The sequence below is a fragment of the Plasmodium malariae genome (genome assembly GCF_900090045.1).
Source record: "Plasmodium malariae genome assembly, contig: PmUG01_00_28, whole genome shotgun sequence".
NCBI lineage: Eukaryota > Apicomplexa > Aconoidasida > Haemosporida > Plasmodiidae > Plasmodium > Plasmodium malariae.
The window spans coordinates 1-72,089 of NW_021638300.1; the positions used below are offsets into that span (position 1 = coordinate 1).

Genomic DNA, 72,089 nt, shown 5'->3' on the forward strand with positions numbered 1-72,089 from the left:
TTTGAAATGTAAATAGGATATAACTAATTTTCTCAAACACCAACTATGTATTTTATAAAATTTACAAGTACATAAATGGTCATTAAACTACAAAATAAAGTAACTAAGTTCATTGTAGTTGTACCTCTATCGTTAGAGTAAAATATTGTTCTTCGTAATTTATTCCTTAACAAACAATAAATTTACTAAAGGATTAAGAAATAAAAAATGTAACAAAAATATTATAAACAAAAGTATTCTTACAAGGTAAGTAATAAAAGAGATATCCATACATGCTAAATATTCTATACTTTTTTTCTGAGTAATATTGGTATATTTCCGATATTAATATATAAATTAAATCCTCTATATAATTATTTTTCAAAAACAAAAAATATATTTATCACCTCAAATGACTAACATATAATAAACACTCATTTCTTGATTAATTTATTTTCCGTAAAATTTGAATTATGTTTGACATTACACTAATCTTTTCATCAATAAGTCTATTCAATATAATCACTTTCATTTTCAGAATCATCTTATCCAATTTTAAATAATATATCTTTAATATATATATTATTTGTTCTTTCTCATTTTCTGATAATAATATATCGGTTGTTGAATTTAAGGTTCCATCTTCACAGTTCTAGTTAACAAAATATTTATCTAGGATACGATTAATGAAAAAAAATATTTTTATTATTTATAATATTATAAATGTACATATAATGGAAATTTTCTTATAATACATTTAATTTCAGATATCAAAAATTATAAGTTAAACTCTCAACTATGTTATCATTAGGCCATGCAATATAAATTAGAACATCCCTAAATAAAAAATATAATTCTGATTTTTTACTATAATAAAAGATTACATTTTTTCTTTCATATTAGTATTGTTTAATTTTACAATATTTTTAATTAAGAAAAATAATAACTGTTTATCTACAAGATAGCGATATAATATATATGTATTTGCATTGCTCTTTTATATTATAAAAACGCATACAAATACATAAATAAATATAAATATAAAGTATAAAAAATCATATATAATTTTAAATATATTTTTGTAAATATTTTCAACAAATTTATATAAAAAGCAATAAAAAAAAAAAATAATTTTTTGTAAATCCAATAATATTCCTAAACGTTCCAAAAAAAAAAGAAATATATATATATATATATTATTAATATTCGAACAGAACAATTCTAAATTTTTATAATCAATAATTTCCATAATAAAATTAAAAAAAAATGACTTCTTTAGTTCATAGGGATTTTATTTCAGAATTAGTATAAATATAATATATGCTGTGAAAATTGGTGCATTAGCTTATACAATGTATATAGTTATTAATTTGTTGCTTATCATCCAAAAAATAATCTTTCGGCTATATACAGTTTATACCCACTAAAAATTACGTTATAATTAAAAATATAAATATTTGTACTACATACAACAGTATTGATAGGAATGAAAAAAAAAAAAATAATAACACAAATTTTTTATATGACACATGTTTTATTAAAATGTGACATGAACCTACGACATGAAAAGAATTTATACAGTAAAAATATAAAATTTATATTCTAGGATTAAATTAACGTACAAACGTTTTTATTTAAAACGTATTATCCAATTTAACAGTTTATATAATTGTACCATCTTATTTAATTGACATATTATTGTTTTTATATAATATAAAATAATGCATTCTTTTTATTATTTCTAAAGTGAAATTTATGAAAATTTAAGAATTAACAAATAATGTAATATATATATACTAAAAAAAAATTTTTATATAAGATCCTCATATACGCATTAATATCAATTTCATGGGAACCGGGCACCGACAATTTACTATATCTTATCTAAAATATAGATAATAAATAAATACAATTTAATAATATATGTAAAAATTTAATATATCCAAATATTTCAATAAAAAAAACTTTTATTAAGGAATCAAAAAAAAAAAAAACATTGCTTAAAACTTTTTAAATAAATATGCTACTATATAACATTAAAAATTACTATTTGTTTTATATACACATTAAAATATTGCTATTTTTATTGAATCATGTGTAACTATAACTTTTGTAGAAATATTCTAATAAGAATAAAAACAATTATATAATCTTGGAATATCTTTTAAATAAAACTTTGAATCTTCATATACTATGCCTCTTTTTCTATTTTACATAACTCATTTCTTTGCATTCTACTTTTTCTTTCTTCCTTAGATTATAACAAAATTTAAGAAATTTATTTCATAGATATCGTACAACTTCTCCTGATTATTATTCAAATATATTTTGAATTTGTCTTTATTAATATATAGCATGTATTATTCTACCACTTGATAACATTCGTCTATGTTATTATCACTATCTAAGGAATTTATGTATGCATCATTTTCTCTTATCCATTCTTTCAATTCTTCTCTGAAACAGTCTTCTCCCTCATAAGCATAATTTTTATTATTTTTTATATTCCCTAAAACATCTCCGTTAATATCAGTTAATTTTCCTCAATTTCTGGTTTAATATCTAAGTTTTTTCCTGTTATACATTCATTTATAGAATTATCGAAATGTGATTCCATATTTTCTATATACTCCTCATTTTTACATTCCTCTAATACCATCATAAATACTAGTATACACAGTTTTTCTAATAATTTTGTTTTAAAGTATTTATAAATACTTCATAATTTTCTTTGTTTTCCAATTCTTCTTTATTCATAAATAATATATCAACCTTTCTTCCTTCATTTCATATGTATCTATCATATTATATTTTCCTCTCTCAATTTTTCAAACAAGTCCTCTTCCAAATATTTTTCTACAATAGTACCCTTCCTTGATACCCAACGTCTCCATATATCTTTTTTCTTTCTAAAAATGGATCTTTTTCATTTTATTTGAAAGATATTTTCTTAATTTTTCACTATTTTTTATGTATGATCTTTCTTCTTTCCAATCATTTTTCAGATTGTTAAACCAATCCTTTTTTCTCATTTTTCCAAAAATTTATTCTTTCCACCCATTTACTCCATAGACTTTTTGTTTTTCAATTTCATTGGTACTTTTAATATTATCCATTACTACTTCATCATCTTTAAGTTAGTGTAGTTCATTTCTTTTTTTGTTAATACTTCTTGGCATATTGCTAAAAATTCTCCTTTGTTATATTCCCATCTTTATTTCTGCATTCTTCCAGTATTTCCATATGTACTTCTATAATAGTTATGGATCTGTCCTTTTTTCCGTATAATACATTTTCATTTTTGTTCATATTATGTTCTTGTATTTTTATTTTTTTAATGATTTCTTCGTCTTCATTTATTGGGTGTTCCAAATAATTATGTCTTAAAAATTTACTTCTGTTATAATAGGAAGGTACTAATATTCTCAGAAATTTAACTTCTCTTCTTTTTATCTTTTTCTTTTTTTTAAACATACCTATTAAAACATACTACAATTTAATAGAAATATATTTATAAAATAAAATATTACATTAATTACAAGTTTATGTTATTTTTAATATTTTAGTTTTATTTTACTTTAATAAAAAAGGAAAATACTATAATAACTAGAAAGCTTGTTAAAATATACGATATGTGGGCGTTATATTGATTTCCTTCTGTATCTGCAATATCTTTTAAAATTTATATATTATTTAGCATATACATTTCAAAAATATAATAATAAGTAAAATAAGTGATACCTGGTCTTTTAGAGGGTATAATAAAAACAGAACTTGAATCAGGTTTTAATGCTTCATCAGATGGTATAGTAGTTATATGACCAGTACTTTCTCCTAATCCACGAGTTATTGGACGATGTTCTACAGGATCAGATTCAGTCATTGAAGTAGGTTGTTCTGAATTTTTAGGAAACTTTGATTTTTCAGATTCTGCAATTGGGGAATCTACAGCTGATCCAGGTAATTTTCCTGTACTTATAGTTTCAGATGTTTCAAGTAATGATGGTCCTGAAGTTGAAGCTTCTTCTTGTAGTGTACTTTGATTTTCAGACGCATTTCCTCTTACTCCTAAGGATATGTCTTCTCCTTTTCCTTCTCCTCTTATCTCTTTTCCATCTTCTTCTTCAAATGGAACTGAAACTGAAGGTAAAGCTTCAGAAAGTTCACTATATATTTCAGGATTCAGCAAGTTATTAATTGGTATTGAAAATTTCAATTTCCTTTGTTCATATGAGGAATTTTTTTGAATGAGCTCTCTTTTTCCCTCAAAATATTTTTTCCTATCATTAATCCAGATATTATATTCTTTAAGTATTTTCATACAAGCTGGATCATTATTACAACTATATGTATTATTTTCTGTAAGGAAGGATTTTAGTCGATTGAGCTCTCTATTTTTTTTTTTCATGAAAATCTTTTACCTCATAACTTAATTCTAAAAGATTTCTCTCATTCTGCTTTATAATCATAGGGCATTCCCCATGTCTAGTTAGATCTTTATATTGAATTTTATACCAATTCTTTAGTGCTAAGTCCCATTTAGATTGATCAATATGTGCGGGTGCGTGGCTTTTCCCAATGATATAATCAGCCAGATCTAAGCAAGTTTTTCTAAATTTTCTTTTATTTTTCTCAACTCTTAAGGAAGAAGTTATTTTTTTAATATGTTGTCCTATGCTTGTAAATCTGGGATTTAAAATATATTGCACTGACGAAGAACCAAATCCATGCAAACCCTAGATTCAAAAAATTATTAGGAATTATTTAAGCCTTAATTTTTAATTAACTAATCTTTTGTTTTTACCACAAACTTAAAAATTGAGTATAAATTTAGATATATTAAAAAACATTAAATTTTACCAAATCCATGATGAAGCTACATTATTACTATAGGTAATTCTAAATAACTATCTGAACTAACAATAAAATTATATAAAATTTTATTTATCGATAGAGTAATTTTAAATTCTAATATATTAATTAAACGAAATTTTAAAATTATCAACATTACAGAAATTTATATGAGAATTATAAAAATTTTTAATACTTTAATATTTATTTTATATTCTTGATATCCTTTTTGTATTAAAAACTTATGTCACAAGAAGAGATATATCCTAATCCTAATTTGGTATTAAATAAATGTAAGTATATATTTTTATGTAAAATTCATACCTCTTTTTTAAAAAAAAAACCCAATAGCTAATAATAAAAAATTACAGTAGAAGTAACATTAATAAGACATACATCATTTATACATAAAATTAACAATAATATACGTAATATAACATTTTTTTTTATTTTTTTTGTACTAACACCTATATTTATAGTTATTTTTACTTGAACGCAAATAATAACTTTAATCTATTACTTGTTCAGAAACATATAATTTATAAGCAAAATCGTTATAAATACTTATAGTATGTTCCTCTTTATTGTCTTTTGTGATTTATTTTTGACATATGTCATGATAATATTATAACTTTATAAATAGTATTTTATATATACTTTTATCTCTTGATGAGAATTAATAATATATAAATTACACTAAATTGTTGCTATAGTTAAGGCAAATACATAGGATTAATATGTACGAACATGTCTAATCATTCTATATATATGAATTACATAAATTTCATTACTTATAGTAAATATTGTGAAATTTAATATTTTTAAATTAGTATAAATATTATATATAAGTGTTCTACTTGATATGTATGTTGCCACATTTGGATACGAATGATTCCATTAGGACTAAATTTTAATTAGTAAAATGGACATTAACGTATATTTATTAATAAAAATGCGTTTAACAACTTATTCAAAATATGAAAAATTATTAGGTTATACTTATAAAGAAAATAATTATACAATATGGTTAAAAAAAAAAAAAAATTTTGTTAGAACATTACAATAAAAAATAAAATTATTATAATTTCATGTAAATGCAATATTATATGAAATTAAAAAAAAATGTTGAACTTTCGTAATAATTTTTCTCTAATTATTAATATAAATGTTCAAATAAATAGATTAAAATTTATTATTTATTTTTTCAATTTTTACTGCATTTGATAACTATACGAATATATCTCTTTAACACTGTCAGTAAATATTATTTACTATAAAAAATAAAAATATTCGTATATTATTTTACAATATTTTTAAGACATGTATTTGCAAAAGAAATTACAGAAAAATTTAAATGTATTATATATATTACATGTTATTCTACTATAATGTAAATTTATATCTAATTTTAACACTTCACTTGTATTGGGTAAATAAAAGATTAAAAAATATTGAAAAAGTAATATAAAAAATATATATTAATAAATAATTAAATTTTTAATAATTTTATCAAGTAAACAGTTAAATTTATTATAGTTAAGTTTATTCATTCTATTTAAGATTTAATATAATAAAGCATTTTTAACTTTTTAAATTAGCTATATACAATTTTTTGTTCCTTCAGAAACACAATCATTTTATTTTAATTTCTTACGATATATGCAATTTTTTTTTTTTTGAAATATGTTGCTTAATAACCGTATACATTGGAATATATATAAATATAATATTATTGTATTATAGGATATTATATATTTAAGTTGTAATTGAATACATTATTTACATACATAAAAAACTTAAAATTGTATTTGAACATGTACAAACATAAAACAATATATGTTTTTCCTAAAATAATTTTAGATTATGAAAAAAAATAAGTAAAGTTTGCTTTCAAAAATTTATATAACCAAATTTTTTTTTTTTATTTAATATATTTTTTATTATTTTGCTTTTATAAATGATCAAAATTATTTTATCGTATCGAAATTTATGCTTCACATTTTATTAAAAGTAATGAAAAATTAATAAAAATTCAAACATATTACTGAATATTTTATTTTTTCGTAACATCATGAATATATTATTTATTTAAAAAATAATATTTAACATTAAAATAGATTTGTTTGTCATTTAAACATTTCACATTAAACACATTAACAGTATTACATTATATATTAAGCAGCACAATTTCTAGCTACAAATATACTAAAAAACAATCCTATATAATATTTTTCGATTACTTCATATAATACAATATAATTTTCTCATATTTAATTTGTATAAATGAAAAATTTAAGTTACTGTCATATATATTATTTTAAAAAGGTACACTTAAGTATTAAAATATTATAGTTCATACTATATCATTCTGCAGTCTGTAATTATAAATATATACTAATATTTCAAGCAGTATTAAAGCATAATATAGTAAAAAAATTATAACATAATAATTTATTTTACGATAAATATTTTTTAATTTTACGTTTTATCTTTTAGTAATACAAGTAAATATAGAGTCTACTAGTACTATACAAGAAATTTGTCTATATGTGTGATTTTTGTAAAAATTCAATAAATTATATCCCCATTATCTTAGTATAAAATATGAGATATTATTGTTAATATTCAATTAAAAATTTTTAATGCTACTTGATTACATACTTTTGTTCTCTATAGATTTGTTTAATATCAAATTCTAATTTATAGCATTTGCATTTTAATTTTTGGATTCCAGAGTTTATGCAATTTTTGACAAATTAATTATTATACTACAAGAACTACAATTTATATGTTAATTATACATTCATATATATGACATATTCCAACTGTTACGAATGTTTTGTTAATTTAACTATAATTATGTTTATCTATTATACTTACTATTCATAGTACGCTTATGCAATTATTTAATTATATATCCTTTACTATCCACTTATATATATTACATGCATGAATTGCTTATAAGAAATATTATGCATTCATACTGTATTAATACCGAATAATAAAATGGTTATTGGTTATACAATTATAATTAATGCTTTTTTTATTCATTCTTCATATGTACCTTATATTTTATAATTTTTCGTAAAATATTTGTCTTTTAATTTAATATATTTTTATTTTCAATGTTAAAATAGTTTATAAGTGTCTTCATCTATCAAATTTTTATGGTTCCATTAGGATAACACACTCATACTATTACATTTTCAGTATTTTTATTAAACAAAAAATTATTCTAACTTTTGTTTCTAAATTCATTCAAAACATACTTCATTATGCTTATTAAAGTCTTTTTTTATATTCACAAAGTTATCTGTTACTGAAAATTTATAAATTAGTATTTTGTTCTTTATATATTGTGCAATATCCCTTGTTACACTAATATATGTCATGCCTTTCAGAAGCACTTATCAGCATTTTACCATTTTGTTCACCTTCACATTTCGACATCTTTTAATTTTTTTTTTATTGAAAACAACATCATTGCCAAGTTGGAAAAAACAAATATTACTAAGAATTACATACAGAGAGAAACAATTCTATTAGAGTAATAAATAATTATCGTTATATATTAGGACTGTAAAAATGTGTTCACGTTTTTAATTAGAATGATATATAGTGTAATACAAAAGGAAACACATGAAAAATATTGCATTAAATATTAATCTAATTATGGAAAATTAATAAATAAATTAACACCTAGTAGCATAAGGTTGTTTATATGACAATAATCTCTATAATCAGTATTTTACTGAAACTAAACATGAATGATATTCAGCAACTTCATGTAGTTCATTAACATATTTTAACTATTCTACACTTTTGAAATTAGATATATACTTTTTACGAGTTCCATATTCACTTTAAAATTTTTGCAATTGATTACATGAATTATTTCTATTTTGCTCAGCATATCTATTTATATTACTATTATATAATTAATAATATTTTTCAGCATAGATGCGATGATTGTACATGTTAAATTGTTTAATAGTAAACTTTTTAGAATCAGTAATATATATAATTTATGTTAAAATGTATAATGAAAAAAGAATTTTATGGTAATCTTCTTTTTAGAAAAGTAAAAAAAAGATATCTTCAAGTAATATTTTGAAACTGCACATATAAAACATTATATTCCATAAAAATCGAACGTTTTATTTTTTGTATATATTGTAATATATAGCTAGTATAAATATATAAATAATACATTAAAATTGTTAATATTATTTTATATTATTTTCTTCTTTATATATGTATAATTTAGCAAATATAAAAAATACTTAATGTGAAAGGTTTCTGCACTTTATGCAGATGTACATATAAGAATGCATTTTCCTTATATAATATATATTCAATAAGGAAAAAATATAATATTTTACAAAGACAATAAATCATTTTTATAGTATTCCTTAATACAGAAAAAACATAAATAAGTTAGTAAATATATATATTTTGTTTTATTAAAACATCCCAAAAAAATATATAGGAACAGTTATTGTTACTAAAATAGAAAAATTCTCTTTAAATGTAAAGGTTCAATAGAACTTCAATATATACAAAGTTTATTTTTATTCTTTTTGTACGTTACATTTGTAGTATTATGAATATATAAAAATGCATTAATATTTATTTCATTCTAAACATCAGCTATATGTAAGATAGTTAGAGAACCTAGTTGTGCTAAAAACTAATAAAAACCAAATGAGCACTTCCATAAATTCTGTCATAACAAAATTATATATATATTAAAATGATAATAATATATTATTGTTAATTATTGTAAATTTTTTTTTTTTTTATTATTTTTTAATTATTCAATTGGAAGAATAATATTTTTTTTAAGTGAACAACAGTATAATGTATTTAGGTGATTATAATTAATATTGGGCATATATTTTTTTTATATTTATTAAAAATTTGGTTTTAATACATAATTAATACAAATATATTTGCATAATATTTCCTTTAAATGTATTCTTAATAAAATGTTATATATATATATTTAAACATGCTGGAATATCATTAGTGCATTTTATATGAAAATTCCACTTATTTAATATATCTATTTTAATACTAAAATATATTTTTTAAATAAATTAATAAAATAATCATTGAACTATGGAGAAATATCATATAATTCATAATAATATTTACTATTTTTTTCATTTATTTAACTTATATGTTATGTATAAACAGTAATGTTATGCAATAAATTTTATTATATATTAAAAATATAATAATAGAGGATACGTCAAAACAATAAGATTTTTCATACATATATAAAACAAAAAAAAAAAAAAAATAGAAGAAATAAATTGTTATATATACACTTGATAACAATTATAATAATGTTCTTCCAATATACTTTCACATATTTCAGAAAATTATATATTCTTTTATTTTGCTACCTAATCATCCACTATTACCTATATATTATGTACTATATTTTCCACATATCTTATACATTCAAATGAGATATTTTAAATATATAATATCTTAAAAAATGATGAATTATTGTCACATATATTCTCATGTACAATGTAATAAATAAAAATATTTTTAAAAAAATGAGATGGAATGTAAGGGATTAAAATATAAAGAACATAAAAAAAAAAAAAAAATTCAGTAAAAATAAATTCAAAAATTACAAATAAGTAAAAACCAATAATTCTTTAATATAACAGATTGGTTAAACATAATTATATTACATCAACCACTAATTCAAATAATTATTTACTAAAATTTACTAATATATATATTATTTTAATTTCTTGCTTATTCATTATCTTTTATATGCTTGTTTCAAAAGAAATTTTAAAATAAGTAATAATATATTTACATTAACAATTAATAAATTATATTGCAAGTAATATTTTTAAAGAGTTCTGTGATTTCATTTTTTGATTAATATTTAAAAATATATTATACGCTAATACTTAATTTTGTCATTCTAGATCATAAATGAATACTTAATAATAGTCTTAAAACGATTTTTTCATATTCATAGCAAATGCAGAAAAAAAAATAAAAATAGAAATAAAATTAAAAAAAAATTTTTATGATGTATTTATTAGAATATATATATGAATAAGTACAAAAAAACAGTTATGAAACTTCAATAATGTTGTATTATTTAATTTAATATATTATTGCATTTACGTAGAATTTAGTATTATTATTTTTCATTACATAGTTATAATTCATTTTACGATTTTTTAGACATATAGTACGAATAACGTTCTCACAAGTATATTCTAATAATTTTTCATATATTTCATAAGCACTCAACATTTTATTCAATAAATAATATACCTTAAGTTATTCTTTATACATTAACATTTAGTCCAAATGAAATCAATTTTATTCAAAAGTGGTAATAGACAAGTACAGAATATACATATGTATGTATATGTATGATAATGTATACTATTTAAAATTATTTTATAGCATAATATATAGCATAACTTATTAAATTTTTGGTAGAATATTTGCATATATTATTAAATGGATTAAGTGCATTATAATGTTATTTATCATTCTCAAAAACAGAAACAATATAGTATAATTTATATATTATTATTTCCCATTTCTATATATAAGGTATTAAAAATAAAAAACTGTTAACAATATAATTACAATGTCATGCGAAGTATTGGAAAAATGATAAATGTAACATAATAACAAACATACAATAAGTGTTAATAATTATCTGGTTTATAGATTATTTATTTTCCAAAAAAACTTGAACAAAAAGAATTGTTTACCTTAATACACAATAGTATTTATATACTTTATTTTGCGTTAAAAAAAAAAAAAAGAGCCAAAAGAAAAAGCAATAAATTGATTAATAATATTTATATATAATAAATTTTAACTTATTTACATTTAATTTATATGTAATTTTTTTTTTGTAAGTTATTGGGATCCCTATAATAATGGTTATATAAATTTTATACACTAATATATACTTAACTACCATTTAATTTCAAAACATATTTAGGATATATCTTCCGTTGTTTTATATTTATTTAAGGTAAAATAAGATAAAACTCTTACAGAATATATAATAATAAATTTATTTACTTTATATTTCTAATATAAATTACTACATAGCTCATAAATATGTAATTCCTCTTAATACATCTTAATTTTTAAAATACGCTATTGATACAAAATGTGCACGGTTAAATTTCTTTAACATTTTCATTTTCAACGAACTAGAGCATCGATATAGGGTCATTATGGAAAATTGTATACCTAAGGTAATATTCATTTTTTTTTTATACAATTATATTCATACATAAATTATTTATTTATAATAAAATATGTTACAGTGCAACTAACGTAATACTTAATACTTAGGTAATTTTTAATAATTCTTTTAAATTCAGAATTTCGCTCTTTCTGGATCGGCAGGATTTGGACTACAACACACACAACAATTTAGGACTATTAGAGCTCACATACAAAATAAAACTAATTTCTTAAAAACGGCAAATAACGAAAATTCATTTAAAGAAGAATGCAAACAATTAGCTGATTTTCTAATTAAGAATATGTCTCCTCCTCTGTATACAAGCCAACGTATGTGGGAATCCTTATTAAAGTTTCATCTACATCAATACTTTAAGGATATAACTAATTATGGTGGATGCCCCATGATCTTAAAAAAAGAACATAAAGAACTTTTAGAATTAAAATATAAAGAAGAGGATTTTTGTAAAAAAAGAACTAGATATTTGAAGGAAATAGAGAACTTAAAAAAAACTAACTCAGGTAAATGTGAAACTATATGTTTAAAAAAATGCAAAGCATATAATGCATGGATTATAGAGATGCAGAAGCAATTTGAAGAAAAGAGAAACCTCTTCGAAAGTTGTTACAAAAAAGGAAGTCCCAAAAAAAAATCAAAAAAACAAATCCCAGAACCAGTATGCAACATATTGGATCAGAATACATTTAAAGAACTTTCTGAATGTATAACCCCGAATTCAGTAGAAACTACTGAAAGTTTACTTGAAACAGAAAGTAAAGGTTTAGAAACTCAAATTCAAAATACAGATCAAATTATATCCAAATCTCACGTCCAACAAGAAACAGATGTGCAAGTTATACCCGAACATCAAACTGAAATTGAATCACATATTTCACCACAACCTCCACCAGAACATATTAAAAGTGAAGTTTCAGAAATTAAACATTCAACTAAAGAAACTGAGGATTCACAATCTTTAGCAGATGCATCATTAGAAGCAGCTAATAGTTCTGAAGATGTACATGTAGCATCAGAAGTTACTGATGCATTACTCTCTCCAACTCTTCAAGACATACAATTATCTCCTGATCCTGAGAATACCCAGCCAACTGATAAAGCATCGACATATACCTTAGCACGTAGTCCTCAAATATCCCATACTACAGGTATCACTAATTCTACTTATGTTTCTACATTTGAAATAACTATATTAAATAATATATACATATATATGTATAAAATACAATTATAGGTACGACATTAAATCCAAGTGATAAATATACATCATCTATTTTAATAAGCTTGGTAATTATTATTATATTTTCTCTTTTTATTAAAGTAATATAATAATAAAGGCTTAAAAATATGAAAATCATTTATTTATTGTAATAGCTTATTTTATAAAAATGTTTTTCTTATACTATAGTTTGCTTTAACTGGAATATATAAAAAAAAAAAAGATAAGTAGAAGACATGTGAAATTTCTGAGATTGCTTGTACCTTCATTTTCTAACAAGAAAAGTAAAATTTTTACGGATGATCCTTTAGAACACACAATATATGATGATGAAGAAATTATAAAAAAAATAAAAATAAATGAACTTACAAAAAATGTAAATTTATCAAAGCGAACAAGAGACAGATCCAAAATCATAGTAGAAGTACATATGGAAGTACTCGAAGAATTCAGAAATAAAGAATGGGAAAACATCCAAGACGAATTTTTAGAAATATGCATAGATGAGTTCACAAAAGAGGATAATATAACCTTTCCTAATTTAATTGATGATGATCTAATAATAGAAAATATTAAATGTATAAGTGATATTAAAAAACAAAATATTCTATGGAATAAATGGATACAAAGACATAGAAATCTTTCTCAAAATCTTAAAAAAGACGATTGGTTTAATAATTTGAAGGATGAATGGAAAAGAGAAGTATCTTACATACAAGAAATGGAAGAAATAAAAAATAAATCTTCAAATGAAAATCAAAAGGTTTCATTTTTAGAAAGGGAAAAAGATATATGGAGACAGTGGATATCAAAAAAGGGTATGATTATACAACAACATCTTGATCAGTACTGGAATAATGGATTAGCGCAGGAGTTGCAGAATATCTCAGATGAATATGTAAATGAAGATACTAAAAATTATGTATCACTATTAAATGTAGAAGAATTGAACCACAAAGAAAATAATGAAGAATTATATAAATATATAAAAAAAAAATTATTAACAAAGCTTTGTATTCTCGTGCTTATAGCAGTATTAGAAGAATGTAAAAAGGAGGTAAACCTTGAAAATAGGGAATCGTATTTGGATAGATTCATAAATGAATGGAAGGGAGAAGGATATTCAAGTAAAAAACAAGAAATTACAGAAATTATAATTGAATATAATAACAATGATATAGAAAATAAAAGAAATGAGGAATTTGATGCTCATACATGGAAAGATTGTTTCAGAAATGAGATAGACGATTGGATAAGAGAAGATGACTTATATGCAAATTATATAGTTAGTGATAGAACAGTAGACAAATCGGATGAAATAGCAGAAAAACCGTTTCTATAAATTCATAGGTATACTTCCATAATATATTTAAATGATATTTAAGAAAAAAAGCTATTAATGAAAAATATTATTTAAATTTTTTAATGTCTCTAGATAATAAAGAAAATGAATATAAAGTAATAAAGAGAAAAAAAAATTCATTAAATATGAGGTTTGAAATTGAAGCACTTCAAATATATTACAATTATATGTACATTTTTTATTTTTGTAATATTATCCATTAAAACAATATATTAATACTTGTTTCAATAAAAGTAATAAGATATTAATATACCTATACAAAAATGCAGTTAATATTAATATTTTCAGAAAATGTTAAACTTGGAAATAATTATAATTTGGAATAAGGAAACAAAACAAAATAAATAAATTGTAACACTATTCTTGAATTAATACAATATTATTACAAAAATTTCTGTAATTTCATTTTATCCTATTACTTCATAATATGTAGTTATTTTCACATTTAGAAATATATTTATTTGTATTTTTTTTACATTCCCATAGTTCGACCGTTTGATGTTTTAATTTATATAAAGATTTTGTTCATAAAAAAAAAAAAAAGGAAAAAAACTCCTTATAGAAACATAATGATAATTTACAGGAAATTTATATTATAAGTTACATTAAAGAAAAATGTATGCTATATACTTAATGGAAACATCTTAATCTGTTATGAGTTAATTGATGTTTGTATATTAATAGCGTTTATTTATTGTATATCTTTAAACATTTATCTGTTAGATATATTTGTGTTCTTTTAATTTATTTATTTTTTCTCCACATTAAAAAATTATATTTAAAAATTCCATTTCTTTATGACGAAATTCATTTTTTCCATAATATATATGGCATAATAAACGAAACACATTCACATATATATATATAAATATATATATTGATAAAAAGAATGTTTTTCCATTCATAGGAAAATAGTAAAAATATAGCATAAATCATTTTGGTTTATAATTTACTACAACTCTGGGAGCCATTCTCAATTAGGAAGTGTTATATAATGATATTTCTAAAGGATTGTATTATTTATTGTATTACTTATAAATTGCTAAAATGTAAAATAATTATTATTAATGATTTATAAAATATTATTAAAAATATCAACTTTATAGTAAATCATGGAAATGATATATCAAATCCATTTTTCAATATTATTATTCATTTGCCATGCTATGCTACGTTATATAAATATATTTTATGATATTATCATTTTATGTTCTCACTAAAACATGATATTAATTAATTTTTAACTAAATACTCACTTTTAAATTTAATAAGTTAATTTTTCCTTTTAAAATATAAATCCCTTTTTACCTTGTGCATATTTCAACAACCATAAAAAGTTTGGTACCCATATTTTTTATAATATTTTACTTCCTATTAGAAAAATTTTTTTTTAAAATTATTCTGAAAATATTAATTTAAATTTTTTAAAATTACAATTCTTAATATATATTAATAAATAAAAAATATTTTTATTATAAAATTTTATTAATATAACAAATAATATTCCTGTTATTAACGTATAATAGTAAAAAATTATACAAGCAAACTGTTATTCCGTTTTCTTTAGAATTATTAAAATTCATACCAAAGAGATATATAATAATTTTTTCTTAGGATATTTCATTAAATTTATTCTTATATTTTAATATCAGAAATATTCTATCAGTAAAAAAATTAAATAATAAAAATATGTAAATAATGTTTCTTTTAATTAAACAAATTGTGTGAAAAATAATGGCAAGCATCATAATTTTTTTTTTAGAACTTCGTTTATTAATAAAAAAAAATTGTACAAAAAATATAAAATATGAAGCTAAAAATAAAATAAAAAAATGAAACAATAATTAACATAAAAAAAGAAATAATTAAGAAAGTTTAAAAAATTAAGATATAAAGTAAAAAGAGAATAAAAATAAAAAACGAAGAAGAATATATATAATACATAAAATAAATTCAGAAAATAATAGAACGATTAGAAAAATAAAAAACAAAATTAAAAAAACTCCTAAAATTTTGAAAAAAAGTGTAAAAAAACCTAAGGAAAATATAATCCATTTTAAATGTTGAAAAGTTTTTTTTTAATTCCTTATTATTATTCTCTGTATAATTGTCAATTATGTTTAAACATAATTTAAGTATAAATTCAATATTGTAATTTTTATTTTTTTGTATTTTTTTCTAATTTAATTTTTATCTTCATTTCTAAATTATTATATTTATTATATTCACATAATTACGCAGAATAATATTTTCATAAAAAAAAAATTATAATAACAAGAATGTTAATAAAGAGGTAAGGTATTTATTAATAAAACATATATGGATAATATTGATGATATACTTATATGTTAAAAAGTAACGAATTGGATTACTTATCATAACGCTTGAAATTTTATCTTTCTATCTATCTATATATATATATATATACATATACATGTTTAGTTTAAGTTTTACAATAATCCTATATTTTATTATTATTTATATTTTAAAATTAAATATTTAAAAAAAAAATAATAAAAAATATAATTAAATATTATTAAAATATTGTAAGATGACACAGGTACATAAATAAATATTTAATTACATTTAAGTAAATATAGGTGTTTCTCTATAGAATTGTTTTAACCTTATTATAAAAATTATAATACTTAATTTTTTGGATCCATATTTTTTTCATTGAAAAATTTTTATTTTATTATTTTTTTTAAATAGTAATTTAAATACTTTTTGTAAACCATTTTCTCATGTTCCGCGTTATTTTTATACTTATTATTTTAGAGTTCATGCTTTTGTAATTTAATATATTTTATTGAAAGATAAATAATATAATATAAAACTATAAAATATTTAAGATGAAATCAATACTCCTTTTTGTATTAGCGTCCGCTATTATATTTAAATTATCTTCTACCTCTGAAAATGTTAATGGTTGCTGTAGTGGGGTAATATAAAATATTTCAAATAAATATATTTAAATTTTAGTTAATTCTACCTAAAAATTATGTTAATATAAAAAACATATATTCTTTTTTATATTTTATTTAGATATTTACTGGAAAAACAAAACCTGCACTTTGTAAATCTTATACTACTTCTGAAGATATGCCAATAGCATATTTAAGACAAACGATAGAGAAAAACATTCTATCAGAATCACGTAAAACATTTGATTGGGAATTATGGCTGAGAAAACAGAAAAAAGAAATGATAGACGATTTTGAAAAGGAACATGCTGCATGGTTAAAAAACAAAAATGAAGCATTTAATAATTTTTTAAACAGATTAGAGGAAAAATGGTCCCATTATAATCCCAGAATGCACGAAGAATATCAGACAGATCTTTATGATGTATGTTCTAACTGGAGTGACGATGAATGGATAGAGTGGTTCAGAACACGTGGATTAGATTATATAATATCAGATTTTGAAAGTTGGTTCAACGAAAATATATCCTCTTACAATAAAATTATGACATCCAAATTGATTAACTGGAGTAAAACGAAGAAATATAAATGGAATTCAGATCCATATAGATTTTACGAAGAGCGTTATTGGGTACATTGGAATGAAAAAGCATTACATGAAGATCCAGATATTTATATAAAAGTTTCATCCTTTTTATATTGGGTAAAAAGAAGAAAAAATGAAAAGAAACAGTGGGACCTTTTAATTAAGCGTATTGATAAAAAATATGTAGATAACAATAACCCAAAGTTGACACAGTGGTGCATAAAAACTATGGGGGCTTATAATAATTGGTTAACATCCTTTTATATAAATTGGATAGAAAATAAATACTGGAATTGGTGGATTATAGAAAAAAAGATGAAATAGACTTGTGAATAAAAATAATAAATATTATATAAAAATGAACGGAACGTAATTACAAAATTTTCTTCTATTTAATTTCCAAGGTGGATATTTCATCATGCAAAAATGAAGGCTAGGAGACAGAAAAATATGCATAATGAAAAATATATAAAATAGAGATTTATAAGTTAACTATTTTTCATTATAGAGCCATGTGAAGTGAATATCTTATATTTTTCTTAAAGGAAGAAGATGACTATTCTAAAAAAAAAAAAGTAGAATAAAAATAAAGCTCGATCACTGAAAACAAAAATTGAAGAGGGTAGTGTTTACATTTGAAAAATCACATTAACTCAAAACATAGAATACTTATATAATGGTAAATGTAATTTTTGAAACCTAAATAAAAAATCACCATTTATTTTTAAATTTATTAGCATTTATTGTATTTGTGTTTAAATAGTGTTTATTTTTTTACATTTATTTTTGGTTATAGAATTTTTTTAGTATATGTAAAATATAATATTTTAAAAAAGGACTTTTGTTATTTTCTTGTAAGTCATAAAAATAATTTAATATTTATAATTATATATACCATTATGCGTTTTTATTACACAAATAATTCTTAGTTATTACTATATTTATTTCCATATATCATAATCATACTTCTATAATTAGTATATCTCATATAATTAAACACTTTTCTTTATATTTAAATTTATTAGTGAGAATATAAACATTTCATTCTACAGTTAATATTAAAAAAAAAGAGTATATAAATCCACATTTGAATAAATTTTTTTATCTCATTAATATTAAAAAAAAATTGAATAAAAAAAAGCGTACTTTGCACTATATAACATGAGCTTTGTTTAATTTATAAAAGTATTTATATAAATTACCCTCAATTTATTGACTTAAAGGTTATTATATTTTTATTAGATAAATAAGATTTAATAATCATTTTTAATCATAATGTTTCACATTATGACATTTAATAATATTATTCAAAATTATATGTATGAAGTTTTTGTATTATTTTATATAATATAAATTGAAAGGATTACACGCTATATATTTAACTATTATTATAAAGGATTAAAATATTTAAATACTTTCTAGTACATTTTTATGTTTATTTTATTTATTATACTTCTGGAAGATGGTTTTCAATTAAATATATTTTTTTTTTTCTACAGTCGCAGAGTTAATATATTATCTAAAATTTTATTATTTCCTTTTTTCTTCATTTCTTCTAATAAAGTATCCCTTTAAAAATATATTTCATTGTATTACCTCTTTACATACAAATATATATCCTTTTTTTTTGTTTAATTTTTAATAACAAAAAATAAAAGGTACTAATTTTCCCTTTTTTTTGGCATTATCAACATATATTGTAACTCAATATTCCATATTAACGAAAAATTAAAAATTATATAATTTAACAAATATAGAAATATGTTCGTAGACAAAACATACATATCTTAAATTCACTTATATACATGTCAAATATTAAGAATATAATACGTGCGATAGATAGTATTCTATGAGAATGGCCTACAATGATAACGTTTATATATTCGTATTGAAAAATTGACTGATAACTTGAAAACTATTCACAAAAAAGCAAAACAATGGAAAAATTAGTAGATAATTTACAAAAATTCTATCTACTTTAATATTTCGAGACTACAAAAAGAAGTAAATATGGATAAACTCTTTTATTTAATTAATAGAAGTATTCCTTTGTTAAGAAAAGGAAAAATAATAAACAATGGAATTTATAGCTAAATGAATAAGAAGCTTTGAATTAGAAAAAACATAGAGGTAAATCAAACAAGTGTTATATCTAAGAATAAATATTAAAACATTTATAAAATTTGCCTCTATTTAACTACTAAAGATGTTACGTTTCATGGTTTCATTATTTAGATTTTATGCTTAGGATTCTGTGCTTAAGTTTCGGATATTACATTATAATAACGCATGGAATAGACACAATGAAATGGAACCCTGAAAAATGTGTTAATCAGTTATATTTTTCATTTAATATAAATCATAAATGTTCAATACATTAACATAAATTAGTATTATTTTAAAAAAATTTTAAATAAATGGATTTATAATAACGCTTATATAAAATCTTCATAATTAGAACAAAATACAATAGTTATTTAGTAGACACTAAAATATGCATATAATTATCACTATAATAATAGTATAATATAATAATTCTTTACAAAAGATCATCGAAAAAAAAAACAAATTAACTATATTACACAAAAAAAAACGTATAAGATATATTATCCATACAATAAGTATTTAATTATTATTAATTCAACAACTGTGTTACACTATATACTTCAAAAATTTAATATATGAAATGTATATAATATTGATATATAAAAGTTATAGCAAGGAAATTTTCACGAAATAAAATCTAATTTTCGAAATACCTAAGCCAAAATTAATTAATAATACTTATATCACTAGAAAAATATACATAATCTATTGAGTTTATATATTTCTACTTTGTAACTATCCTTTCAAATGCTTGGATATATATCTTCTTCTATAAATATTCATCCATGAATGTAATTAATAAAATAATATAATATATAAACAAAATATAGGTGATTAAGTGATTTATAAATATTAACACTTAATGTGTTTAATGTAAACATGAATTATAATTTATTTTACTAGTCAATAATTATAAAAAATGTTATATATATTATTGTTATATCATTGTTAATTTGAAAACATTAATTATATTTTCTGATTCTATTTTCTCTAATTACTAATCAAAATTAGATGTATTATTATTTTAAAATATTAATACAATAAGAATACAATAATATTGTAGCAAATTAACAAAACGATTATATAACTTTAGAACATCTACATACAATAAAACATGACTACTTTTATATTCATTTTCAGTAACAAATTATATATATTTATATACCTCAATTATTCCATCTGATATAAAAATTTTATATTCTCTTTATTTATAGTATATTGTTAATTATTACATTCTAAATAAATGAAAATATTACCTATTAATATCTGTTTAAAACTAATTCACAAATTTAACTTTTCAATGATATAAAAAATAAAATAAATATATAATATATTTATATAATACCAAAATAATATATATTAAAATAATTTATAAAAAATAGAATCAACAATACAATCAGGGATTATAATAATATAATAGTTAGTTTTTACTTTTCAATAATTACGAAGTTTCATAATGCAAAAATTATAAAACAATCATAAATTTTTCATATTTAAAAAGGATATTATTTTATTATATATTTTTATTTTAATAATTATGTAATAAGAAAAACACCAAAAGACTTATAAGAATATTTTTTAGATAAATATATTTTCCTACATATAGCTCATATAAAATATTATATAAAATAAATAATAATAATGTTTTTGTGCGAAAATATATCTCTATATATATTTCAATGCAAAATGGCGTGCTCACATAGTTTTATTATAAACTAAACAAAACATATTTATTGTTAATTTAAATCAAACCATATATTTTCTTTAATTACCTTAACAAATAATGATTTTATAAAAAAATAAGTTACAGAATAGAAAACATTAATTGTTAATTAAAATATAATTTATATGAGATATATAAAATTATACTAAAAATTCTACTATTTATTCATTTTGAAGCACAGACATATATTTTTCGCAGAAAACTATTTATATGTACAAGTATAATTATTATAATAATTATTTTTAGATAAACATAAATTATATGTTAAAACAATGATAGGAAAAATTTTAAAGGTTCAACTTCACAAAAAAATATAGAACATATATTTATATTATTGTGTATTTAAAAGACGTGTTATATTCATGGATATTTTTAATATATTAGAAATTTTAAGGATGTTTATTAAGAATATAACTAAATATATTACAGATTTTACTTAAAATCAAAGACTGAATTACACAAAAATATACGTTTACTATTATTTATTTTACTCAGTAATCAATTTAATTTTGCTATATTTTTCATTATTCCTTAAGATCTTACAAATTCCTGTTACAAGCAAAATTATCGATATAACTATAAGTATACAAAATAATGTTAAAAATACATAAGCATTTGCTGTTTTCCCCCACTCTTTTACAAATCCACACAAAATTCTCCATATATTTTCTTCACTAAGATTTTCCCATCCATTTTTGAAAAAATCTAATTTTCCTAATAAGGGTATTCCTATTGCAAACAAGTAAAAAATGATAAACATAGCAACTATATATCCATAATTTTTAAATTTTATTTTTTTTAAAGCTACAGCACACATTCTCCTTTTTTTTTCAAGAAAATGTTCATAATCTTTTTTTTTAATCCATTTTTTTTCAAAATGGAAATGTTTTCCATCAAACATTCCATTATTAAAATCAATAACTTCTGTATAGAATTGAGCTTTGCTTAACGAATTTCTATTATATTCCTGTATTTTTCCTTTGACTCCTTTTTCATTATTATACATATTTTTTTTTTCATATTCTCTATTATGTAATATATTTGCTTTAAAATCTGCAACATCTGAAATTTTGTCCCTACTATATTTTGTTAGTAATCTACAATTTCTTGTATCTAATTTTTCACAGGGATAGCAGTTCTTATCCAACAATTTGTTAAAAATGTTCTAAAAAAAAAAAAAAATAATAACGTAAATATTTATTATGTAAAGAATAAGTAATTAATACAAAGAAACAATATAAATAAAAATTACATACGAAATGTATGAATAAATATCCTTATATAAAATTATCATACTGCATCATGGTTGAAAAGGCATATCCAAAATAAAAGAATAGACGAAGCTACTTCAATAAATAAGAGTAACTCATTTTTCTGTTCCATGATTTAGTTATATAATAGTCTGATATATTCACTAAGTAAAAATATTAAGAATAATATAATATACTTCTAGAGATAATATTGAAAAAAAAAAATTTTTAATTTAATTTTATTATTACTTCGTAAATAATTAAATTTATATAAATATAATACATGTTACCACATCCGTAAATAAATATAACTGGAAAAATATATCATATATTTTTATCTTAGTAAATTTCAAAAAAAAAATATGATTCATTAAAATAAATAATATTAATTCATTCATAAGTATTCAAAATATACAATTATTTAATGTAGTGCACTACGTAACTAATTTTTCCTTAAATCTTTTAAGAGTAAACTAATAGAAAAATATGCTATATATTATTACGTTGATAGAGTTCTTATACAATAGAGAATATAGATAATATTTATATATGTATATTATATTTTTTTACATATTAAAACAATAATTGATAATTTTGAGGATGATATCTTATTAATAATTATAACTCTACGATAATTATATATTGGGATAATTTGTTGTATTTTTCTTAGATAATACTAGTTATTATAACAATATAATAATAGCAATAATTGTAGTAATAAACAAATATAGCAATATTCTGTATAAAATTTTTTATTAAATTATTTATAACGCCTTCATTAGTTACTACTTGAGCTCATGTGTTCCTTTATTATATATAATTTTTCCAAAAAATTAAGTTCATATTATTCCATCTAATCCATTAAGATACATATATTTAAAGGTAAATAAAGACAAAAAAAATTTTTATTCATTATAATATTTTAAAATATTATGTTCATTTAAGTTATATTAACCCCCATTTTTTCTAAATGAAACGTTTAATATATATAGATTTAATTTTTTTTATATTTTTTTAATTAAATATATGTATTTATAACATATATTAACATAATAGAAAATAAAAGACAAAAAATGGAAATTAGGTGTAAATTTAATATATAAATATTATATGTAATTGTGTTCATTTTAAAATATTTCAAATAAAATATATTTACAAATAAGTTTTTTCAGTTTATAATATATATACAAAAAATAAGAAAAGATGATAGAATTATTTACTGAAATATATGATATAGTAAATTCTATGTTGAGAGTTTTAAAACTAACATATCATATTTTTATTTATTCTTTTACAAATAAATAATGTCAGTAATTTAATTTAGGGATATAATTTAAAAAATGAACATACATAAATATTGTTTCGTTAAAAATTTCATTACGAGTTAGGATGTTTTGTGTTTATATATTTCCCTTTCTTAATTATTATATAAGAGAATCTAATACGTATATAAATGTTATCTAGAAAAAATATTATTGTAATCATCAATTATTAAACTATTTTTTTTTTTTTTCTAAAATATTACTATTCAATTGAAACAATTAAGATATTATAAAAAAGTAAAAAAAATTAAAGTTAAAGTTCTACATATATATTTTAAAGAAACAGCTTATGAACAACATGATTATTTTACTTTCATTGCTTAAAATCATTTGACGAGTTGTTAATTTATAAATGCTCTTAATTTTTTTAATTTTGTTGAAACTATAACAATTCTATTAACTCTTTAACTTAGGTTAATATATCCATCTATATTATAAATTAACCAATTTTAATAACTTATAATAATTCATATATAACTTATTAAAAATATATCATATATATAATGAAATCGTGCTAAATATTTATATGTACTAAGAATTTATCATGATTAAAAACGGTCATTGTTTCTACAAATTTTTTCAAAATTATTTCTTATTAATTATTTATATACATATCTAAATTATTATGTTGTTCTAGAATTAAAGTATAGTTTGTAAACAGTTTTTATGCATTAAAATATGTTTAGTTTTATCCTAATTAAATAAATACAAGGTGAATTATGGCTGTATATATATATCTTCCTATTAATTTTGCAATGTTTCTTGCATTCACTGTACAATCGATAACGTTTTCGTTACTGCATTATACTAAATACATCATTTATTTTAATATATTGTTGTTCTAATAAATAATAATTTCAATAATGTACCTAATATAATGAAATTAATTTTTCTTCTTTAAATATAATTTTTTTCTAAATAATAATAAAAATATACTTACATTTACAGCAGAAATTTAATCCATAACTTTTGAATAATATGCATTCTTCTATTATATTTCCTTTAAATGTTACATTTTTCCTCTTATACTCCTAGGAATTATACTTTAACAAATGCTTTACATTTTAATAATAAATTATGTTGATAAAATTTCATGATTTTATTTATGTGCCTTTTATGATATAATGATTTATAATGTTTCTACAATTACATGTATCTATAAAGTTAATCCATTTGTTATACTATATGCTCAAATATTATATAAGTTTATATGAATATATACAAGTAATTGAAAGAAAAAAAATGAACTTTTGTTAATTTTATTATTACAATTAATACTTGTTGCAATAGAACTGTTTATTTCCCTGAACACTGATTTTATATATATAATAATTTTAAACTATAAACGTTTCATATATGTATACTTTTTACATGATTGGATTATATCATATATTGTACTGATAAAAACATTTTTATAGTGATTCATTAATATTAACATGATTCTTTATTTAGTTCATTCAAAATGTTATTTCGCTTGTATTAATACATTTTTCTGTTATAAAACTTACATATATAAAAGGATAAACTTCATAGTTTATTTTAAATAACATTACTTATATATATCAATACAACAATGTATATTCACTTAATTTCATTAAATACAATACAAGACATATATTTACAATATAAAAACAGTAATACAATTTTTATAAATACTCCTATAAATAATAATTTTATTCTCGAGTATGAGAAAAAATAGAAAGTATAATTTCTTATAGTTCAAATATAAATTAAAGAAGGACTTCAATAAAATTATGTGAGTTATCCTATTATATTTTAATTATAACTCATAAACTTATATTTTATATAAAAACCTATTTATGTATACAAATATATATACAATAAAACAAAATATTTAATTAAACTGAAAAAATACATTAAAGTATACATTTAAAAACATGAAAAAATTCAAATCAAAGAAAAATACTAAAAAGATAATATTTTTAGATTACAGTGCACAAAATATAATACTTATAGTTAGGTCCACTCATAAAATTATAAAATTTAAGTAATAACAGGTAAAATTAATAAATACATAACTAAAAATATTATATATGTTCGTTTATGTTAACGAATTCATTGCATAAAAAAATATATAACATTCTATTCATTATATCTTTTCCTAAATTTAATTTTTTCATATTTCTTAACTTTTTTATGGTAATAAATAACCCCTGATATAATTGTGACACCTAATATAATGAAAGGTATGACATATAATAAAAAGTCAAAAAATTGATAAACATAAGTATAACCGTATATAAATTTCACAATATTAGCCCCGTCTGATACTTTATATTCTTAATTTATCCCCTGATTTAAATAACCAATTTAAAGGCGAATTTCTTCAAAAACGAATGTAAAGAACTGTACCAAAATTTACTAGCGTATAAATTCAATATTTCACACAACCCTTTTACGAGTCCAAAACTATTTGATAGATCTAATATAAACGTTATTAATAAAAATAATAACAATAATAAAGGCAAAACGATCCTTAATGAACATTTTTTACGCATTATTTTTTTGTAAATTTTATTACTAATTGTTCTGTTGTTTCTAAGAAAATCTACGTAATCAAGTTCCTTGAATATTTTTTTTTCTAAATTGGAATATTTATTTGTTTCAAATATACATGATTTATTTTTTTTATTTTTCTTATGGCCTCTTGTACTCATAGATGAACTTCCACATGATTGCTTCTTTTTATATTCGTCCCATTTTTCATTATTATTTATATCTTTTTTATCTTGTACTCCATTTTGTACCTCTTCTTTTAAACATACTGTAGTTGAAAGCTTATCGCGCTTATATTTTGCCATTAGACGATAATTCCTTTTATATAAGTTACTACGATTATTGTAGCTTTCAACTAACGATTTGTTAAATTCACTCTAAAAAAAAATAAAAAAAAAGATTATTCATCAAATGTATAAATTCGTACAAAAACAAAAACAAATAAAAATAAAATACGAAAAATAAAACTAGCACACATATCCTTAAATAGTGATATTATACTGTAGAAATATAATGACATATCCAAATTAATAGGTTAGACGTTAATAATTTTAATAAATAACAGCGACTTAATTTTTTGTTCCATGATATAAGTATTTAATACGGTAGTAAACTCCGAAATGATATAATTAAGAATAATATAATATACTTTTAATCCTATAGAACTATATTATTCTTATTTAATTTTTTTTCCTTATTATAAAATCATAAAAATTATTGTATAAGTGCAATTTGTTTTATAACAAAGAAAAAAATATATAAGTGCAATAATATATTCTAAAATTGTTATGTTAATACTGTTTATAATGAAGTAAATTTACAAAATATAATATAAAATAAATTCAATTATAAATATTCAAAACATATAAATTATTTATTTAATGTAGTAAGCTAATAAAATAATTATTTTTACTAAATTACAAAATAAAAAAAAAAATCATATATATGATTTTATAATATTTCTAACTATAGAGTACATATAGAATATAGAGAATATAGACAATACATTATTCTCTGCACTGATTGAAGTACTACTGAATTAACTTATATTTTCTTATTAACATTTATAACTTTATAACGTTTATATTATGGAAAAACTTGTTATACTAAGAATAATATTAATTATTATAACAATAAAATAATAAATGAAGAAAACAATATTTTGCACAACTTTTTGTTTTATTTTTTTGTATTATTATAATTGGTTTCTTAATAAATATATACTTTATTTAATGATCTGTGACATATTTATAACAACAAATTTATAGAAAATCGCTTAACTCACTTAACAAGTATATATTTAAAAGGTATATAAAAACTAATCCTTTACCTTATTAATTTAATTGTCCAAGGTTATTGTGTTCAATTAGATATAATTTATATTATTCTATATAAAAGAAAAATTTATAAATTTGTCGACCTTTTTTTATATTACTTTGTATTTTTTTTAGTGTTATATATATATATATATATATATATAAGAAGTATAAAAATAAAAAAATAACTATTTATAGTGTAATTTTTTACAAAGTATAATACATAAGAATATTATGGGTAATATAATTTAGTTCTTTAATTATTTCAGTGGTAAAATAAATATGGTTTTTTTGATATCATTATATATTTCACCTATATTTAAGTAATATTTTAGAATAGTTGTTAGCTCCAACAATTATATAAGATAAAAAGTGATGTTAGAAATTCATAATCCCTCATTTAAAAATAATAATTCAAGAATTCTTAAATCGATAATATTCCACTTATAATTTACAATTTAAAGGAAAATTACATTATTATTTATTCATATTTTCATACATGAACAATACAGAAATTTTATTCCAAAAATGATTACATCAAATAGGTTATGAAACATACATTTCGCATAATAAATTTTTTATAAATATGACTTTTTATATATACTTTTAAATAAAAAATACATATAAACACAAAAACAAATATGTTTTTGATTTTATTATATGAAGAGTAACATAATATATTGAAATTTAAACTAATATACAAAAATTTATTTAACAGATCATTCAAATTATCACTTAAAACCATAAAAAATATAAAAAATATAATTTATAAAAATAAAAATCACTTTACTAGATTAATGAAGTAAAATTAACTATGATTTTATATGTTAAATTAAACCATAACATATTTATCATAATGAAAATATGCATGATACATATTATATATATAATTTTTTCTTATGAAGCACACATTTATATTGTAAATATAGAGAAATATCAATTTTACATTTATATGTTTAGAAAAAAAAATATATATATATATATACAATGCATAAGAGTATTAAATTACGTCAATATAATTCATTATTATAATAAGGATAATTTTGAAACATTTTAAATACTAAAAATATTTAATATATTTTCCTTTACTTTGTATATCTATATGTATTTCTATATATTCAGGGAGCATAAGAATAGAATTATAATTATACAACAGTTGTTTTTAATAAGAATATAATATCATTAAGTACATAGAAAGATTTCATTAGGTTCATGAAAAATATTATTTCAGAAAACAATATATGAAATGTAAATAGGATATAATTTAATTTTCTCATATTCTAATGATTTATTTTAAAATGTTTACCAGTTTATAAATAGCCAATAAATTACAATATAAAGTAATTATCTATATTTAAGTTATACCTTATTAGAGTAAATAATTTTCTTTGTAACACTTAATCTAATAAACAATATATTTAATAACGGAATAAGAAATAAAAAATTAACAAAAATATTATAAATGAAAATATTCCCATATAGTAAATAATAATGAGATACTCATAAATGATGAATAATTTATACTTTTTTTGTGTGTAGTATTGATATATTTTCGGCATTAATATATATAACTAAATCCTCTATATAATTGTTTTTCAAAAACAAAAATATATTTATCACTGCAAATGACTCATATAATAAACTCTCATTTCTTGACTAATTTATTTTATGTAGTATTTGAATTATATTTAACCTTACGCTAACCTTTTCAACCATAAGCCCATTTAACATAATCATCTTCATTCTCTTTATCATTTATCCAAATTGATATAATATATCTTTAATAGTATATTATTTGTACCTTACTCATTTTCTGATAATAATATGTCAGTTGTTCAGTTTAAGGTTCGATCCTTTCTGCTCTAATTATCTAAAGATTTACCTAAGGTACACTACAATGAAAAAAATTATATTTTTATTATTTATGATATGATAAATTTACTTACGTATAACGAATATTTACTTATAAGTATATTTTAGGTGAGTTATCAAAAAATATAAGGCAAATTTTTATCTATACTATCATTACACCTCATAATATAAATTCGAACAACTCCAAATAAAAAATAGAGGTAAGGATTATTTGTCTTTTTTCATATTAGTATAATTTAATGCTACAATATATTTAATTAAGGAAAATAATAATAGTTTATCTACAAAATAGCGATAAATACGTATATTTTTTTACATTGTTATATTATATTTTAAAAAAGCACAAAATTACATAAATAAAGTAAAAATATAGAGTATAAAAAGGCAAACATAATTTTAAATACATTTTTGTAAATATATTCAAAAACGTTATAAAAAAAGAACCATAAAATAAATCATTTTTTTTAAATCTAATATAATTCATAAATGCTCAAAAAAAAAAAAAAAAATATACATATATATATATATTAATGGTCTAACAGGACAATTCTAAATTTTTATTAGCAGTAATTTCCATAAGACAATTAAAATAAAATAACTATTTTAGTTCATATGAATTTTATTTCATAATTAAAATAAAAAAAATACATGCGCTGAGAATACGTACATTAGCTTATACTAGGAATATATTCATTTATTTTGTTCATTACCATCCTAAGAATACGCTTACTTTATTGTATAGTTTATACCTTAAAATAATCATCTTATAATTGCAAAACATTTATTGCTGCATAGCATACAATAGTATTAATACTACTGAACGGAAACAAAAAATGACAAAATTTTAAAGGGCATATATTTAACATAGCATGTAATATAAACCTACCTTATTCAGAGAATTTATATTGTAATTATATAAAAATTATACTCAAGGATTTAGTTTACATACAAACTTTTCTGTTTTAAAAAATATTTTCCATTATAACACTTTTATATGTTTGTTCCATATTATTATAAATGCATATTATAACTGTTATATAATTTAAAATAATGCATTTTATTTATCATCACTAAAGTAAAATTTATTAAATCTAAGAATTAAATAATTTATATTTATTTATAATGTTATTTTTTAAATAAAAAAATATTAATTTATAGGTTCTATAGAAGTGAAAAAATTAAAAAAGAAAAATGTAATAAAATAACACTTTTACTAAATAGGTTGCTTAAAAATTAATTCCATTAAAAAATCATTGTAAAAAAATAATAACCTTAAGAAATACAATGAAATAAGATATAAAAAAATATACAATAAAATTTAGAAAAATATTTAATGCATTTCTTCAAATTTTGACATTTTTACGGAGGAGATAAAAACTTATCTATTTTCTATTTATTTAATAATAAATATTACCCATAATCTTATATTAAACTACATATATTAACATAAAATAAATTAGATGTTTTGTAAAATCTATCTATAAAAGCAGAAACAGTTATATTCCATAATACTTTTTGAATAGAGTAAATATAGATAGTTATAAAAACACAGTGTATATATATATTATTTTGATGATATAATGATAAATTGAAACTAATGTAAGTTAACAAATTTCCTTTCTAAAAAATAATTAAAAAACAATATATAAAATCTTTAAATTTATAATAGACTATATAATACATATTAAATTTTAATATTACACAAAAATGAGATCGTAGTCTTTTTTATTTCAGATTTTCATATTTACGTAGTATATATATACATACAGATAGATATAACTGCATTCAAAAAGATTTATTTTTTAGTATCTTTAAATAATTTTCTTATCTGGATCTCCATTTGTAAAAATTTTCAAATTTGTGTTTATATAAAAATGTATAATGGCGCAACATATTAATAAATGCCATCTATTAGAGAGAATATATAATTATAAAAATTGGGTAAAATCGTAAGATTCATTTATATAACTATTCCCTAAATATACTTATAACTAATATAGTTGAAAATTCTTAAGGTTTTTGTTTTTTCCTAAATTAGTTTATGCATGTTCGAACTATTAAAAATATTCACATCAATTTAAATTATATAATTTTTCATATTCAACAAAATGAAAGAAAATTAAATATAAAATTGTCGTTTTTTTTGAAATATATTATTTCCTGAGTGAACAAGTACGACATGAAGTAGTATAATAATTAAATATATTTATTTATTGTATATATGTATATCTATTAATTCATATATATTTATATTAATACCATAATATTTTTAAAATTATTGAAGATAAAATGTCAATTTTAATAATCATTTATCATATATACAACGTATGATATAATGGATTAGGTTTCTTTTAATTTAGCGTGTTCTTAATATTATAATGAGTCATATGTGTTTTTTTATTTTAATATTTTATTTAAAAATTAATTTATTCGTTCTATACATATTTTCATTGAAATTACTATTTTCACATGATTATATTATGTAATATTTTTGCAGTATCACACATAATATAACTATTGAATCTTATCAACAATACTAGTACACTATGATTTCTTTTGAAGCAAGTCCATAAAAACATATGTGTATTAAAATAATCAATAAATTAGAACCATTATGTGTTTTATTCATGTGCATTTTATATTAATCTAGAATTTTACAAACATATTTTTTTTAATTAATATATTTTTTTCAAAATATATTTAACACTTTCTTACTGTGCCTTGGTTTCTGTGCATATAACTAACGTAATTCTTACAGGAAAAAAAAATTAATGTATAATTTTTTCCTTTTTCTGTGTTCCATATGTATTCATTCATTACATGAAAACTTGCATATGTAATTTCCTTGTTTATATTTTTATTAGTACATGTGTGTACTTCTTTGCATATTTTTTTAAATATACTGAATATTTGAACATATGTATCAGAATATAAGTACAGTTTGTGTATATGTACACTTATTTACTTATACTAAATGTTTTCTATAATACTACGACGAACTAATAACTTTCAAGTTTTTGCTTATACCTTTACTCTTTATACTTCTGTATTATTTATATTCTTTTTTTTGCTTCGTCGTGCTTACGATGAATGCATTAACTAATATCTTTATAAAGTTCTTTAAAAGAGATTATTAAATGTACATTAGCAATTCAGACTAAACATAGAATGGGCTACAGTTAAATGAATTTCCTTTCCAAATAGACAATTTAAAAACCTCATTGTTCAAATTACTCATAGTATATATTTTTTTTATCCTTTTTCTTTATTTACATCTGTAAGAAAAGTAACTTTTTCAAAGAACTTTATTCATTGTTGTTCTTTTCCCTTTTCATTTATCTGAATTTTATCTTCCATTGCATTCTCTCCTTTGTAAATGAACTTACTCTAATTTGTTCACATCTATAACGGATTAACGTAAGTTGGTAATGCCATTAATATCATGTAAATAAATTTCCAATGTGCAAAAGATTGTATACATATATATATGTACACATGATTTCCTTTTTATGATTTTTAATATAAATAAACTAACACATACAAAGACAAAGAGTGTAACAAAAAAAGAATATATATGCGTGAGCGTTGTATGCATAGATAAGCATCTAATCATGAACAATGCTCTCATACTAAGGTTCATATATATTAACTTAGTTATTTCCTCAAATTGTTTAAGTTATTAACATAAAATTGTCATTCTATGATAAATTCCTTATTCAATTTACTTTGCTTTAAAGAGATTAAATAAGCATTATTGTTTTTACGAAAGTATTTTTCTTATGTGTTCTTTCATTCGTATCACACATAACGTGTACAACAACATAAAAAAAAAATTTCATATATATATATCAACCTAAGCCATAATAAGGAACTGCTGTAATGATTTCGTAAAATGAAATAGATAAATCCAAAAGTAAAAAATACATCTCATTTGTTTAATTAGTTATTATTTTTATGTATTCTCTCTTTAGGCTGGAAAACTTTCTTACAACCCTGTTAATAATATAGATATATAATTCAAAGTGTTTTTTCATGTTTAAAAATAAAGATTCATTTTTTGAAATATACAAAGCATATGTATTGAAATATGTAAATGGATACCTTACCTTATGTAAGTATACGTATTTACCCATTCACCTATAAGCATTTACATACATACATATTCATATGCACATGTACATATGCACATTCATATGCACACATATATGTACACAGTGTAGCAGTATTGTTAACACAAATAAATACTTTGAAAACAAATGTTTTCTACTTTAATATCTGTAATATGTCAGAAAGTACATAATTACTTTCTTATTTTATGGATTTTAAGCTTTTTATACCAAATAAGGTAAGCAATAATAAATTAAAGAAACGTTGCAAAGAGTTAAATTTCCCTTTTTTCTTTTTATCTCTTTTTCATAAAATATGTATATGTAGATCTATCTTCCTCCTTAAAAACAAATTTGTAATTGTTTTATTAACATAGAAAGAAGAGGGGAGAAGAAAAATCACTCCAAAATTTTACTGTTATAGTTATATATTTTGTATTATTATAAATAACATTTCTTGTTATGTTACTTTTTTTTATTTTTCTTATTTTCTTTTTTTTTAAATCACTAATTCAGCATCTCGTAAGATATGATATTGCTTTTTCTTTATTTTCAACTTTGTCGGCGTAACAACCTTACTGGATGAATAAGTTTTCTTGATACATATACATATACATATAACCTCAAAAAATATATAGAAATGTTTAGGATTACCATATTGATAAGGTTTACATATGCATATTATTAATTTTTGCATTTCTTGCTTTTTAAATTATTAAAATTTATGCATGTAAACTCCACTAATATATAGATCTACAATGAAAAGCAACACACCAAACACAAAAAATAAAGCAAAATTTAGAATTATAGTTACATATATCATAATAATTGTTATAACACTCTAAGGTTATACTAACAATTCAGGAACTTTGTCACAATTACGAAATGCAAGTTATGCTCTATCTTATTTCAGAAAATTTTTGCATGCGATAATTTTATTTATATTTAATAATATTTTATATTTTAATTTTTAGAAAATTAAATGCAAAAAAAAAAAATTTGAGGTAAAACGGAGAGATAGAAGAGTGAGATGAAAATGAGAAGTTAAATTATTAAGTAAATAACATTTTAGGGATATATACATATGTAATTTGTATCTTTTAATCATGAACATATGTTCATATTTGAAAAAATATTCAAACAAGGTTAAAAAAAAAATAATATAGTTATAATTAAAAGAACAACCGTAACACGAAAAATTAAAAAAGAACTTTATTCTTTTTTTTTTGATCGTAGAAAATTTAACTTAATTTTCTATTTCAATGCTAAATATACTCAATATAATTTACTAATTTCCCTCCTCGGCATTGTAATAAACGAGAATTTTGTGTCATAAAAAATTCATGTACCCTATAAAAATACATATAAATGGAAAACTAATGATCTTAAGGGATAAAAATAAATAATTTACAAATATGTCTTTTAAATGATATGGAACATTTTTATTATGATGTTATTTCATTTAACTATACAGTTCTAATTAAAATAGTTTTTATACATTATATTAAAGAGTCTTTTAGTAATACATCTCTCTTTTGCACCCGGTAAGAATGTTTTTTCTTTAATTTAATATGATTTCTCAATTTTTTCCATATAAACCGTACCTTTTTAATTATCAATTATTAATATTATTAAATATTAATAGATGATTAAAAAATAAAAAATAAAAAATTTTGAATACATATTTTTGTAAAAAATATAATATAATAAATTTCTTTAATTGTTAAAAAAAAAAAGAAAAATTAAAATAAGTTTACATTTTTAATATTGAAGATTCAAGACACCTACTAATAGATATATGGGAATAAAAATCTGATAATATAATTTATGTAATAATTTACATTGTGTTATAAGTTAATATTTAGTTATTTTATTTTTCATATACACCTAAATATGTAACAGTATGAATTAATATAACGTCAAATTTTTTCATTTTTATAGAACATTTCTTTTTTATCTCTTATAAATAAAACTAAAAGAAAATATTGTACAATTCAAAAAAAAAAAAAAAAATATTATTATAATATAATTATTTTACATATTATATTACATAAACAAAAAAAAACATTTTAATAAAATATCGTAATAATTAATATTATAAAAAAAAATTACAAATAAATATTTTATATTAAAATTTTTATTATAAATCTCTTCACTTTCACCATACAGATTATTTCGCTTAGATAATTCTCATATTTTCTATCTCTTTAGTATATTTATTCAAACAAAAAAACTTGCTCGTGTTATTTTAACAGTTAAAAAATACTTTTTAATAGCAAGTAAATGTGATAACTAAAACGCATATTAAAATTATCTTATAATTTTCATTTGAATCCATTAAAAAAAATTTAATATATAAAATTTATTCATGAAAATTACTAGAAAAACTTTCATATATAAAATAATATACAGTACACTTAATTAATTAAAGCTTGTGCAAAAAATATGGCACTTCTTAATTTAACAATGTAAAATTTATGTAACCAAAAAAAAAATTATATATCTAAGAATTATCTAAAAATACATAATCCATATTTTTTGGAATTTCATTCTATTCAAAGTATGAGCATTATATATATTTATGTATTATTAATCTTGAATAAAGATAATATTCAAATTTATGTATATTTTTAAAATTATATTATCTCCTTAATCCATATCTTTATATATATGAAAAATAAGAAATATGTTCAAAAAATAATAACTATGTGTTATTAGAGAAAAAATATATATTTTTTCATTACTATTAATTATAATATAACTTCCTGCATATATACATAATATTTTATTATTATAAAAAAAAAAAATGAATTTATATATATTATCCATTAATATATGTTTACATATAATTCATTTAATTAATATTATAATAAAGTAATAGATAAAAATTATATACATTTTTTTTTTTTATAAATTTTAAATATAACATATATATAATTATACAGTTCAAAATTTAATAATACCTTAATTAAATTTAGCAATAAATAATACATCCAAGTTATTGTAATTGCAAATATATAGTTCCATAAGCTAGTAAATGAATATATATAATCAATTTTTAATAAGAATATTTGTTTATTATATATTTATAACTTCAATTTTATATTATCTATAAGATAATATAAGTGCACTATAATAATTTTTTTAATAATTATGTTTTGTAGCATATTTTTTATAAAACTTAATGTATGGATGTTATATTATGATTTCTACTCAACATAAAAAAAATATGCACAAATATCAACAAAACAAGATGCATTTACATTCTATCGCTAAATACCGAAGAGTATACATTTAATTCTAATTTAAAACCAGTAATACATTTTCTTAATAACTTAGAAAAATAATAATTTTATACTAGAACAGTATATACAATAGAAAGAACTTATTGGTTAAAATATAAATTATCACAAGAATTCTATAATATTATATGAATTTTTCTATTATATATTGATGTTAGTTCATATATATAAGGCTTTTATAAAAATGAATTTAAATAGTAAAAAAATATATATATTATTACATATATATTTAAGCTAACATAATATTTTATGTTAAGAATTGAAATATATTAAAACGTTAAAATTCACAAAAAAGTTAAGAATTTATTTTACACTTTTGTATAAAAGATGACATATATATGCAGGTTTATTTGTAAAATTTAATAATTATAGCTACATTTATTAAATAGATGACTAAAGATATTATAAATATTACTTCACATAAACAACTTCTTTATAAAAATAAATAAATATCTTAGCATTTAATTATTTTTTCGTGAACTTGATATTTTCAAATTTTTTAACTTTTTTATGGTAATAAACAATCCATAATATAAGTGTGATACCCAATATAATGAAAGGTAGGACATAAATTAGATAAACAAAAAAACTGCTTACATATGATTCAGTTACCTTTGTCACCTTTCCTCTCAATTCTCTTACTACTTCTGATGTCACAATGCTTTTCCCTTTCTTGAAGAACCAACCTAAATAAGAAGTCCTCAGAAATTCATGAAAATTGTTTATCCAGTCTGGTGTTAACATTGTCAAAAAGTAAAATAACCAATTTATAAACCCATTAGAACAAGAATAATCTAATATGAAGGATATTGGTAACAGAACAAACATTAATAAAGGTAATGCAAGTCGTAATCCGTACTTTTTACATATTATTTTTTTGTAAAGTTTATCACTAATCGTCCTATTGTTTTTAAGATAATTCTCATAATCAAGTTCCTTGAATATTTTTTTTTCTAAATGGGAATATTTTTTGGTTTCAAATATACAGCATTTATTTTTCATAAGATTTTTATGGTATTTCTCATTCTTTAATGAAGTTCTACGTGATATTTTCTTTTTTCCTGTGACCCCCATTTCGCTCTCATGTACATTATATTTTTCTTGTATTCCGTTATTTGGTATCTCTCGTATTAAACGTACATTACTTGAATACTTATCCTTTGTACATTTTGCTAGTAATCGATAATATCTTCCACACAATATTGTATCATGTTTGTATTTCTCTTCAAAACATGTGTTCCACTTGCTCTAAAAAAACAAAGAATATATTCATTATTTAAAATAATAATTAATTTTATTCAAACAAAAAGTATTAATAAAAAAAACACACAAAATTTTTGAATGAAACAAACTTAATTTAAAAATATTTCCTTACAGAATCATTATAAAATTGGGAGATCCAAGTTAATAGGACAAAGGCGACAATTTTAATAAATAAGAGTAACTTCATTGTTTGTTCCTTGACGTTAATTACTTATATTTTAATATATTCATAAAATAATAACTTAACAATAGTAAAATATTAATTTAATGTTAAAGGATAACTTATTATTGATTTAATTTCTTTTTTCTATTCTATTTTATTTTTTCTTAAAAACATGATAAAATATATATATATATAATTTTTTTGACAATAGAGACAAGTATAAATAACTTTAAATGTATATTATATAATTTTAATTTTATTTTTAAAAAACTAATTTTAATTTAAATAGAATAACTTGAATTTATCCCTAAACATTCTGAATATATGATTAAATTATTTAATAGAGTAACTAAATAATGTTTTAAATTAAAACTTTAAAAAATAAAATAATAAAAAAATATAAAATTTTTCATATTTATAAATATAGATTTGATGCAGAATATTAACTGTAAATACTATAGTATATGTAGAATATAGAATATATAGAATATAGATATTACACTATTCTCTACATTGAAATGATTATAACTAATTTTGACAATGTTTTATTATTAATATAATTGTATAAATATTATATATTGGAAAAACTTGTTATTATTGTTTAATGTTATTAATTTATATAATAATATTAATAATGATAAATATAAAAATCAAAATTTTAGCATAACATCATATGATATATTAATTATAACAATATCATTCTTTAATGTTCTATAATATATTTAAAATATTTAATGTATTATATGGAACCAAATATATAAAACGTTTCATATCTTATTGGTGAATAAATTATAATTTTTTGTTTTTCTATAACAATTTTTTAAATTTCTTATTTTTAATTATTTATAATTTATAATATTATATGTAAATGTAATATTTTAAAATTGTATACATAATATATTATTTTTTTTTTTTTAATCATATATATAAAGAATAAATGTTAATATATATTCTGATGAACAATAAAATAAACAAGCTGAAAAAATAATGTAATTTTCAAATATATATATTATTACGATTATTTTTTCAATACATAATAAAAAGTATTTTTTTCCAAAAGGAATCAGTTATTTGATATATGCTTTTACATAATCTATTAGAATATTTCCATATATTTTTTATTTTTCCTTTATCAGGAACAATTTATAGACAATTTATTTCATTATATCTTCATTCTCTTTCATGTCACATATTTTCTTATGGTTACGCCTTTGTAAGCTTTTCTCTATTACTCTTATAGTATTTGTATTCATAAATTTTTTTTTTAATTCAGATAAATTAGCATGTTTAAACCAAAATGATTCTTTTTAATAATAATTCCTCGTCAAAAATGTTCTTACCTTGACAAAAAGTTCTTCAAGCTTATATATTTACAATTCATTTTTTTCATCATGTTTAACATGATTATTTTATATCTTCCTTTGTATCTGAAGGATTTTATTTTTTATTGAAATAATTTAAACTCTTCATATTTTTGATTGGTAAATATAAAAAAAAGACATTTTGTTTTATGTGTATATTTTATTCATATGTTCTTCTAATTTCATTATATGTATTATTGCAAATAATTGTGCCGCTAATATTTTTATTTTACAATTATGAAATTCACTAAAATATTCTTTATCTTTTAAACTTCCTAAATTATTGTTAACGAACATTCTTTAACTCCGATACCACACATATGTATTTCTCTTTTATATATCTTAATCAATTTCATAAATCATCATTTAAAATATTATTCTAGTATGAATAATTTCTTCATTAGTCATTTATTTATTCATATTTCTACATTTTCTCTACAAAATATAAAGCAGTGAAATTTACAGTTCATAATGTTCACTTATCCTCTTATATATACATAAGTTTTTTTATTCATTCTTTCCATATAATCTATTAAATATGTAATTGAACTTATATGTTGCCTACTATTTTATTCTATAACTCGTTTTATATTTGTATAATAAATTAAAATTTCATAACGCATTTTTTAAATTCAAATTAAACTCATTTATACAATATATATAGTTGTTTTTTTTTCATGTTTTCCAAGTAATCCTACATATATTTCTAAATAATATCACTTTTTAAATACTCATTTATCATTTTTTCATTGATATGATACTTCTATATTTATATTCATAATACAGTTTTTATCCTTTTTTTTTTTTTTTTAAATATATTTCTATATTCATGTATAACCATTTCTTGATTTCAGCTATCCTTTTTACAATCTCAATGGCAACATAAGCTGTTGGATCCTTTTAAGTTTATGAAGGAAAATATTAATTACCTATTATTAATAGTTTATTAAATATTTTTTTTTTTTCTTAGTTTTTCATAAATTATAAGTATAAATAATGATATCAATAATTTGAGATTAGGTTTTTTCTATAAGCGGAATTTTATATAGAATATTGAGTTAAAAAGAACAATATGTAAAGGCTATTATGTTATATTAGAATCCATAGAAACTTTTTATTTTATATTTAATATTAGGTAAAAGTACTTATGTATTTTTTATTATTGTATATTAAAAACAAAGATTCTAATCTAGAATAAATACTATATAATTTCCTTTTTATTCTGTAACACCAACTTGAAGAATTACCTATGTACTAAAAAAGTAAATTAAAATTTGTTTTGAAACTATATATTAATATAAATTAATAAATTTTTAATAAAAATTTAATTTACATATTTTACATGGAAATGTACAAATTGTGTTTTATACTCTTGCATTTTATATATGGCAAACTTTATAAATGTAAAATCTCGTATTTGCAAACAAAAAAAAATATTAATACTTGACAAAATGTATCAAAAAATCTATAAATAATGTCATATTAATAATTGTTCTAAACAAAACGGCATGCTATGTAATATATCACATATAAGTACATTTAAAATCAGCAAAATAATGATAATTATGTATATTCATAATTAATTGGTGAATTTATAAAAATTCTTCAAAAGAATGAAATAGAAATATAAAAATATATTAAGATTAAAGCACAGAAATATAAAATTAAAGACAAATAGAGATTTCAATAAAATGAAAATAGTTATTAAAAAGAAGTTCCGTGAACTATGGTAATTTACAGTGAAGACAATAACTTTTTCAAAGACTTTTAATAATTATTCGTAAAAAAGGGCATATTGAATTAAGATGAAAAATAATAAAAAAATATAATTACTAAAATTATTAAAATATACATCACTACTGAATTAGAGGAATTCCTAATTTTTTCACATAATCAAAAATAAATAAGTTGTAGTTATATAATTACTTAACCTATGCATCTGAGAAGATGGCGTTTTAATCTTATCCTTTTTTGTTAAAAATACAAACACTTTCTTATATGAGAACAAAATACTTATGATTTCTATACTGTTAAAAATATTTTGATTCGTTAGTTATAAAATACATTCCATGAAATAATAAATGCGAATCATAGTTAATTTAAAATTTATATTACTTAAAAATGATTTTAATTATACCAATGAGATGTTATACGATATAAACATAAATAATATTAAAAAAAAAAAAAAAAATTTATTTCAAAAAAATGATCTACAAATAACTGAATAAATTTATTTCATTAATTTAATATATTAATGATATAAAAATATAAATATAATATATAGTTCATTAATATAGTAATATCTGTATAATATATATTTAATTTATTTATACAAAATAGAAATAATTGTATTATTAAGGACAAATAATAAATGATAATATGTTTTAAGTTTTCTTTTAATTTTAATGATTTATAATTTCCAAGCCATTAATCATTTATAAATAATACATAATGGAAAAGATATGTTTTTTTATTATATATTTATAGTTTCACATTTATACAATGAAATAAAAACTAAAAGCTAGTTTATATTATTTTTACAATAAATATGATTTGTTGAATATTTATCAAAATTTTATATTATATAATAATTATTAAGTCTTTTTTTTATTAAAATATATACATTTATACATATATATATCAATTTAATATAAAACATTCATTCCCGTATATAGAATACAAAAGACGGCATATCTATTTTTAATTTAAAATCATTAACTGATTTTCTTAAAAACCTAATAAAACAATAATATTAGACCAGAAAAAGATACAAAATAAAAAGAAAAATAGTTTAGTATAATTATATATTATAGCAGTTCCACATAATTATTTGAACTGTTCAATTATATATTCGTTCTAAAGCATAAATATATATATTCATAGAAATATATCCTAATACACAAATATATATGTTATACCATAACATGTAGATAAGAAAAACACGTTAATTAAAATCCAAATTAGGAAAATTTAAAACATACTAATAAACAAATAAACGTAAATGATATATTTTTATTGTTGTATATAAGGTGTTCAGGTACACATATGTGCACTTATAATATAATATGATATTAATTATATATATGCTTCTTAAGTATCTGACTAAAATTTCTACAATTATTTCGTCATATTGATGAATTCATTACAAAAAAGTATATATAGCTGATTATACAATTTACTTAGTCATTAATTTAATTTTGTTATATTTTTCATTATTTCTTAAGATCTTATACAATCCAGTAATAAGCATAACTGATAACGTAATCATAATTACGCTAAATAATGCTAAGTAAATATAAAATTGTTCAATCTCCTTCAACTGTTCTATAGATTTATACAATTCACCAATTAATGGGATACTTTCAATATTATTCTTTATACTACCCCAAAATGCGAATGTTGGTAATATTGATAATCCCACACCAAATAAGAAAAAAATAAAAAATTGAGCAACTCCAAAACCGTAACTTCTAAATTTTATTTTTTTTAAAGCTTTGTCACAAATTCTTCTATTTCGTTCAACTAAATTATCATAATTTTTCTTTTTTATCCATTTTTTTTCAAAATGGAAATGTTTTCCATCGAACATTCCACTATCATAATCCACAACTTCTGTATAATATTGCGCCTTATTTAATAAATTTCTATTAATTTTTTTGTTATTTTCGTTGGCCCATTTCTCACTACTAGATACATAATTTTTTTTGCACCTTTCATTATTTAGTGAATCCCCTTTTAAATGCGCAATATTTGAATCCTTATCTAGTTTATATTTTGCTAATAATCGATATTTTCTTATACCTAATTTTCTATCATTATTGTAGTTGTCATAGAAATATTTGTTAAACTTTCCCTAAAAAATCAATATATTTTTAATTTAAATAATAATTAATTTATGTTAAATAACAGTATTAATAAAAATAATATAGTGAGAATATTTAAAATAAATATTTCCTTATATATTATTTTTTTATTACGTTATTGCTAAGATCACATATCCAAGTTAAACCTATGAAAGCATATATTTTAATAAATAAGAATAACTTAATTTTATGTTCCATAATAAAGGTCTATAATATTCTAATATATAAAGTAAGTAAAAATTAACAATATTAATATAATATATTTTTAATGATAAAATGCATTATTAGTTTTTATAAATTAAAATTGATAGTCCTTTTTAAATACCTAATAAAATATATTAAGTGTAATACATTTTATTACAAGGACAAAAAAAGTTTTTAGAACATATAATAAATTATTTACATAATTTTATTTTAATGTAAATAATTTATTCAATAATAAAATAATCTTAGTTCATTGAAAAATATTCAAAAATAAAAAATAAAAAATAAAATAATTATGTAATATAATGTAATAATTAAATAACTTTATTATTAAAACTTTTTAAAATAAAAAATGATTTCTAAATATTTATATATAGAGAGTTTATATAGATTATAGATAATATATAACATAGATAATTAATTCATCTTTAAAGAAATAGAATAATTGCTATTTCATAAATGTTACAAATTAATAATTTTTATTTTATATAAGTTATGTTTTTGAAATTTTTTTATTATTTCATGAAATGTATTAATTATTATAATAATAGTAATAATAGATGAAAATAACAATATATGACATATCGTTTTGTGTTATTAATATTACAACCATCGGTTACTAGGATAAAATATGTATTCTTGTTTGTTTTATAACATATTTTAAAATAATAAACATAATAAATAATATATGATAAAATATATATTTTAAGACTAATTAAAGATTCATCTTTTATTATTACAGTATAAATTTTAATTATATATATTTTATACTATAATTTTTAAATTAAAGGTTTTTAATTTTACAAACATAATTTTTTTTATTTTATTTACATATATATATATATATATATTTATGTGTATTTTGATGAAATTTGATTAAAGAAAAGAAAAGTGACGATATACATAAATTATTTTATAAAATATAATAGCATCAAAAAGTTCTTAATCTAAATATGTATTAGTTTAATTCAATTAAGAATAAAAATACATATTTTTTGATTAGTGAATTATTTTATACTAAATTATTAAGTCATTCCTATGTAGTACAATTAAGCAGTTGTGACAAGAATGTAATATATGTATTTAATCTTAGTTTCATTAGTAAAACTCTGTAATACAAAAATTAATAATATTCTACTAACAAATCTCCTTGAATTTAAAACTTTACTAACGCAATTTTATAATATCCTTCCTTTAATCATAATCCTAGGACAAAATCCTTACATATGTATATATATCAAATGCATAAAAAATATTATTTCGTAAAATATCATAACTTTATATATTTATAATGAAAAAAAAAATTAATGTTCTTACTACAATTTTCATTAACAAAATGATCAATATTTCTTTTGTATTTTTATGCAAATATTCAATTCAAAATATCCAGTTTCAGCTCTGTATATCCGAATAAATGGAATACTTAATATTTTTCTTGTATAAGTAATATATTTTCAAATTTACGTACCTCATGCTTAACAAGTTTAATAGAAATCATAATTTAAGTTTTATTTTTGAAATTACGGGAAAGCATTTTTGGAAATACTATAATTATTCATACTAAAATACTCATATATAAATATCACAAAAATTTATATAACCTATCCTTATGTAAGTAATCCTTATATACATAATAGAGAGTAATATTTTAATTATTACTTATAATAGCTTATAAAATTAGTAAAATAATTATTGAACATGTATGAATTATATATATATATATATATATATATATATATCAAATTACTATTGCAATAGATTTATATTTTTAAAAGGAAGTGTAGTGTTTGAAAAAAATCTTAGTCATTAATATAAATTAATTATATTTTTCCATATATATAAGTTTCCATTAATTCCCTATTAAAAGCATAAAGAAAAAATTCATTGAATAACAAATGTATAAATAATCATCTATATATATTGATCTCATAAGTACAAATAAAATTTATCCTTAAAATTTACTTAAATATTATATTATGAATAACTTAATTTCATTATATATATTTTACTCATTTTAACTATATACATGTATTTTCAGAAAGAAGAAAATAAGTAATTTCTGTATTATGCATTTCAATATTAGGCTAACTCTGGTTCAAATATATATTAGCTACATAGTGTCGATAACAAATATTTATATTACCCGTCTATTACATATATATAAGTAATATTTATTAAAAATAATTAACTTCATATATAATATAATATAAATAATAAGATATCAATCTTGATATAAACCACTCTTTTAATTCAAATATGTTATAAATTATTATATTCTTAAGGAGCTATTAATATTTCATTCTAATAAGTAAAATTATATTAGTACATATGAATATATCCTAATTAAAATATCGAAAAAAAAAAAAATATATATATATAATAAAAATATTTTGGTATTTAATTTTGTAATATGTATTTCTCATTATAATTTTTATTTCAAAATAGTTCTTGTTAAAAATACATTAATATAAAAAATAAATATGAAACCAAAAAAAAAAAAAAAAAAATTAACAAAAATAATAGTAAAATTTTCACTATTCTGCTCTATCTTGTAAATGAATTAATTATTTATATTCATAATTACATGCCAGAGTTGTTTATATACAGTCTGCATTAATACATATATACATTTCCTAATGTGCTTATTTATTGGTGTAGAATATTATAAACATGGGTATCTACGAGTAATTCCACGTCAGAATATTTATACATATATTTATAAATAAAGGGTGCTACTTCGATTTAGACTAAATTAACTTTTACATTTGTCTTTATATGTTTACATTTTTTACATTCTTATTTGTTATTTCTCAGTTCTTACAATAAATGTACAATATAAAAAACCCTCTAAAAAAATCATACATAAATGTATTCAAAAGTTTACAATTTTGACTCGATATAGAATGGGGATACACTTGAATTATTATTTTTTACGAATTAATTTAAACAACCTCCTGTACAGGAGGATTAATATATATTTTTGTTCTTAATCGTTTTAATTATTAACAACATTAAGAGATCATCTCTTTCAATAAACTTTATGCATTGGTGATATTCTCCTTTTCGTTCATAAGAACTTTATCATATATTTTATACTTTCATATTCACATAAACTTACAATTACATGCAAATAACTAAAACGGGGGAACATCAGAAGGTAGTCAGAGACATAACGAATGAATAAATTTTTAGGACACAACATTTGTATATATATATTTATTTATTTATTTACGTGCTTCCTGTTATGACTTTTCAATATAAGCACTATAACATGTGCAAGAAAATCTAGTACATGAAAAATAAAAAAATATATATATACATGCCTTATGCATACGTAAGCGTACATCTATGAATAATGATATTCGATGAGAGTACACAACATGAACGAAATTGTTAACCCATATTTTTTCATTTATTTATATACTTAAAATTACTTAATGACGATAAATACCCTATTTGATATATTTTATTTTAAATGATTTTAATATACATTGGTGTCTTTATAAATGTATTCTTCTTATGAGTTCTTTCGTTCGTTTCACATATGTACGGTACAACATAAAAAAAAATCTACATATATATATATGAAGCTCATCCATCAAAAGGAACTGCCATAATGATTTCATAAGAAAAAGTAGATAAATGAAGTTGTAAAAAATATATTTCATTTGTTTTATTAGTTATTATTATTTTTGTGTACCATCTGTTTATGGAAGAAAACATGCCTCTATCAACCGTATTATAAATATAGATAAATAATTCAATATATTTTTCACGCTTAAAAAAAAAAGATGTGCCTTTTGAAATGTAGAAATATAAATGTATTAAAATATATAAATGGATACATTACATTATGTAGGTATACATATTTATATATAGTCACGCGCCCATACGCATTTACATACATGTATGTTCATCTCCAATGTATATATACATGGCATATCAGAATAGATGACATATATAAATTTTTTGAAAACAATAGTTATCAACTTTTATATCTCTAATTCCCAACAAATTATATAATTAATTTCTTAATTTTTATATTTTCACCCTTTCATACATGCTAAGGAAAAAAAAAATAATTTAGGAAAATGTTGTAAAGAGACACACAACCATTTTATTTCTGTCTGTTTTTCACAAAACACTTGTGTGTATATCCATTTTCCTTTTTAGAAAAACATCTTTGTAATTTCTGTTTGAACTTAAAAAAAAACGGAAAAAAAAATTATCTTAAAATATCCAACTGTATATATACATTGTGTATCAGTATTAATCATATTTTATTATATTTTACTTTTTTTTATTTTACTGGAGCCACTTTTCCATGGACTTATCAGATAATGTTTATCTCCTTTTTTATTCCTCTTTTAACATAACCTTCTTTCAGGATGATTAATTTATCTTGATAAAGATACAGTTAACCTATAAAAAGAAAGCGTATAATTCATGTACACAGCGATAATTCCCTCAATTCTCATATTTTATATTTATTAGAATTTATGCATTTACATTTCATTAATATTTAAGCCTATAATTAAAAGCAGTACATCAAGTGAAAAAAATAAAATAAGTATACCAATTAGTATTACATACATTAATACAATTATTATAAAAGTTCTATCTTATACTTACCATACATTGACATTTTTACAATTGTTAAGCTAAATTTATAATTTATCATATTTTTAAAAATTTATACACAAGGAAATACTATTACAATTTATTAATATATTATTTTTTTATTTTAATTTTTTACATTCTAACTTCAAAAAAAAAGAAAGACAAAAAGTTGGGTTAAAGTGAGATAAAAGGGAGAAAAGAAAATTTGAAATAAAGAAAATTTTAGGGATATATATACATGTACATTTTATATTATATCCTCATTCATACATGTATATACATAAAAAGCGTTCAAAAAAAATGAAAAAAAAAAGATAAAACTGTATATATAAACAGAAGAAACTCCAAAATGAAACAATATGTATATAATAAAATCAAACATACATTAAAATATATACATCGAAGTATATAATAGATATGGGAAAGAAGCTAAAAAGAACAAGAAGAAATCAATCGTTACTAAATTTTTATTGTAAAATACATTAAAGAAAAAAAGTGAAAATTTTTTTATGTTTATACCTTGTATTATATGCATATTCTTCAATTTATCTTTATATTTAAAAAAAAAAAACTTATTATAACATTAGAACAATGCTATGTATTGACATACAATGTCATTTTATATATAAAACTTTCATTAAAAGAGAGTATTATATGTTGTTTTTTTCATATGGTTATATATCACAGTTCAGTAACTTATATGTCTGTCTATATTAAAATGTAAAATTAAAAAGAAAGAATATTTTAAAAAATTCATAATATACGAATTAAATTCTTATATAATACTCTAATAATACATATGTAATTTGTTCACAGATTTATATGATATTTATTTATTTATATGTTTGTTCTCCTATACTAATCTTTGTATATTGCAATTATCTATAATTAACAAATAAAAAGGTTCCTTTTAAATATCGTTTACAGCTGTTTTTTAATTAATATACTTTATACGCTTTGCTTAAATTAACATATTACTTTATTTTGAAATGTCACTTTTTCTTAAATTATAATATTATCTAAATTTGAAAAACGTCTTAGAAGAATATAATATGATTGTGCGTTACTATAGTAATCCTGTTTAAAAGTCAGTGCAACTAAAAATATTAATTATCTGTAACTTTGTTTTCATATGATATAAAAATATAATTTTTATATATCATTATCTGTTGACACAAAAGTAACCATAAAAATCATAATCAAAAATAATATTAGACCACTTCATTTATAATTACAATAAATAATAATATTTTAATTATAGTGTTCTTTGAAATATATATTCTATGAATTCCGCGGAAACGTACAAATAGTTACAACAAATATGACTTCTTATGTGTAATGTTCCTTTTGTATAATTATCATCCTATATTCAATTAAAATAATTATATAAAAATATAGAAATATACAAATTGTTCTTTGATTTATCCATAGTATCTTATATTTACTTGGGCTTCTGTAATAACCTTCGAAGTCTAGTATATAATTATAATTCTGTTAATATTATTTGATAGAATATTTGTATAAAACTTGTAAAATATTTTAAACAGTTTTTATAAATTCATAAATCATTTTTATTATATATATAATCTAAAAAAATTTTAAATTCATGCATATTTCAAATTATTATGAACAATATAACAATAAATATATAAGTTATTTTATGACATTAAAAAAATGACACAATTGTAATAAATTTCCTTTCGATATTTCTTCCCAATCTTTTAAGTAAATAAGTATCGATATTCTCAATTTTCACATTGCCTTTTATTAAAAAATTACCATATAAAATAGAATTGATTCTAATTCAATTAATTATTTTTTTTTTAATATAGTTGTTAATGTAAAAGTAAAAAAATACATTATCACAATAATTTATGCCATATATATGCTTATATTTTATTAATAGAAAAAGATATTCTATTCAAATAAAATAACATTTAATATTAATAATATATATATAAATATATATGTTTTTTATTTAAACAATAATTAGAAATATTTTCGCTGTCATACAAAATTTTCTATATATGATGTTATTATGATATTTACTATATAAGTATGCATTTATAAAAAATGGGATATCTATGTGTTAAGAGATTAAACAATATATTTTTAAATTCATTCTATTATTGCAACTAAATTATATATTAAAGTTATATTATGAGTTTGTTTAGAAAATATGAAAAATCAAATTTAATATGTGAATTGTATTTATTAAATTTACTCAAAAACGGTTGAGAGAAGAAACATATTTTTTAAATTTTTTAACTAAACAGTAAAAAAAAAATAGATTAAATTTTACATTATGCCTTATTTAAAAATATATAAAAAATATAAAAAATATTACGCATTCATAAGTTATATATTAGAACAAAATATTCTTTAACATTTATTTTGTTTAAAAATTGTCATTATTTTTTAAAGAAATTATTAATTAATATAAACTTTATTATTATATACATTTAAAATTATTTTAACAATTTACATCATATATTTATGGAAAGTGCGTAAAGAGCACGAATATGTAATTCTTTATTTACAAATAATTACATGTTTTTACAACTGTATATATTTTTTTTCATTATGCTTAATTAAAATTTTTATTTTACCCTCATATAATGTATTTTTCTAAATTTACTATTACGAGATAAACATAAAAATAAAACTAAATTTCGACATATTAACTAATAATATCTGATTAAATTCAAATCGTTATTTTAATGATTCAATGACGTAGGATATATATAAAATTCATAATATATTTATATAAAAATTTTCAATAAAATATATATAAAAATAGTTTTTAAATATTAATTAATAATTCATTTAATCATTATAGCAATGCGATATATGCATTTAACTCTTTAATTGCAAATAATTAATTTTATGAATATAGTAAACTATTATAGATCATTCATATTTTAATATGATATTATTTTTTTTTTAAAGTAAATAACAAAACATGCATATATACACATGCATGGGAACAAAACACTTTCAGTATATTTCATTAAAAATAAAAAAAATCACGTTCATTTTTACCCAAAAAATAACAAAAAATATTTTTAATTTAGTTAATATATAATAGTGTTACTGTGAAATATTGAAAATTAGAATGTACAATATTTTATAATTCAAACATTGATTAACACCCTATTTAAAGACAATTATATAAATTGTCTTATTATATATGAGTTATAATATAAAAATATATATTTTTCATAAGAATCCATTGACATAATCACATATATTTACTAGTTCATAATGTATATTTAATAATTCTATAATAATTTCAGAATATATATGTTTAGAAAAAAGAAAAATTTTAAATTCACAAAAAAACAAAGAACATATATTTTAACTGTTGTATCCTAAAAATACCATATGTATATGGATACAAATGTAAAATATAAGAAATTATGGGAATGTTTATTAGGCATATTAATAGGGATGATACATATATCAGTTCATATTGAAGATTACACAAACTAACATATTACTTATTATAGATTTTACCTTTTCCTGAACTTAATTTCTTGATATTTTTTTACCTTTTTATGGTAGTAAAAAATTCCTAATATAATGGTGATACCCAGTACTAGGAGAGGTATACAATAAATTATATAAATTAGAAAAGGTTTAGTTATAAAAGTCCAATTTCTAGGAGATGTTGATGCACCATTCACAGGAATCTTAGCTGTATGCCACAAAAAGTCTAAATTGAGTTTCCCCAAGAAAGCACGTAAGGGACTTGACCATTTAGCTCCATGTGTGTTTTTCAGTACTTTTAGCAATCCCCCAATAATTCCATAACCACAAGAAAAATCTAATATTATTGAGATTAATAAAAACAAGAATAAGAATAAAGGTAAACAAATTCGTACTTTTTTTTTTTTAAATATTATTTTTCTGAAAAACTTATTAGTAATAGTTCTGTTGTTTTGAAGAAAATCTAAGTAATCTAATTCTTTGAATATTTTTTTTTCTATACGAGAATATGCTCTTGTTTCAAACATAAAAGATTTATTTTTCATATGTTGCTTATGACCTCCTTCATTCACTAATGCCCTTCCATTTGACTGCTTTTTTGTTTCTGGGTTTTTTTCTTCATTATTAGATACGTACCTTTTTTCTTTTGATTGATATTTTGGTATATATTCATGTAAATATACAGCACATGAATCCTTATCTTGTTTATATTTTGCTAGTATCCTATATGTGCTTGCATTTATTTTTTTTTCAAGCTTGTAGTTATCAACTTCAGACATCTTAAATGTACTCTAAAAAAAACAAAGTAAACATTTGTTATTTATTAAATGAAATATTTTATGCTAAAAAAGCTTATTAACAAAAATAAAACACTAAAAATGGTAATAACCAAAATATTTTCAAATAATATTTTCATACTACGTCATTTTTAAAATGGTTTGTCCAGGATAAAAGTATAAACGCATAAATTTTAATACGTAAAATTATCATCATTTTTTTTTCCATGATATAAAATTTTAATACTATAACTTATTCAAGAAAGAATAAATAAACCGTAGTATAATATTCTTTTAATGCTAAAAAATAATTTATTACATATTTAGTATTTTTATCATTTTTCCTTTATCTATATATGAAGCGATAAAAAAAAAATGTACATATAATATCTTTAACAGTAGACACAAGGAAAAATATCTTTAATAATATATAATAAAATTCTTATCTTTATTTTGCTTTTAACAAATTAATTTTTATTAAAAAAAAATAATTTGAATACATTTATAAATATTTAAAAAATATAGTTTAATTAATTGATGTGGAACAATAATTAAATATTTTTTTATTCATCACTTATAAATATGTTAAAATAAAAATAAGTTTACTAAATATTTCCAAACATATATTTCATGTATTAGCATATAGAATGTAGAGAATATAGGTTATGTATTTTCTCTGTATTTAGACTATAACCAATTTTAGCAATATTTTTATTTTAATAATTCTAATTTTATAAACCATTTGTTTTCAAAAATTGGAATTTAATGTTATATAATATAAATTATTATAATATTCTAATAATAATAAGGTTAAATAAAGCATAGTTACTACAACAGTTTGTATTATATTAATTGCGGCGCTTTAATTATTTAATGATCTATAATGTATTTAGAAAAATATAATTTACTAGATATTACAAAATATATAATTTAATATATATTTAAAAATTCAATAAATGAGAATTTTTTATTTTTGTATAATAATTTTCGTAAGTTACTATTTTAAATTAAGATTAATTCATATTACTTCTAAATGAATTGTTTTTAAATTCTACTATATAATTTATTATTTATTTCGTTTTTTAAATAAATAAATAAATATATATATATATACTTAGAAGAAATTTTAATATTATATAATAAAATAAAAGTAATAATATATATTAATAGTTACATATCGGCATAATTATCAGAATATCATTGTTTCAATAATATATTTTTTTATGCAATAAACAATAAAAACACATATATTTTATTCTTTACGTTTTATTACATTAAGCACATATAAGTAATAACTATAAAATAGAATTAATTAAAGAACTACGTAATAGTAATAATAAAATATTAAAAGTACGTATAAACTTATATATTATTACAACTTTGTCATACACCGTATTAATAATAACATACATGCATTTTATAGTAAAAACGAAAATACACTAATTTGTGTTGAACAGTTCTTAGAAATAACTTGAATACTAACTCGCGCATCTAAACCAAAAATATATGTGTATATATGAATTGTATATATGAAAACAGTTTTTGTTTTTTGTTTTGTTTTATTTCATTTACAAAATGAGAATTTAAATGTATGTGAGTACTTATCAGTGAATATAAACTATATGTATCATTTTGCATTCTTTAAATAATATTAAATCTTTACTTATATATTTATAAATGACCATGAATATAGTACAAATATATAAATAAATACCGATACATTATTATGTGGTTCTACAGTATATATATTTATTTGTATTAATTTTAATGATATTTTTGATTTATATTGATATATAACACATATTTAGATGTCAATTACGAAAAAAAGAAGAAAAAAAGACAAATAATTCCAATATAAGTTATACTAATATATTTTTGCATTTAATTAATTAAATTTTCTTTTTAATTATGAAAAAAAAATATATAACTATAGTATATTTATATATAGTTTTGGAATAAATATACATTTAACTAGACCTTCCAAAATTTAGTTATCACCATAACGAAGCACAATAATAATAAATTAAAACTTTTTGACCCTTCAGTTAATTTTGAATATTGATATTTCCAATTTTAGTAAACTATTAAAAATAACCCATATTTTATAATCATATTATTTAATTATATATTTATATTTTCCTCTTAAAAATATAAAAAAACGATGGAAAGTTTTTTATAAAAACTTTTAAAAAAAATATATAACTTATATATCATAAATATTATGTTATAACATAGAAGTTAAGTTTTCAAGTAAAAATATATAAATATATATATATATAAATATATCGGTGAAACAAAATATTATTATTTATTTTCATTAAATATAAAACAAGACACATTCATTTGTAATTTAAAATTAATCATAAATTTTTTTAATAGTACCATTAATAAGAATATTAAACTACAATTATTTAAAAAATGAAAGGTACTATTTCTAATAATTCAAATATAAATTAACATACAACCAGAATAATATTATACGAATTGTGGTATCATATATTAATCTTAACTAACAAATACATATATTTCATAAGAAACTACTTATATACACACATACTAAGACCTAATATTTATTTAAACAAAATCAATACATTATAATACATATTTTATAATTTTAAACTTTTAAATTCACAAAAAAACTAACTTTTTTTTGTAGCTGTATATCAAAAATGATAGATATAAATTTAATGATTTATAAAATTTAAGCAATTTTATTAAACCTCTATTAAGAATAGAACTATAGATATTATAGTATATCCTTTTTATTAAGGACTTCATTATACAGAGGTACATATTACTTATTATACATTTTACCTTTTCATAAATTTAATTTTTTCATATTTTTTTACTTTTTTATGATAATATATTACCCATAATATAATTGTTACACCTATTACAATGAAAGGTATTAAATATATAAAAATACCAAAAAAACCTGTTACATAATAGTGATCTGGAACGGCTTTACCTTTCCTTGATACTGATTTCACTCCTTTACCTACAGATTTGAGGAAATCACATAAGAACGATCCCTTCAATGCTATATGTAAACTTTCCAACCATCCTGTTGTAATTGCATTCAATGTCTTAATCAACGCTCCTATAAGTCCAAATCCGCCAAAATCCAATATGAGCGATGTTGATAGTAATAGTATTACGATAACAGGTAAAGCTAGTCGCAATCCGTATTTTTTACGCATTATTTTATTGTAAGTCTTTTCACTAATTGTTCTGCTGTTTTTCAGAAAATCTGTATAGTCCAGTTCTTTGAATATTTTTTTTTCCAAACGGGAATATTTTTTTGTCTCAAATACACACGATTTATTTTTCATATTTTTTTTATGGCATCTTACATTTCTTGAAAAACGTCTATTTAATTTTTTCTCTTTTTCTACGACCAATTTTTCATTATTAGCTATATCTCTTTTATAGTTTACCCCATTTGGTACATTTTCGTTTAAACATACAAAAACTGAATCCTTATCCTCATTATATTGTGCCATTAAACGATAATTTCTTGAATATAATTTTTTACAATAACTGTAACATTTATCCAAAGAACTTTTTTTCGTGCTCTGAAAAAACACAAAAAAGATTATCATATAATCTAATGAATAATATCACACTAAAAAATAGTACAAATAAAAATAAAATACAAAAAATATAAATATCATTAAATACTATTGCCACACCGTATATATATAAATATAGCATATCCAACTTAAAACGATTAAGGTAGTAATTTTAACAAATAACATTGAATTAATTTTTTCTTCCATGATATATATCCTTAATATTGTAATATACTGAGAAAAGATATAATTAACAATAATGTTATATTTTTATAATTATAAAGGACGCTATTATTATTTATTTAATTTTATTATTATTTCTTTTTTTTTTTTTGTAAAAATATAATAAAAATTATATAATTTTTTTTTTACAATTGAGACAGAGGAATTTAAACTTAAAGCTGTACTATAAAATTTATATCTTAATGTTATCTATAAAAAAATATTTTTAATTATAACAATATTAATTGAATTTATTAATAAATATTCAAAATATATAAATTATATATTTATTATATTATATGATTTAAATAATTTTATTATTTCTTTACAAAGTAAAATAAAAAAAATATGTATTACTATTTTGTATTTCGAACTATTTAGTTTATGTAGAATATAGTATGTAGAGATTATAGATAACGCATTTCTATAGTTCTATACATTAAGGAAGTATTATTGATTTCATTAATGTTTTTCCATTACTAATTTTAATTTATAAAAACTGTATATTTGGAAAAACATTCTATTATAGTTAATACTTATTTATATTATAATATCATAATGGTAATAATAAATAAATATATAAAGTAATGAATAACTGCTATATAAAATCTATTAACCTAATCATAATATTAGTAGAATAATGTTGTTGTTTAGTTATATCAAACGTATAAATGCACTTTGTATTTCATTATCTATATTTTAACATTTATATATAAGTAATTTTTATAAAATAAAGTTAATTCTAACAATTATTTATAATAAAAAACAAAATATGTAATATGCTTTAAGTTTCCTATTTAAATATAAACCTTAGAATATTCAAAAATTTATAATATTCCATTAATAATTCATTTTTTAAAGTATAATTTTGTCATTAATTATTTATTCACACATGAACTATAAAAAAAAAATTTTAAACCTATTAAAAATATTCTTACATCAAAAAAATTATTAAACATATAATGCCAATAATAATTTTTTTATAAAGATAATTTGTTAAAATTACTTTTAAATTAAAAATAAGTATAACAAAAAAAAGAAAAACGAATGATTTTGTTTCCATTAAATGGAGAACAACGTAAATATTAAAAATAATGCATATTAATTTTTTTTATAAAATCACTTAAAATATTACATATAATCATTAAAAAATTTATATAATTGTTAATAGAATAAATTATTTCAATAGATTAGTAAAACTATATTAATTCGAACATTATATATTAAAACAAACCATTACATATTTGTTATAATACAAAAATAAAAAAAATATTTACATGTATAATATTTGAGTATAAAGCACATATTTTTATAGTGAATGTTTAGCAATGTCAATATTACATTTATAATAACAAAAAAAAAATATTATATATAGTTAGATAATGATAATAAACTACTTTAAAACAATGAATTATAATATCAGATCAAATATATAAACATGCTATCTGTAAAAAATATTTAATATATATTTTTTTACTTTTCTGTATTAACATATATTTGTATATTATCTTGGTATATAAGAAAAAATATATAAGTATACAATTAATTTTTTTTTATGAAATAATTTCATTAAGCACAAATAAACACTCCATTAGGTACATGAAAAGTTTATTTCTAAAAACTAAATATTAATGATAAATAAAATTATACTTCATTTTGTCATAGTTCAACTGTTAATTTTAAGAAGTTTACCATTATATAAACTAGTATTAAAATACATAATAAAGCAACTATTTCTAATATTGATGTATCTCCCTTATCAGAGTAAAATAACCGCCTTAGTATTTCTGATATAATATATATAAGAAATAACACGGTGGAACATGAAATAAAAAAAGTAATAAATATACTATAAAGTATACTTGTAAAATCAAAACGATTACTCATATATGCTGAATGCTTTGAACTCTTTTACTTAGTATAATCGGTGAATTCCTCATTTTACATATAATACTGAAACCCATATATAGGAATTGTTTTAAAACAAATATATCTACTTTAGTAAAAGCACTACATAAAAAATATTCCCATTTCTTAACCAATTATTTGGCTGCAGTACTTTAATTATTTTTATATTTACACTAAAAATTTTCATCATATTCTGATTCTATATTATAAGTCTAATTTTCTTAACTATAATGTCTATATTGAAATAACATATGGTTCATTCTATTTTTTATGATCCCTTCTCATTTTCTGCTAATAATATATACGTTCTTGAGTCTAATATACCATGAACAGGATTCCAATTAACTAAAGATTTATTAAACTTATATTACAATGAAAAAAAAAAATTTTATTATTTATAATATATTAAACATACATAAAAGAAATTTCCATATAAACTCATATATATTATTATATAACATAAAGCAAAATAAAATTTAAGACTAATTATCTGCAAGGTTATTATAACTCATTAGCGAAATAAGAACATATCCAAATAAAAAGGATAAATATAAATGTTTTGACTGAAATAAAGAGAATTATTTTTTTTAATTTATATTCAAATTAATGAAATTTATAATATATATAAAATTAACTAAAAAATGCACAGTTTATTCACAAAGTAGAGTTAATAGTATAGAGTTATTTGTATTGCAAATTTGTTTCTTAAGAAAGTATTAATTTGTATAAATAAAATACCAATTAATGTATAAAAATAAAAAGATAAAATTAAAAATAATTTTGTAAATATTTCCAATGAAGTTATTTAGCAGAAAATCAATATCAAAATAATTTTTGGTAATACTAATTATATTATTAAATCCTTAATACATATATATATTATGGTATAAGAGAACAATTCTATATTTTAGTTATCGAAGCTTTTCAGAAAAATAATAGAATAGAAAACCGTTATTTTTGAGGAGAATGATTTTATTTTATAATTAGAATAAAAAAAATAGATATGCTATGAGAATATTAACATAAGCATATATTAGGAATATAGTTATTGATTTTTTTGTCAGATGCCTAATAATATGCTTAATTATGTATATATGTTATACCTTAAAATACTATTATTTTATAAATGAAAAACAAAAATTATAGTGTTAAATATAACAGTGTACATAGTATAAAAAAAAGAAAAATATTTATTTATAATATAAATTATAATCTAACATGTGCCATATACCTACGACAAGTAAAAATTTTATACGATAATAATTTGTAGATTCCATTCTAAAAATTAGTGAACATACAAAATATTTATATTTTAAATGGTACTTTCCAATTTAGCTCTTTTATAAATGTGTATTATATTATAAAATATGGAATATTATAATTTCATATAGCTTACATTAATGCATTATATGCATTATGACTAAAGAAATTTATTAAAAATAATAATTATTTAATGTATGTATTTTTTTTTTTTATTTGTGCTTAGAATATAAATTTAGATGATTCAAGGATATTATAATATTGAAGAAGAATAAAAATGTAAATATAATTGTAGTTGAAAAATATTTTTAGTAATTATTATAATTAAAAAAAAATACAACAAAAGAAATAATATCTCTATAAAATAGGAAAATATTATATATATCATAGAATACAATAAAATTTAGGAAAATATATAATGCATTATTTTTGTTTTTTATATTTTTGTTGAGAAAATAAATGCGAATGTTTTTTTTGATTTATAAGTAAATAATAACAAAATCATATATTAAATTACAACTTTTATGTAACTTAGCTAAATAAAATAAATTAGATTTTTTATAAAATATACCTATAAAAGCAGAAATATTTAGAATTCACGATGTCTTCTGAATATAGTGAATGTTCTTAATTATAAAAATATAATACATAAAATATATTATTTTAACTGTACAATAATAAATTGATATGTATTTTGGTTTGCATATCGCTTTTCTAAACAATGATTAATCAGAAAAAACTTTATTTTAATTTTTAATATTATATATATACATATTACATTTCGGTAATGATAAAATATAAGATGATTTGTTTTTTTTTCTACCTTTTTATATGTACATAGTAATATACGTATATGTATCGATATATATATATATATATATTTATAATCATATTTTAAAATATTTTTGCTTCTAGTTTCTTAAAGGATTCTTTCATTTGGATGTTCCTTACTTTTCCAAAATTTACAAATTTATGTTTATATAAAAAAGCATAGCACATCTTCTTATTAATCAATAATATATATTGTTCAAAATATACTATTATTAAAATTTCATAAGCTTATTATCTTTGTTTTTATAATTTGTTTCTATTTATTCATGTAACTAATACATTGATAGACTTTAGGATCTTTACTTTTTCCTTAATTATTTTATTCATGATAGAAATATTAAAAATATTTACATCAATTTAAATTAAATAATTATATATATTCAAAAAAAAAGAAAGAAAATTCAATATATAATTTTCAATTTTTTTGAAATATTTTAGTTCCAATGAGAACTTATAAACATGAGGAAGCGAAATTATTAAATATATGTATTTATTTGTATACATACATCTATTAATACGTATATCTTTAAATTAATAACTTAATAAATTTTAAATAATTGTATATAGAATATCAGTAGTAATAATCATTTATCATAAATATGACTTTTGTTATAACATATTAGGTTTCTCTTAATTTAACATGTTCTTAATATTGTAATAATTAGGCATGACATTTTTTATTTTAATATTTTGTTTAAAAATTAATTGAAGTGTGCCACTTATATATTCAGTGAAATTATTATTCTTTTACTGTTTAGTTAAGTAATATTTTTACGATTATCCTTATTATTGAATTACTAAATCTTTATTATTATTCTTTTATTATAACGATGTATAATGTTGTATGTCAACATAAACATATATATGTTAACATAATTTCTAAAACCAGGACCATTACTTTTTTATGTATATGCTTTCTATTCTATTTTGAAATTTTACCCATATTTAATTTTTCTAATTGATTTATTTTTTTTTTAAAACATATTTAACACTTTCTTATTACAAATAAGTTTCTACGTATATGTATAATGTAATGCTTATAAAAAAAGAAAAAAAACATTATAGTATAAATCTTTCCTTATTCTGTATTCCATGTGAATTTATGCATAACATGTAAACTTATATATTCAATTTCTTTGTGTATATTGTTTATTATTACATGTGTATACATTTTTAGATGCTTCATTAACTGTAGCGAATTTTGTGTACACATTCATAAACAAATAATTACATATTATATGTAGACTTACATATAGGATATATTTTATATCATACTACGAGAAACTAATAACTCTCGGGTTTTCTTTTATACCTTTACTTCTTATACTTTTATATTTTTTTTTTCTTTTTTTTTTTATTCCTCCTTACGATGGATTTATTAATTAATATCCAAATAAAGATTTTTAATAGAGGTATTCAAAAGTACGTTAACAATTTTGACATAATATAAAATGGGTTACAGATAAACTAATTTCTTTTCCAATTAATTAATGTAAACAGCTCAATTTTCAGGTGACTTATAATATATATTTTTACTTATTTCTTATCCTTATAATATCCGTAAGAAAAGTAACTGTTTCAACGAACTTCTTGCATTGTTGTTCATCACCCTTTTCATTTATCTGAATTTTATCATTCATTTCATTCACTCTTATATACATGAACTTATCCTAAATTGTTCACATATATAACCGATGAACATAAGTTGATAATATTAGTAATGTTATGTAAATAAATTTCCAATATGTAAAACTTTGTATACATATAAATATGTATACACTTTTTCCCTTTTATATCTATTCAATATAAATGATCTAACACATGCTAAAAAAGAAGGTATAAAAAAACATATATATATACATGCTCACCACATACATAGATTAGAATCTAATCGTGAATAATTCTATAACATTAAGGTGCATAGTTATGAACTCAATTGTGTCCTCAAATAGTTTCACTTATTAACAAAAAATTGTATTTCTATGATAAATGCCTTATTCTATCTATTTAGTTTGAAATGCTATAAATGAGCATTATTGCCTTTATAAAAGTATCATACGTCAGGGATCATTTGTGTCAAATATGATGGGTACAACATCACAAAACTATTTTACATATACATGTATGAAGCTCAGTCATAAAAAGAAATCTTTCAGGGGATATTATAATATGAAATAGATAAATAAAGTCGTAAAAAATATACCTTACTCGTTTTATTTGTTATTATCATTTTTATATACTCTCCATTTATGCAAAAAAACATTCTTATATGAACCCTGTTAATATTAGAGATATATAAATCAATGTATTTTTTTATGTTTAAAAATAAAGATGCTTTTTTTGAAATATATGAGGAAACATATATCGAAATATTTAAATGGATACATTACATTATGTAACAGTATATATCTATATATATGCATTCATCTAAACTCATTTACAATATGTACATATACCCAAGTATTTGTACACTCTATAGCAGAATATGTAATACATAAAAAATTTTTGAAAAACATTGTTTTAAGTTCTATATATCCGATTCCCAAGAATTTACATAATCTTAAGCTTATTTTCGCACCTCTTCGCATTTTCGTACTGATTAAGTGAAGAAATAATAAATTAGCAAAATGCTGTAAACAGTTTCACTTCCTTTTTTTCTTTCTTCCCTTTCCTTCAATAACGTTGTAGGAGTATAACCATGTACTCTTTTCAGAAAAACACCTTAGAAATTCTTGCATTAACATAAGAAGAACACTAAAAAATAATTGTTTTAACATTTGCACTATACTTATAAGTTTGGCACACTTCTAAATAAAATTTTGTCTACATTTTTTTATTCTTCTTATTTTCATTTTCTTGCGGTAACTTTTGCATTATTATTTCAGATAAAGCTTCGCTTCTTCTCCAATATCTCCTATATCTTCGTAACATGCTTTCACAATGAACATGTTGTCTTGATAAATGCTCATGTAATTCAGAAAAAATAAGCTTATTTTTTAGTGATGATCATATTTATAATGCATATACATAATCTTAATACATACAATACACATTTTTTGTATTTGTTTAAATTTATTCATTCACATTTCGTTAATACATAAGAATACAATGAAAAGAATTTTACCAAGCTCAGTATATATAATCTTTACAATTATAATTATATATAAGAACAACTCTTATAGCAGGTCTATGCTATATTCCTAATTTAGCGACATTGTTTCTATGGAAGAATTCAAATTTTACTTATCGTTATTTTTAAAAATTCTTACATGTGTTAACTCCATTAAAAATTAATAATCCTTTATTTCATAACATTAATCTTTCAGGTATTAACTTTAAAGATAAAAAAAAAGAAAAAGGCAAATAAGATAAAAGGGATAACGAAAAAGTTAAGTAAACATATTTTGCACATACGTATATAATTGAAGAAATTCAGAAAAAGTTAAAATATATATAAAAGTACATATATATATTTTAATTATTAATAGACACATGAAAAAATTAGTAACATTATAAGTATAGGATCAAAAAAATGATTTTACTTTTTTGTTTTAAGGTAAATTATTTAATTTTAATTCCTTTTATAAAGCTATATGTACTGAACACATTCCATAAACATTTCATCCGGATTTTTCAGTACATAAGAATTTTATATTACATTCTTAACTTCATATATATTATAGAAATACATATAAATGAAAGACTAATAGCGTTAATGAGTAGGATAAATAGTGTGTAAAATAAATTTTAGTAAATGTATAAAAAATATTTATTAGCATAATTTTTATTTTCATCATGTTGTTGTTCTTACAAAAATATAACTTAAACCTTATTTTAAAGAATTGTTTTGTGATATATACATATTTTCTACCTTATAAGGATGATTTTTCATTAATTTAATTTTATTTTTTAATTGTCTTCATATAACATATTAATTTCTAATTATTTATTGTTAATGCATCATTAAAAAATAGTGAATAAAATATTTTTAATAAAAATAATTTTATAAAAATATAACATAAATAATTTAACATCATAATAAAAAATATACACATATATTACAATAACATAATTATATTACATACATTTATATATATATACATATATCACATATAAAGTATAAAATATTAGGATAAAATAGTGTAATACTTAATATTAAAAAAAAAGAATACATATAAATATTCTTTTATTAAAATTATTATTAGAAATTTCTTCTCTTTTTCCATTTAGAACTATACATATACACAATTTTCATATTCTCTGTCTCATTAGTATACTTTTTCTTAAAAATATGTATGCATATGTTATTTCATTTAGTAAACAAAACTTTTTAATTGTTTTTTAATATGATGACTAAAACGTTTATTAATATTATATTATAATTTTCATTTAAATCTATAAAATAAAAATTTAATATATTAAACTACGTTATGATTATTATAACATATTATACGTATAAAATATCATATACATTACAGGTATTTATTTAAACAACGTAAGCAAATAATAATAATTCTACATAGAACCTATTAAAACGTATGTAACCCAAAAAACAATATTATTTAATCATGAATTATTTAAAAAAAGCATTTTTTCATTTAAAATTTATTTTATTTAAAATATAAGATATATAAATATAAACTAATTATTCATTTCCTCTAAAAATCACATATATTTATATACATCGTTAAAATCATATTAATATTTTATCTATAACGATTGTATACACACTAAATATGAAATAAGTACATAAAAGTATACTTATAAATTACTATCATGTTGTAGACATATATATTTTTCTCATAACGAATATTAACATGGATTTTTACAGATAAACGCATATATATGAAATATTAAAATTACAAAAAATATAAAAAAAAATCTTTTACATGTTATCCATTAATACTCGTTTATATTTAAATCGTATATTTAATATTTTATTACAGTAAAAAAAAAATTAAATATATATATTATTTATTTATAAATTTTATACATAACATATATATATATGGTCTTTCTAAAATTTAGTTATTACCGCAATAAAATATATTAATCAATGCTATTAGGAATTAATTTTTATTGTAATATTACAGAATCTATTATATAGTAAACAAATACATATAATATATATTTAATGAGGGTGTTTTTTCATTATATATTTGTAAATTCAATTACACGCCATGCGAAAAAGATAGAAGTTCATTAAAATAGTTTTGACAATAATGATTTCTTATAATACATTTATCATAAAACCTAATTTATAGAATGAAAATTAAGTATTCTTATTGATATATATATATATATATATATTTATATGTATCAATACAACAAATTATATTTACTATCTTTCATTAAATACAAAACAATACACATTTTTTGTTTATTTAAAACTAAAAATACATTTCCTTTATAACCCAAAAAATAACCATCTAACGCTAGAACGGAATATAAAACAGAAAGCAATACTTTTTATTTAAAATATAAACTATCATATAAATTTTATAAAATATATGAATTATGTTATTATATCTTAACTTAAACATATAAGTGCATGTTTTTTATAAAAATCTATTTAACTAAGAAATATATATATATTATTATAAATATATTTAAGCTTAAGCAACACTTTATATGACAAATTAAAAAATATGAAAATATACTAAAAACATACGAATATATTTTACTTTTGAGCATTAAGAAATATTCTCATATGTAGGTGTATTCGTAAAACATAAGCAATTATTAGTATTTTTATTAGGAAATTAATAAAGATATTACTGATATTATTTCGTCTTAAATAATTATTTCCCAAAAGAGACATATTATTTACCATTCAATTTATCTTCTTCTAAACTTAATTTTTTCATATTTTTTAACTTTTCTGTGATAATAAATTATCCATGATATAAATGTTACACCTAATATCATGAAAGGTATAATATATACAATAAAACCAAATAAACCTGTTGTCGCGAAAACCTTCGCTGGATCACTTGTGGATGCCCAGCTGGGCTCTGTAAAAAGCGGCCTTAAATAATCTCCTAAAGTTTTTCCTATAAGATATCCAAAATTTTGGCCAAAAGTCTTCCAAACATTTGAACCAAGTGTTTTCATCTTCGTACTCAACACATTTATAATTCCATAACTCCCAGATAAATCTAAAATTAAAGATATTAGTAATAACAAAAACAATAATAAAGGTATGACAATTCGTAATCCGTATTTTTTGAGCGTTATTTTTTTGTAAAGTTTATTGCTAATTGTCCTATTGCTTCTAAGAAAATTCGAAAAATCTAATTCTTTGAATATTTTTTTTTCTAAACGGGAATATTTTTTTGTTTCAAAAATACATGATTTATTTTTCTTATCATTTTTATGACCTCTCTTATTATTCATTGAACTTTTGTTTAATTGTTTTTTACTTACTTTATCTACTTCATTATTATACATGTGTGTTCGTACGTCTTTTCCACTACGTGATATCTCTTCATTTAATCCTACAATACATGAACTATTATCCTGGTTATATTTTGTTAGCGATAGACAAGTTTTTTCTTGTAATTTTCTATTATGATTAAATTTCTCACTCTGCATTATGTTAAACCAAGCCTTAAAAAATAAAGTAAATATTTGTAATTAAAACAATAAATAAGTTCTTTATAAAAAAGATTATTAATAGAAATAAAGTACGCAAAAAAGAATAATATAACTATCCTTGAACAAAATCATAATACCAGATCTCTGTTATCTCTTATACAAGTTAAAAGGATAAACGCAACAATTTTAGTTAGAAACATTAACTTTATTTTTTCTTCCATTATATCTAAATTTAATATTATATTAAAAAACGAATTAACAATAATATAATATTCTTTTAATAACAAATGACACAATAAATATTTATTTTACTTTTTCTTTTTCTGTTTTTTTGTAGAAACCTAATAAAACTTTTGTAACTATAATATGTTTTAGAACGCAAACGATTAAAAATAACTTTAATAATATTTTAAGGAATTTTTGACTTATTTTTGTTTTTAAAAATATAATTTTAATTAAGATGATATAATTTTAATTTATCTATATCTACTAAATAGACGTAAATTAATGTAGTACTCTAATTAAATGATTTTTATTATTTATCCTTTTAAAAAATAAAACAAAAGAAAAATATAATATTTCTTATTATTCCCAAATATAATTTATGTAGAATATAGAATGTATAAAATATAGAGAATATATGATTCTCTATATTAAGTGTTTATATATAATTTTAACTAAATTTTTGTATTTATAATTCTAAAATTATAAAAATTATGACATTGAAAAATGATTTATAATTTTTACATAAAATAAATTATTATAATAATTTTATCAAATTAATGATAAATGCAGTAATCGCTATATAGTACTGAAGTTTATATTTTGTTAATTATAACAACGCCATTTTTTAAGGGCATAAAACATATTTAATAAATTCAGAATTTAGAATACAAAAAAATACATAAAAAAAACTATATATTAAAGAGTCATATATATTATATAATTTTTTTTTTGCACAACAAAATTTGAAAATTACATTTAAGTTTATTTTATACCATTATTTGCAAATGATATATTTTTAAATTTTTGACTTAATTATTTTATTTTTAATTCATAATAGATATTTAGAAGAAATTCTAATTTAATATAACAAAAAAAGTAAAACAGTAATTATTATATTAAATATACTGTCATTTGCGTATCTTTGTGTCACTGATATATTTTTTTAATTTTTTTATGATTAAATCGTATATATTTTTTATTTATCAATATATTTTACTATAGATGTATAAGATATTATTATAAATAAAATTGTATCAAAATTTTCCCAATTCTAAATATAATAATTTAATTATATATCTATTTATTGTAGCAGAACCGTAACACATAAAATTAATATTTCCTAGAACAAATGCCCTAAAAATAATAAAATTATCATATTGTGTACTATTTTTTCCTTAGAAATAGTCCATACACTAAGTCTTTAAATCTAATCTAAAAACTAAACCTGCATTTATGAAATATATCTAAAAAAATTTTATTTACTTAATTTTATTTTATTTAAAAAATTAGCCTTATATATATGAATTAAATATTTATACTCAATACGAGCTATACGTACTTTTATATATATTTAATATTACATGAAATACTTACTAAATATTTTCATATTTATCCCCGAAAATTCTATGTATATATAACTAAATATCCACGTATGGAGAAAAGCATGTAAACAATATATACATATTTTGATTACTTTTAATTATAATTTAGAGTTTTACAGATATATAATATATATTTAGAAATACACTATTATCACAACATAAAAAAAGAATTTGAAAATGTTATCTATTAAAAAGTGATTGAACATGATTCATTAATTTAATAGTTGAATGATATAAAAAAAGATTACATATAATATAGTTATTTATTTATTTATTTATTTATTCCGAATTTAATACATATTTAATGAATATTTTAAAAATGGAATTAACATTATAATTAAGCACAATAATAAATGATAAGTACTTTTGATTCTAAAATTACTTATAACTGTTTAAAATCACAAGGTGAGTGACGAATTATATATAAACGATATTTAAAAAGGATACTTTTTTATTATGAATATAAAATTTCACATTTGTAAGACGCAAAAAATAAATAATATTCCCTTAAAAAGGATTTTACAACTAGAACTTTTTATAGAATGTTTTTCATAAAACTTATATAAAATAGACATTAAGTTTCATCTAAACTAAAGATATACATATACATATAAATATAACTACATATATACAATACTTTTTAAAAAAAAAAAAAAGCATCATATATATTAACTTCAAAATAATAATATATTTGTTTAAAAATCAGAAAAGAAAATAATTTTAGAGAGGAACACGACATATAAAAGAAGGTAGCGCATAGTTCATAAAATATATATTATATATATACGTCAATAGAGATATATATATTATGATATTATTTATTCATTTAAGGCACAAACATATATATTTCTTAAAAACGCATATAAATAAACAGAATGTATATAATGCCATATGTAATTTATGCAGATTAACTAATACACTCAAATGCATATTGTTTAACAATAAAATACACTAATTTATAACAAACGTAAGGTAATTTTTCACTGTAATGTATCAAAATCATAGGTATACATATGTATATTTATAAAATTATAGAAATCATAATTATGTTGACTAATAATATACTACTAAAAATATTAGATATATTAGATTGTCTTAATAGAGTTCTTACAGAAATATACATACACAACATTATTCATTTCCATCTGATATATATAATTAATTTGCCTATATTTTTCATTATTTCTTAGGATCTTATAAATCGCTACTATAAATATGGATGATAATATAAATATAATTAATCCTTTTAATTAGGATATTATTGCTGATAAATATAGAATAGTGGACTTAACGTGTTTTAATTAAATATAAAAATAAATTTCATAATAATTTTTACTTAACAGGGATATATAATACGTGTAAATTATAATTTTTTTAGATAATATATTTTTTATTGTATAGAAAATAGATATAGTATAGAATTGCTTCTTTTATATTAGAAACAAGAATATTATTTCAAATTCACTTATTAGCCATTTTGAAATGACCATATATTTTATTTATTTACTTTTTTCTTTTCTTTTATATTTTAATACTTAAGTAGTAGTTTTACATTTACAAATTTTTTTAACCTTGATATCTATGTTCCAAGTTATCATTATTTTTCACATATATATATGGTATCATTGTAAAATAAAATTAATTAGATGCTATATTTAATTTTTACTTATCATATGTTTTTCTTATTTTTTTCACATATATATAAGTTTCTCCTCACTATATTTTCTCTTCACATTTGTATAAATATAGATTCGTTATTAACAATAAAAAAAATTTTATTTTTATTCTTTTTGTTAATGCTTTATATATATGTGCTTATAAAAAATGTTTACGTACTTTAGTAAATGTGTTAATTTTTTATCTCATTCAATACATATTCAAAAAGATATTTTACCTATAATAATATCAGACATAAACTTTCTTAGTTGTATATCGATAATTAGACTTTATTAACTTTAATTTTGTAAAATCATATTACAAATAAAAAACTTATATAAATCACCAATGAAATATTTTATAAGTTGTAGAAAATATAAATTTAAGAAAAAATAAAGGAAAAAGAAAAATTTTAAAACATACGAAAACCTAATGTTAAAGCAGGGACAAATTACAAAAAAAAAATTTTATATACTTAAAATGCTTCAAGCTATTATACGTTATAAGATGTTTTCAGACTAAAATTATCATTCGTATAAGATTTTAATGCCATATTTATTGGTTATAATTGTATTTTGTTTAATTATCATATTTTAGCAAGATTAAGGAATCATACAAAAATTTTATTTCTTAATAAAGAATTTAATTGTATGCACAACAGATATATTGCATCATAAATACAGCATTTTCAATATGTATATATATAAACACATAGGTATTGATAACATTAAAGTATTTTTATTTGATTTATTTAACTTTCATTTAAAATAATTTAATAAGACCCTGATATTATTGAAATGAGTGAAATATTATAATAATATAAATATACTGAATATTTATTTTTATAAATTATCACACATTTAATATTTTGTAAAAAGACATTAACAGATAAATAAAAAAACTTCTTATCATTTTTTCTTATTTTTTAATATCAATATTATTATTTTTATGAAATTAAAAAAACAAAATTAAATATGATTAAGTG

At 19.3% G+C, this 72,089-nt stretch overlaps 9 protein-coding genes and 1 pseudogene across 10 annotated transcripts; 2 read left to right on the top strand and 8 right to left on the bottom strand.

The window, feature by feature from the left end:
* Positions 1 to 2,342: 2,342 nt before the first annotated feature.
* PmUG01_00053500 lies at positions 2,343 to 4,700 on the bottom strand (annotated as a pseudogene). The gene is given in 13 exon segments: positions 2,343 to 2,507; positions 2,522 to 2,689; positions 2,704 to 2,745; positions 2,760 to 2,783; positions 2,798 to 2,878; positions 2,889 to 2,893; positions 2,904 to 3,017; positions 3,031 to 3,048; positions 3,063 to 3,107; positions 3,122 to 3,181; positions 3,196 to 3,468; positions 3,557 to 4,366; positions 4,380 to 4,700. Coding segments are annotated over 13 exon segments (2,126 nt in total).
* A 7,374-nt stretch (positions 4,701 to 12,074) lies between these two features.
* On the top strand, positions 12,075 to 14,667 carry PmUG01_00053600 (STP1 protein; the record flags this gene model as incomplete). The annotated part of the gene is made up of 3 exons (XM_029004367.1): positions 12,075 to 12,095; positions 12,225 to 13,254; positions 13,637 to 14,667. 3 exons carry the CDS (start codon positions 12,075 to 12,077, stop codon positions 14,665 to 14,667), a joined length of 2,082 nt encoding a protein of 693 aa, XP_028859061.1.
* A 2,873-nt stretch (positions 14,668 to 17,540) lies between these two features.
* On the top strand, positions 17,541 to 18,522 carry PmUG01_00053700 (tryptophan-rich protein; the record flags this gene model as incomplete). Its single annotated transcript, XM_029004378.1, has 2 exons — positions 17,541 to 17,630; positions 17,734 to 18,522. 2 exons carry the CDS (start codon positions 17,541 to 17,543, stop codon positions 18,520 to 18,522), a joined length of 879 nt encoding a protein of 292 aa, XP_028859062.1.
* A 3,992-nt stretch (positions 18,523 to 22,514) lies between these two features.
* PmUG01_00053800 (fam-m protein) lies at positions 22,515 to 23,410 on the bottom strand (the record flags this gene model as incomplete). The annotated part of the gene is made up of 2 exons (XM_029004389.1): positions 22,515 to 23,192; positions 23,324 to 23,410. The coding sequence occupies 2 exons, from the start codon at positions 23,408 to 23,410 to the stop codon at positions 22,515 to 22,517; spliced, it is 765 nt and encodes a 254-aa protein (XP_028859063.1).
* Positions 23,411 to 26,917: 3,507 nt separating this feature from the next.
* PmUG01_00053900 (fam-l protein) lies at positions 26,918 to 27,702 on the bottom strand (the record flags this gene model as incomplete). The annotated part of the gene is made up of 2 exons (XM_029004400.1): positions 26,918 to 27,493; positions 27,658 to 27,702. The coding sequence occupies 2 exons, from the start codon at positions 27,700 to 27,702 to the stop codon at positions 26,918 to 26,920; spliced, it is 621 nt and encodes a 206-aa protein (XP_028859064.1).
* A 10,475-nt stretch (positions 27,703 to 38,177) lies between these two features.
* On the bottom strand, positions 38,178 to 39,162 carry PmUG01_00054000 (fam-l protein; the record flags this gene model as incomplete). The annotated part of the gene is made up of 2 exons (XM_029004411.1): positions 38,178 to 38,960; positions 39,088 to 39,162. The coding sequence occupies 2 exons, from the start codon at positions 39,160 to 39,162 to the stop codon at positions 38,178 to 38,180; spliced, it is 858 nt and encodes a 285-aa protein (XP_028859065.1).
* A 4,512-nt stretch (positions 39,163 to 43,674) lies between these two features.
* PmUG01_00054100 (fam-m protein) lies at positions 43,675 to 44,560 on the bottom strand (the record flags this gene model as incomplete). The annotated part of the gene is made up of 2 exons (XM_029004422.1): positions 43,675 to 44,352; positions 44,477 to 44,560. The coding sequence occupies 2 exons, from the start codon at positions 44,558 to 44,560 to the stop codon at positions 43,675 to 43,677; spliced, it is 762 nt and encodes a 253-aa protein (XP_028859066.1).
* An 8,138-nt stretch (positions 44,561 to 52,698) lies between these two features.
* PmUG01_00054200 (fam-l protein) lies at positions 52,699 to 53,680 on the bottom strand (the record flags this gene model as incomplete). Its single annotated transcript, XM_029004433.1, has 2 exons — positions 52,699 to 53,466; positions 53,594 to 53,680. 2 exons carry the CDS (start codon positions 53,678 to 53,680, stop codon positions 52,699 to 52,701), a joined length of 855 nt encoding a protein of 284 aa, XP_028859067.1.
* A 2,581-nt stretch (positions 53,681 to 56,261) lies between these two features.
* PmUG01_00054300 (fam-l protein) lies at positions 56,262 to 57,230 on the bottom strand (the record flags this gene model as incomplete). The annotated part of the gene is made up of 2 exons (XM_029004444.1): positions 56,262 to 57,026; positions 57,144 to 57,230. The coding sequence occupies 2 exons, from the start codon at positions 57,228 to 57,230 to the stop codon at positions 56,262 to 56,264; spliced, it is 852 nt and encodes a 283-aa protein (XP_028859068.1).
* A 9,852-nt stretch (positions 57,231 to 67,082) lies between these two features.
* PmUG01_00054400 (fam-l protein) lies at positions 67,083 to 68,062 on the bottom strand (the record flags this gene model as incomplete). The annotated part of the gene is made up of 2 exons (XM_029004455.1): positions 67,083 to 67,853; positions 67,979 to 68,062. 2 exons carry the CDS (start codon positions 68,060 to 68,062, stop codon positions 67,083 to 67,085), a joined length of 855 nt encoding a protein of 284 aa, XP_028859069.1.
* Positions 68,063 to 72,089: the final 4,027 nt, after the last annotated feature.